General features: G+C 32.5%; 4 long non-coding RNA genes across 4 annotated transcripts; all 4 read left to right on the top strand.

The window, feature by feature from the left end:
* The first annotated feature begins 3,210 nt into the window (after window positions 1-3,210).
* Window positions 3,211-7,169, top strand: LOC143248780 (uncharacterized). The gene is made up of 2 exons (XR_013027171.1): window positions 3,211-3,248; window positions 5,466-7,169. It is a non-coding gene; the product is annotated as an uncharacterized LOC143248780 (long non-coding RNA).
* A 12,643-nt stretch (window positions 7,170-19,812) lies between these two features.
* LOC143248764 (uncharacterized) lies at window positions 19,813-25,892 on the top strand. Its single transcript, XR_013027168.1, has 5 exons — window positions 19,813-20,158; window positions 20,688-20,746; window positions 22,814-22,918; window positions 25,194-25,261; window positions 25,729-25,892. It is a non-coding gene; the product is annotated as an uncharacterized LOC143248764 (long non-coding RNA).
* Window positions 25,893-33,771: 7,879 nt separating this feature from the next.
* On the top strand, window positions 33,772-38,333 carry LOC143248284 (uncharacterized). The gene is made up of 5 exons (XR_013026870.1): window positions 33,772-34,294; window positions 34,750-34,808; window positions 35,914-36,018; window positions 37,624-37,691; window positions 38,160-38,333. It is a non-coding gene; the product is annotated as an uncharacterized LOC143248284 (long non-coding RNA).
* A 14,364-nt stretch (window positions 38,334-52,697) lies between these two features.
* On the top strand, window positions 52,698-65,689 carry LOC143248763 (uncharacterized). Its single transcript, XR_013027167.1, has 5 exons — window positions 52,698-52,867; window positions 53,323-53,381; window positions 54,448-54,552; window positions 64,947-65,014; window positions 65,482-65,689. It is a non-coding gene; the product is annotated as an uncharacterized LOC143248763 (long non-coding RNA).
* The last annotated feature ends 6,400 nt before the right edge of the window (window positions 65,690-72,089 follow it).

Here is a 72,089-nt window from a genome sequence, read left to right as displayed (position 1 = left end):
CTTGCTATGGACAAAGGAACAAAGAACTTATAGGTAAGATTCTTACAATAATTTTTTTTTTTTTTAAATGGCTACATCTTTTACTTCCGTTGAGTTTTGATCAGAAATTATCAGTAATTAGAAAGCAAAAACTATTTACTCTGAAATATAAAACTCTTAAGGAAGGTTCTGTAGTTACATAAATATACAAACTGTTTTGTTTCAACAGAATACTTTTTTGTGTCCTTACAAAGGTAACTATAATTAACTTTATCATATAGGATATTCTGCTTAAACTTCGTGATTGTTTATTTAAAACTTCTTTGCTATATGCTATCTTTGGCTAAGTGTAATAATTTGGAATATTGTATAAAGAAACAAGTTGCTATTTTCTATATTATATCCTGGTTGATGAGAAAAGAACTGGAAAGGGTTTTGATTTTTATCAATCTTATGAAAAATAACCTTTATTTTATTTTTAACATTTTAACAATGCAATCAACTAGTGTCCAATAAAACAACAAGAAAAAAGACCAATTAACTCAAAATATCACAATATCTTTTTTGGGAAATATGCTATCGAGATTTGGTTCAGAAACTTCAAATAGTGGCTCTGCCCATGATGTTGGAACATCAAATGAAACCATTGCTGCTGTGCTTGCAACACTCAATGAAGTAATTGTTAAAACAGTGATTTTGCTCGGTCACTGTTGGAAGCAGGAGGGTGGAGAGATTAACTTACATAGCAAAACAACGAGGGAAATTTTCCCTCGGGTAGTCAAGTTTACTGCTCAAGTGCGTGTATGCATTTCTTGTTAAAATAATAGTTCTGCTCTAATATACTACTAAAATATGTTCTGTTGTGTTTTTTTATTTAATTTGTGATTACACTGTCTTAAAATCAATCTGATTGGTGTTCAGAATTTTAATTTTTCCTGATTTTGATTTTGTGAGAAAAGAAAACCACCTTAACACACTTTTTTATAGTAAGGGCAAACAGTAATCTTCAAAGTTATAAATTCCATCCATAGTTGAATCTTTAATGATGCACTATTAACAGTATAAAATATTCTGAATAAACGTTTTTTGAGTTGTTTTTCTCTAAAAGTTAGAATGTGTAATATTTTGTGTACATATTTTTTTGTCTGAGATTTTCATTAGCTATAAAATAATTTTACAAGTAATCCATTTTCCACTCCACTTTCAATTTGTAATTTATTCCAATACCCTTTTATGTATGTAAAACAACTTTTTCATTTTACAAATTGAATTTTCTGTTGTTGACATTTTTATTTATCAAATTTAAATTATACTAATGTTTTTTCCTATCTGCTATTAATCTATCAGAATTAGTGTCACTTTTTATACTTATGTGATCTTATGATGATTAATTTGATTATATTTTTTAGTTGCTTTACAACATGTGGCAACATCAAGAGCTCGAGAAGTGTACAGAAGATCAGGTTGGAAAGAAACTCATTTTATTACACGCACTATGGTTGCTCGTAGTTCTGCCTCTCCTACTGGAAGTGTTAATAGCACTTGTCGACCAATTAGCACACAAGGTGGAACCAAATATGAAGATAGGACACTTCCACGTGGAGGACAAGGTAAACAAGAAATGTTTGGTTTTATAGTGCATTTGGATGTACTGCAAAAGCGTAAAGGGTTGTTATATTAAAGAAAGTCACTTCATTTTTTTTGTTGGATATTGTAAAATATACAACCATTAGTTTAAAATAGTGTAAAACAATAAACAATTATGTATATAATATTTTAGGCTTAATGGTTAGGGCATCTTACTTATCTACTGATTATAGGATCGAAATCCATTACTCAGTATGCCCTCTTTTCAGTTGTAAGGACATTATGATGTGATAGTCAATACCTCTATTTGCTGGTAAAACGTAACCTAATAAGTGGTGGTGAATGGTATTGACTGACTGTTCTTACCATCACTTTCAAATTGAGAACAGTTAGTGGCAACTTAGTGCAGAGAGCCCTCTAGTAGCTTTGCATGAAATTCTACAAACAATAATACTTTAACTAAGGACTGGAGTGTTGAAACCACTTATCTATAAGTTATTAATAGATCAATGGTTAGAACAAATAACTGAGCACAAACTTTGTTGACAAGAGCTGCTATGAAATAGAAGAAAGTTTCAATCGTAATCATACTTTTTAACTATAACTTTGATTTAATATGAAACATTTAAGTATCAAATTTATACAATAACCTTCCATTATGTGTTTCTGTTTATTTTTTATCTAATTTATCAGCATCATACATATTAGAATTGAAATTTGGATGTGCTCTGAGCTCATGCATTAAATGTTAAAATAATTTAAATATTTATTTTTTACAAAAAAAATACTTTTATTGTGAGTATCAGGTGCAAGATTGAAATGTATATATATTATTTTTTATTTTCTACAATTTATAGTTAAAAATAATTACTACAGTAAAACTGGAATTAGCCAAATCATTATATTGGTATAAAGACATATTTTGCATTTAGAATCTATTGGTAATGAGCAGTAATTAAATAAAGTAAGATTTTTAAGAATTCAAATTATGAAATTAGAAGACAGAATTCTTCAGGAACAGATGTTAGTGCTTTGATATTATAGGTTATTAACAATGACTTTGAAAGATTTTCATTAAATTGTTAATTTTTGGTTAATATGAAACTCTGTTTTATTGGTAACTAAGACTGAAGAAAGAAAATCCATGTTCTTTGTGAGGTTTTTCTTTTATTGACCTAAATTTGTGTAATTTTATGCAGTAGAGTTAAAGCATAATGTAAAATTTGTTTTTTATCTTTTTCAGTGGGTGTGTACAATCAGGTGAGTAAAATGTTTGTACCTTGTTACAAAATTATATTATAACCTATTTACACTGTCAGAATCTTTATTAATTACTGTTCACTCATTTTATTAATGTTAGTAAAAAGCATCCTTATCAGCTGACTATTTAAACTAATGCCAGCTAAAAATGAAAATTTTCTGGTGCCATATAATTTACAAATCATGGGTAAAATAAGAAACTATGCTAAAGTGGAACCATCAGTTAAAGTTAATGAGCATGTATGTATGTAGTTTAGTGTAAAATATTAAAGTTAAACTTGTTTGTGTTGTGCTTGAATTTTGTGTGTGTACTTTTGTGTGTTTTATTTAGGCGAAGAATATCCAATGAATGACCTAGCCCATCCTGTCGACTTCCACCATCGGCCCCTGTTGGAGGAGTGCCTATTTATCCACCTGCTCCAGTGAGTTCCTGACTCATTCATATGTACATGTTTACTAAACTGCTTGAAGTCTCTTACTCTTACACATTGAGATGCTATAACCTTAAATAGATTATTTTCATTGTTTAAACTGTATAATTAAAGGTGTGTGTGTGTGTGTGTGTGTGGAATAAACCAAGTGTATGGTGAAACCTCAGTTATCAGCTAACCAGTCTAGGCTTACTTCACTTGCAGTAAAATTGTAAATGATAAAGATGATTAAGGATATTATAACTGTAGTTACTAAGATATTCACTAAACTAAGTACATCTGCTTTAAAATTATCAAGCAGTTTTGTAGTATTTTAGATATGCCTAGAGGTGCAGTAATTCTCAGTATATCATAAATGTAAATTATAAAAATTGTTGTCTAATTAGGACCATATTTTAATTTAAAGAAAATAATAGGATACAAAATGACCTAACCATTAGAGAAAATGTAAATAAGTAATTAAAAGGAATCTCATATCAATGTCTGTTTAGTTTTGTAAAATATTAAACTAGATTTATACTGATAATAAAAGCAACGAGATTTCAAGTGTTTCCTCTCTTAATCTATCATTATTATGCCTTTCTCACCTCACTCTTAACTTAGTACTATGCACTGTTCTCATATCTAACATATTTTTTGTCTTAGCCTCCACCTCATGGCTTCTAGTCTTGCTCCCAAGTCACTTTTAAAATACTCATTTTGGTGGGTGGTTTTCCTCTTCATGTTTTGTCTGTTTGTTGCATGACTTGTAATAACAAATAACTATCAATAGGAAAGGGTTACCCCAGCCTGTAATAGTTTCTCAAGAATTCATTAGCAGTACACCAGTCTCAATTATTTACTTGTCTTGTGATTTATTTCATTACTTCATTTCTAGTTTATATTATTTTTGAGAGGTCAAACATATGTTTTTGTTCCCATAATTTTAAGGATCATCTTTAAACATTTTTGAACTGTATTTCTTTTTAAATATTATGGTTGTCAGTTCTAATTTCTCCAAAACATTTATTAATAGCATATTTTCTATAAATTAAATAGTGAGCAAGAAAGTGGCTTTATTATTTAATAAAAAATATATATATGTATATTGTAGAAAAAATATTCATAACTTGTACAGGTGTTTTAATATATAAAAAATAATATATTAAATCATTCAGTAAAACAACTAAAAACTGTAGTTTTTAGATTAACAGTAAGTAAATATTGGTGATAAATATTAAGCCTAATAATTCTACTTCTATGCCAGCTTTTAGCATTTAATACTGTAACTGAAGAAGTAATGCTAACAGAGGTATTTTTAATGCTACAATACTCTTTTCTCTCTCTCTCTATCTACACTAAATTTATTTTAAATTATGGAGTTTCCAGCTAAATCTACATAAATCTATGTTAAAGGAATAATGTATTGAAAATGTTAATGGAATCCATTTACCAAACAACAATTAGATTAAGAATTTTCTCAATATAGAATTTGTCAAATAAATAGGTCTAACTCGCTCAAAATTCTTGACAACATTGTTATATTAGAATCAGTATAGGATAAATTAGGCCTGCTAATAAATGTTAACATACTTTTTGTTTTAGCATGCAGATGTGACAAAATCAAATTAGTTTTGTGACAAGAAACATTCAGTTTTGTTTTATTTTTTATATATACATATAGATTTGTATAAAAATAAATTAAGAAATTGGCTTAGTTTGAACTCAGAGTTATTATTTGAAAAACAGTCCTTAATATTTGATCATGTTTTGGTAAGTGTACATTATAATTATTGATATTCATGATATGTTTCTAAGATACACCTGAATGGAAACTTCTTTGTCTCATACAGTTTTTACACACATCCTACAACTTTTTTAATTATTTCACTTTGGAAGATATAAGAAAAAATGTTTATTTAAATTGTAGTGGCTTGTTCATCTGTAAATAAATCAGCATTAGTGAATGTTGTGTTCTTAAGTCAGTGTTTAGCAAATGAACCTGTAAAATGTTGGTTGCAACTAATGTGATTATTGAAACAAAAACAAACGTCTTCCTAAGAGAGTGCTGTGGTAATCTCTGTGACTGAGTTTTAAACTAATATTGAATTTTGTTTGTACTATTTGAATTTAATTAAAAGAGAAAGAAAAAAAAATTGATGATGTTTCACTTTTACCATTTGAAATATATTCTGAAAAATTTCATTTTCTACAATGTTTCAAACTTAGATGAGATCCCCTGTAGAGCCACTTTATGCCCAAGTTAATCGTGACAAGAAGAAGAACCGCCATCCTGACTCGTCTTCCCAGTCCATGTTACTTGACCACCAGGGGGCGCCAGCAGGAGACTCCTGGGTGTGACCATATGATTGTCAGTTTGATAACTGGTGTTATGTGGACTTCCTTTAATTTTTCTAAACTGTGGCAGCTACTCTAAATGTCATCTCTTCTTCCTAATGGGCCATTGCATAATTCTTCAGGGTATGTGGAGGTTAAACTGTTGGAGCTCTAATGCCCTGAATTGAAAATGAGAGAGAGAGAGAGAGAGAGAGAGAAAAAAGTATTTTTTGTTTTTGTTTTAATGTCAATAAGATGTGAAGAATACAGATTCACACAGCTTAATGTGTTTTTAATGTAGATATTAATTGCATCAGTTTCAGAAATTGACATATAATTTTGATTCTTGGAAAATATTAGCCAGATATAGTTTTTTTAAATTCTTATTTTTAGAAACTGTGACATTTAATTTTCTTTTAAAAAATAACATTGCTTACAAAAGTTAAAAAATATAGAAAAGGCCCAGTAGCAGTTTAAAGAATGACAAGGTTAAACAGGTTAATTTATGGAATTTGGGATCTTTTACCATGAGAGTAGCTTGAAAAGTACACCAGTAGCTAAAGACTCGATGACAATGATGTTTTAATTAAATTCTTACTTAACCTGCAGCTATTTGGTTTTTGAACCAGAGGTGTTTGTTTCTATTAGGCTTTTACCAAAGATGTAGCCCCTCAAGGTTGAACACTGTATGATGTGGTCCATCAGTATGTTTTTGTTTTTTTTTAAACCTGTGACGTAAAATAGCTTTTAAGAATTTGTCAACATATTGGTTAGAGGATGTTTTATAGCTTTAAAAGGTCTTTGTCACTGCATCATGTATTCCACTTGAGTTTAATTCTTAAGCCTAATGTACACTTGCAGACTAATGAGGGGAGAGAAGGGGGCTAATCTTGGGCAAATTGCTCAAGCCCTGTTTCTCTTTGTGTAGATCTTGTGTTTATTTTTTATCATCCAGTATGAGCCTTCACAAATTTATGAATTTCTTAATACAAGCATGCTATAAACTTTTAATATTTCATTTTGGAAAAGTATCTCAGATGATAAGTTTTGTCTGGGTAGCTTTGGAGTGTGCTTCTAGAAATGTTTGAGCCTAGTCATACAGCAAATAAAAACTAATTTAAACTGCTGTAAGATCAAATTGGAAATTGTTTGTAACAACACAATGCTACTGGTATTTTATGTCCATACGTTTTATGTGTGTTCAAACAGATTAATCGAAACCTTGTAAAGCATGTGAAAATGTAAGTTTTTTCATAATCATTTCAATTTATATTTTGGTAATTATATTAGATTGTTTTAAAGTCAAACATGCCAACACAATGGCCTAAACATCACCTTTTAGTTTTATTTTTAAGAGAAGTTTGTTAATATTTATAATTCATTACACATTCCAACATTTTTTTTGTAATGCATATTTTTTAAAACTCGTAATGGAAAATAGGATCTTTTGGAATAAGAATTGATGGGTAAAACATTTAACTTTTCTTGGCTAATTTGAGTCCTTTGTGAACTGTACTCAATTACTAATTCACAGGTGAGGTTTCCTATTCTCAGATTAGAATACTGATAGAAACATTAAAAAAAACCAAAACAAAATAAGATGAGGCTTACTGGTTAATTTGAGCTGTTTATGCAACAGATAATTTAAACTTGTGTACCCAAAGATTCAGGTGTAGTAAAATGAATTAAAGGTGTTTTGTTACTTCCATAAAAGTGTTTGGAAAGTTAAAACTACTGTATTGTACCAAGAAAAGTAATTTTTGAAAGTGATGACTAACCGACCTAAAACATTTGTCTGAATGAATAGAGTAAACAAAAAGTTAAGAAGGAGAGATGAGGAAACAAAGTATTGTATATTTGGAGTGTCTGTTTAGAAAAAAATAATATTTTACAGTGCTGTTACTTTTCACATTGGATGTATTGTTATTGGTTTTTGTGTAACTTTTTGTATTCACCATCACATATAAATGGCAGATTTTAGTGTATAATGTACCAATAAAAAATCCTTACTCAAAGCTTGTTGAGGATTCTAAAAGAAACACACAAACTGAGAACAAGTAGAAATATACACAACTTTAATTTCTCTGTTTAAGTAATAAAGTAAATGTGACGACCAGCTCAATTTTCATTCAATCTGTTTAACAGATATTAATGTTTGAAAACATACATTGTCAATAATTATATACAACACAAAGTACAAGTATCAGACCGCAGTGGCTCGAGTCTCTTCCCAGATGTTTTGAATATAGAAAGGTATTCCCATATGAAATCCCGGAACAGCTGTTTAATTAAGGTTGCTAGTTCATGGTAATTCGACAAAGGAATACGCTTGTAAAGGTTTCAGTATCAAGCAACACAGACCTAATTTTCTAACTTTAAAACAAAAACGACAGATAAACCAGAACAAACCAAATTCATCTAAATAAAATATTTCGGTGAGAGCGACATTAATGTTATTCAGCTAGAAAAGTATAGTACATGCTTCTCTTGGTGCGATACCTGACACAAACATAAACTATGCATTCAAATCTGACATGTACACAAGCAATTCAGTTTTGAAACCTCATGAAGTAAGGACCGAAAGAAGCCTTTAGGTTAAAGTATTTTACTAAAACTTTCAAAGCAGTATGCCTGTAATAGTTCTTGATACTAACTAGTGCAATGGTCATACCAAATTATTTATTGTAATTTACTGGAATAGACGCGTCTACTCATGAAAGCCTCTGTTTGTTTACATGAAAAATTCAAGTTACGTACCTCTTTGCCAGATTGAAAAGTATTAATTAAACATACTTTTGTTTCACCAGACACCCTTCTCTTAACACGAATGTGTAGTAAGTGTAATTATGAAGGAAGAAAACTTATCTTAGGGCAATTAAAAAAAGAAAATGTTTAGCGTCAAAAGTTTTGGAAAATAAAGGAAACGTCATCTTTTAACTAGTTTTCACCCCTTTTTTCATGATTGTTGCTCGTTTTCAAAGGGTTTCATTTTTCATCGAAACGATACAGAATTTATGACAAAGTAAATCAACTATGTTCATCTCTCCTTTTTCTTTTCTTTCTTTCTTTCCTTGTATAATAATCAAAAAAAGAGATTGTGGTGGGAGGATACAAAAAAGAAAGTGGACGGGTCACTTTTTTTTAATCTGACCGTACATAAAATTACTATATCATCACTCAATTATCTTTACGTACTGGGAGAGCTTATGAGGTTTATTTAAGCAACCTAAATATAAAGAGTATTTTCGAAATATAAATTTACGAGTGTGCATCATACGGTATTGTATCTCGTAACAGGTTTTGCATATAGCTGATTCCAAAGAGTTTCCCTTGGGTACGTTCCTGGCACCGAATTTTTATGCAGATAAAATCGTGTAAAAATGAATAATCTTGGTCTTATGCTTCCACTTTAATACGGAATATACACACCCACGCATGTCTCGGGGGAGGGGTTAGGTCAAGAAATCGACTCCTATCTCATTTCATGGAAGCATATGAGAGGTATGAGACAATCGGTTCAAACATTCGTAAATTATTAACGGACACTGACAGACTTATAGGTTTCCAACAAACTCGCCAGTACGCAAGTAGTGCTGCTGTCGTTTGAGCTAATGAGGGGTGGCGGCAAAGTTGGTCCCTAATTTCCATAAAATTCACGAACTGTCGATGATGTAGCATTTTTCTGTGCTCGTGCATCAATTGTAATAACTACGTAAAAGCAAGGAGAAGGTGTAGGGTAGCAAAAAAAAAAAAAAAAAGGCATATAGAAACTTCAATTTTGTATGGTGGTAATATCTAAACCATACGTTTATATTTCTCAAAAACAGATTAAGACGTGAGTGTGATCACTGTAAGGAGAACTGAGTTACGTTGTGTTGTATTTCATTACATCTACCAATTTACTTTTGTTTGACATCCACGTGAAAGTAGGCGTAACGTAAGAAGAAAGTGTTCTATACAATACCATCTGTATAAAGTTCTGTTGTTTAGAAAATTAAGCTATAATCTGAGATTATGTTCAGCGAGATAACCATTAGACGTTTTGAATTCCATATATACACACACGGTTAGCTAATTAATCTGACGCTGTTGTTACCTCTAACAAACGTGACCACTTGCTTCAGAACTTTGAACTTAACGCCATCTTCTCATGCTATAAAGATAAATGGTGGCATGGAATAAAGTGTAACGAAAATGGAGTAAAAAATGTAACTGGTCAAATATTCATTCGCATGATTCCACACAGCGTAGGCACATTTAAGAACTTACCTTTTTTTGTAATGTTTTGCTTCCTGTGAATTAGCGTTTTTGATAAATGCGTTCTGTACATTTCAGGCTTGGAGTACAGCTTCCATGTTGGTTCCACACTTTTAAAACTAAAGTATTGGACTTGACGCTAAGAGTTTTGAAGAATTCAATTTGTTGCTATCGTGTTTCCGCTTTGCTATACACTGTTGTTAAGTGTCTCTAAAGACACAGGAAATCTTGGCCGCTTCCTGTACATATACAGACCACGTAAACTATGAACTTGTCGTTTTAGAATGCAGTCTGTTTGTTCAATCAGTTGTAGAAAACGTCAAGCTTCATAAACCAGAATTTGTCAGAATTATTCGCACATGGTAGGTAGGGGCTCGCGAAAATTCATTCAATTATGAACTTCCCCTTCTTGCTCGATATGATTTCTTTTCAGTTGCATTTTGTTCTCGTGAGCTCTCCTTCCCGCGTTAAAACATGTGACGAGCAAGCAGTGTACAACAATACCAAGACAAAGCAGCGACATAATGGTGCTGTCGGTTGATTATACGTGAATTAGTTCAATGCAGATATATATCATGATCGTTTCTGTATGGATTCACTTTGCTGTTGATGGCCGATGAAGATGGTTATTCACTCGTGTAATGTTTTCACTGTGCACAGTTGTCACGTGTTGCGTGGTTTTGTTTACTATATGTACCGTGTTTACTCGCTTATAAGACGGGGATTTTTCCTCGAGATTTCGGGCTCAAATTGGGAGGGCCGTCTTATAGGCGAGGTCTACAGACATAGAAAATAAATTTAGTTCACTCAGTTTATCAGATCGTTCCTCAAATGCGGAATTTCGAATTCCATTGACGGCAGTGAGGATGATGAACTTTGTGAGTTTATCGGCGGCAGAGATGACGTAGAGCAGGAGGAGAACACGGAGGAATGTGACCTCTACGATGATGGATTGTCCGAGGAGCAGTTTTATGAACTGTTTGGAGATAGCGACAACGAAGGCTTTTTTGAATTTCATAACTTGCATACTGATTTGCTGTGTTCTATTAAAGTGCAGTTTACGTAAACTCTTTTAATACTTTGAAGAAATGTGGTTTAAAAGTTAGCATAAACGTACTTTGATACTGAAATATGTTGTGATAAGTTTTGTGCGTTAGATTGTTCTTTGTTATGTGTTTTAAATATGAATATTTATCATACAGTAAATAAAATAGTTGATGAAATTCCATTAAACGCTTGAACACCGAGTTTGGATTTATTCATTTATTTTCACTTGTCTATCTCTTCTATTTTTCTCCTTCTAATCTGAAATCGAAATATCGTATACGAAACCCAAAATTAGGTTTCTATTAATTTCCATTTTTTTCACTTTTCTCTCGTTACCTGCTTTCCTTCCTTCGTCTTATAAACGAGTCTAAACAGAATATCGACAATCTCTCAGGTGAAGTTGGGACCCGTCTTATAAGCGAATCGTCTTATAAACGAATAAAAATACACATTGTATGCATTGTTCTGTGTAATCTAGGAAATACGTGTACAAACAGCAGAAATAAATGTGAGTAATAAACACCATTGTCGTTTAATGTCACTAATGACACACGTGAAAATATGTACTAGATGTTTAAAGATGATTGAAATTCCTGTTAAAAGTTCAGATGTGAATTTAGTCTGTACAGAACGTATATGGTATTTTGAAAGTTCACGAGGAAAAATTTTAACCAATTGCATCGTCCTCATCCACGTGCTTTGTACGTAGTAGCAGACGTATCCATGCCATGTTTGGTGAGAGGTTTATGAAACCGTCAAATCATTTATAATATTATTTTATTGATTTTAAAGAGAGGGCTGCAAGTGGTTTATATGCAGAAACTTGCCTTAATTATTTAGATAATATTATTTTTTATTTTAATTTTTTATTATGTGAGAGTAATGTGTAAATGTGACGTAAACATTTCATTTAATATAAGTGGTTCTATCTTGAAAGTATGTATGGACTAGGTGTCTAAAAGTAATTACTCAAATGAGTGATGAGATTTGCAAATGAAATTATATTGTAGAATTAATGTTTTCAGTTATGAATGTGACAAGTGTTTCTGTCTCACTAGTAATGATTCAAATACATAACCTTTATGTATATCGCAAGTAATTGGAGAAAATTGGATAAATATTATTATTAGCCCTAGTTTTCACCTACCGATTGACCACGATTTAACGATAACTGTAGCTATGTAGTTTATGCAGCTTAAAATAAAATAACTTCTTGACTCATACTCAATGATTCCTACTTCATTAAACAATTTTAACAGGTTAAAATGTAAAAGTTCAGAAATTGGAAGATAAATATCTGTTAAATTATGGTAGGATTATTTATTGTGATCACAGAGTAAAATAATTTTGGCGTGAAAACGAAGTAAATCTCAAATATAACGAGTTTAAAATTAATTTATATTTTTCGTAAGACAGTATATCAGGCCTATTATATATTTTAATACATATAATATTGTTAATGCACCCGTTTTACGATTTTCAAGAATTAGAAGAGTATCTACATAAACATAATACTACTGCCTGTTTGATGTCCAAGCAGCCCCTAGGCCCGATATGGCCAGGTGATTAAGGCACTCGACTCGTAATCCGAGGGTCGTGGGTTCGAATCCCCGGTATGGATTCCTGTACGTGGTGAGGGACCTCAGGAGAAGGTTCTGTTCTTTCAGTTTACTTCCTCTGGGATTTAAACATTCACCCACGTGTTTTCTGTGTGTGGTGACTCGTGAAGGGAGGAGAGAGGATCCTGGTGGTTGAGGGTCCAACCTAACATACCACTTTGGCCTTGAATTCCTGTAGACGGGTGGCCCCTCGGCTGGTCTACTTGGGCCAGGGTCAACCCAAGTACTAATGTTGGATGTTCTCAACAAGTGTTGTGGACATTGTATCTGATGCTAGTGTGGGTATAGAGCTCACGAAACCCTGGCGTTGCTGCAATTCTTGTTTGGCATTGTAATGCATACCCTCGTAGGGCTCCATGGTGGATGGGGGTCAGTGGGCACCGATATATTCCTTTTTTATTATGATCCTCCAAATGAAAACTTAAAATAGGGAAAAACAGTCCATAGGTAAACAACCACGTCTTGGAGATTCTGAGCAACAATCTTCAACACTTATAACACCTGTTGTGCGTCATTTTCTTATACTACATCCTCTTTCATACAAACCTTTGAGATAGATGTCTCCCTTTTTCATTAGGAAGGGACTAGAGGGACATGCTGGCTCTCCAAAGTCAGTAACGAAGCTTTGCTCTGGTGACATATTGGTGGAAACATCCACATCTCAACACAGTGAACTCCTCTTGCATTCAAAGGCGATTAGGGATATGTACCTATTGAGGTTACACCTAATGCTACTTTGAATTCATCACGAGGAGTTATTGTTGAAGGGATTTGTAAAACATCCCCGAGTCAGAGATTCTCGCTGGTTTCTCCACCCAAGGAGTTTCTGTAGTGAGGCATATCTCCACTAAAGATGGAATTATGATGCTGACCAGTGTCCTCATTCTGGCATTTTATCACTACGTTCACCTTCCACCATCAAGACAGGTTATCTTAATTGCAAGATACTGCTCCAAACTCTCTCGGATGTTTCCAATGTCAGTGGTCTAGTTATTTGAAGAATATCTTGTCGTGGTTCCTTGATGTGTGCTCGTTGCAGTGGCAAGGACCACGATGCCTATGAGTGTGAAACAGATCCTCATTGCATCAATTGCAATGACTCTCACCTGTCATAATTTCGTTCTTATTTACCCTGAGGCTCGAAAGTTGCTGCCCACCACTTTATTTCGGGTGTATTCTACTGATCTTCATTCCACTACTACAGTGGGAGTGCAGATAGATCTCTCTGTCCCTCCAAAAGAATGGTTCTCAAACCAAATGAAAAGTCTTTTGACCTCCATGGTTAAAAATGTTGATGAATCAAATTCAACACCCATTTCTGTCCCTAACATACATTCCAGCAAATCCCAAGATTCACTTCATTTGGTTCTAGGTACGGGCATTTCCTTGGGTACATCTTCTCTCACCCCAAGATGCAAAACAATCATTCGTTTACGTCTTCAGTCGCTAGAATCCTCCAGGACAATAGATCTCCCCTTGAATAAAGATAGTAAAGAAAAAAAGACATGGTCTTAAATAGAAGGGTTCTCAATCCAGTTTCCTACATAAATAAAAATGACCACCTGGATACAATGGAACTGTCGAGGTTTACGTACTAATCTGGATGACATCAAAACATTGATTTCTTTCTGCAATCCTGTATGTCTTTCCTTACAGTCACCTTTTGGCAGTTTTCTTTGTACAGAAGTGGCAGGTTGTGTGATGGATGAGTGCATGGAGGCGAAGCACTATTGGTTGACCAGCATGTGCCCACCCTGTCGTTGCCACTCGACACACCCTTGGAGGCCATAGCCATCTGTGCTTCTTTGGGTCATACCATCACTGTTTGTTCTCTCTCTACCTGTCACTTGGAGAAACGTATGATCAATCAGACCTTGATGCTCTCAGTGAACAGTAGCTGTCTCCCTTTTTAATCCCGGGGACTTTAATGGAGATCATTTCCTCTGGGAAAGTGCTGATATTGATGGGAGAGGTCGCTCTGTAGAGCTTATGCTCTCTGATTACAACCTTTCTCTTTTTAATAGCGGTTCTTCTACTTATTTACACGCATCTAGTCAGTTCTTTACTGCTTCAGATCTTTCAATTTGCTCCCCTTCTATATTCTCTCACCTTTCCTTGGATGGTTAACAATAATCCACGAGGCCGTGGTTGAAGCCACCCGACCCGCGTAGCCCGGTGGAATCTGGATCAAGGAAACTGGCCCTCTTTCACTGCTCTCGCAGAACTTGATCCTGCCATTGTCTGTAAGCCATCAGTAGACGACTGTGAGGCATTAATAACTGACTGTATTATACAGGCAGCTGCTCAATGTACTCCTAAAACCTCAACACGTTTTCCACGATATCCTGGGATGCTTTTCATAGGTATTCCACACTCTCACACTGCATCACTTTCCAGCAGGTCCATGCGGTGGGTAAGGCGTCAAAGCCGGAAGGAATGTTGGATTAAGTTTACAACCAGCATATCTTCTACCATCAGTTCCAAAGTCATATGGGTCAAGATTCGAAAGGTCAGTGGGCAATATAATTTTGTTCCCCTCTTGATCCTGCTCTCTGATGGCCAGCAAATAGCTGATACCCAGAGCATCACCGATACCCTAGGTATCCTTTTGCCGGTATCTAGCACTTCTGCTTCTTCCTCCACCTTCTTAGCCATCAAGACTCAGGCAGAGCCATCACCTCTGTCCTATCGAGCTGATTGTCTCTATGACTATAATAGTCCCTTTACACTGGTGTAACTCAAACTGGCTCTTCATCAATCTGGCAGTACATAATTCAGACCTGATGATGTTTACTATGAAATGCTGTGCCATCTATCTTTTGCTATTCTTCTGGTTGGTTTTAACTGGATCTGGTAGGAGAATGTTTTTCCTGATGCCTGGCACGAGGCTATTGTCCTACCTTTCTCTAAGCCTGGGAAGGATCCTAAGGTTCTTTCAAACCACTGTCCAGTTGCTTTGACGAGCTGTCTCTGTAAGATCTTAGAGATGATGGTTAATGCTCGTCATGTTTGGTTCCTAGAATCAAACAACCTCCTCTCGCTCACCCAGTGTGAGTTCCAACGACAGTGATTCTCCATGGACAACTTGATTTGATTTCAAACATCAATCAGAGAAGCCTTTTTGAAATGACAACATCTTGTATGAATATTCTTTGACATTGAGAAGACTTATGATACAACATGGAGGTTTGGCATTTTGCGAGTCAGTCGTCAAACAAGAGGTATATTGAGTGGCAGCTACAGACTGCTTTTAATCGTTTATTGAGGTGGACCACAGCAAACGGCTTTAACTTCTGTCTCTAAAACCGTTTGCATGCTGTTTTGCCATCAGTGGTGTATTCACCCTGATCTTGGACTCTGTATGGGTGAAGTTGTGCTGCCTGTGGTCCCTGAGACAAAGTACTTGGGGCTAATCTTTGACCATAAGCTCACGTTTATACCACACATCAAGCAGTGGGTAAAATGTACAAGAGCACTGAACATCCTCTGTGCCATTTCTTTCACCACTTGGGAAACAGATCGATGTTCTATGCTACATATATATTGTGTTATTATTCGATTGATCATCATCAAGGACTTTGGTTCTGCACTGGGGCTTTTGCACTTCCCAGTTCACTGCTTATACATAGAGTCTCATGAACCTCCTTTGCAACTTTCTTTATTATGTGCTTTGAAACGTCATTCCTTACTAAAGCATCCCACCTGGGGATGTGTTTTCCTTCCTTGGTGGACCATACTTTTCCTGAACAGATGATCTGCCATTGCTCCTTTTGGCCTTCGCATCCAGGTGCAATTGGATGAATTGGGTCTGTCTTTGGATAACATTGCAAAATCCACTGGTCAGCCCATCCAACCATGGCTTATTACAGCCCCTTTCTTTAAGTCATCTGAAAGGCAGATACTCCCGATTGTAAGTACCGTCTTTTATTTACTGAACAACTTTCGAGCAATCATTCCATTCCAATTTATACAGATGGTTCGAAATCAGATGACTTTGTGGGCTCTGCCATGGTTTGTTGTAGTTCAACGGTTTTGCAGCTTCTGTGTTCACTGCTTGATTGTATGCCATTTCTCTTGCCCTGAATTATATAAATGCTAAGCAATACTCAAATTGCACTATTTATACCAATTCGATTAGTTTTCTACTGGCCCTGGAATCGCTTCCATTAGTTCACACCCTATTCTCGCCAATATTCAAAACCAGCTCGCTCATTTCTCTTGATCATCTACTTCTACCCAGTTTTTCTGGGTACTGGACGACGTTGGTATTCGCGGGAAAGAGCTCACCGACACCCCAGCTAAATCTATCTGTTCTGGAACTATCACCACTGTGCCTGTTCCATACATAGATTATGGTCCTGTAATCAAGGCTTGGCTCTGTGCCAGTTGACAGTCGACTTGGGTGAGCAACGTGAAAACAAGCTTTTCCAAATAAAGCTCTATATTGGACTTTGGCTGTCTTGCTACCGTAAGGATCGGAAGAGGAAGTTGTTTTAACTAGACTACACATTGGTCACAGTTTTTTAACTCGTCGTTTTCTTTTATCTGGAAGTGGTGCATCAGTGTGTAGTCTGTGTAACACTCAGGTCACACACAATAAGCCACATTTTACTGTCTTGCTGTCGTTATGACACTCAATGACGGCGCCATTTTAAACAAGTTCTTTCCCAAGGTTTGTCCGTGACGTGAGACAGTGTTATTGGTGATGGTGACACTGTTCACCTTGGAAATGTTTTTTTAATTTTTGAAAGCCATTAATCTTTTTAATGCTATTTAATTTTTTAGTTTATGCATTAAACCTTTTTAATGTGATTCCCTTTTAAGAATCAAAGAATATCTAGTTCTATTTGAAATAAGAAAATGGCCGTAACGTCAAATAACTCGGAACAAGGACTAGAAAGCCCAACTTCAGGTGACTAACACTGCTGTTTGAGCTACCCGTTAGTCATCCTGGTGAAGATGATAATTACAATTATGCTACAGAAAGTCCTGTACAACTTATAGTACTGTAGTTTTTCTTACCGTTATGTACTAGATGTAAAATTGGTTTTAATGCTATTTATATTTTTTAAAACTTTGTTTTACCTTAATTTAATTTTATAAGTTTTACTAGTTTTAATCTAATTTTAATTTTTTACCGGATGTTTGGCACAGAAAACCAAGTTGTTTTTTGCCATAAAACACAAACCAACCAACCAACAAATCCCCGTCACACCAAACATGCTCGCCCTATCAGCCGTGGGGGCGTTATAATGTGACGGTCAATCTTACTATTCGTTGGTAAAAGAGTAAACCAATAGTTGGCGGTGGGTGGTGGTGACTAACTGCCTTCCGTCTAGTCTTACACTGCTAAACTAGGAACGGTTTGGATAGCCCTCTTGTAGTTTTGCGCGAAATTCAAACCAAACCAAGTAGCCCCAGTGACACAGCTATAAACCGGGTTTCGATACCCGTGGTGGGCAGAACACAAATAGCCCATTATTTCCAAGTAAATACTTCAGGGTGTCGAAGGACTTCACCATAATTTGTGTGGAAGCTCATTAGGTCCATACGGATGTAAAAACAAATTTTTAGTTTTGCATTTTGAACTTTTCTGGTTTTCTTACCATTACTTCGTCCCTTTTCGATAGATCTTTACTAAATTTGGTGTGAAAGTTTACTGGATCCGTGCAGGATAATACATGAAATTATACAATTTTATACAATTGCATGTAAGGGGAGCTTTTCATGTTCTAAGATGATATTTCACTAATCGCCAATTTGCATAACTTCCCGATACTTGGACGAGTATTCCAGCGATGTAATAATAGTATTTCTATCACACTGTGTTCATCACATCCGTTCCCAAGTACGCGATTCTCTGAAATCATGGCTCTTTAGGCCGTTAGGAATATAATGAACTTCATAGCAGTCGAAACACTATTTGTATATTCCATTTGTTACCGCGAAGCTGGCCAAGCATGATCGTAATTATACTCGTTACAATAAATTATGTTAGGACTATTATGTAAGCGAGCAGATCAGGCCTGCTATTTGGGTTTAGGTGTTAAGTCAAGTACTACAATATAATTTTGTTTTCTAGAAAATTACAAACCAAAATTATCTGAACTTCTTTTGATGAAACATGTAAAAATGACGTCATAAAATGGTCAACATTGTTTTTTGTGTTTTGTATTTAGTTTTAATGGTAAGTGTTTATCAAATAATACTTAAATACCGCAACCACCCAACTAAATACACTATGGTTGTATGATAGAGGTATCTATGGGCTATCTGTGGATGGCGGAGTTATATATGAGACTTCAAAGGTATTAAATTATTAAAATGTTTAATTTGACTTCGGTTGTTAAGTAAGAAACTTAACTGTGTGTGAAATGAGAGATTTATTTTTTGAAATTTCTCAAATGATAACAAGACAAGCGTGACCTTTCTTTCATATAAGGCTTAAAATTATCTATTTAATTTATACCAAGGCCAGATAGAATTCTAGTTTGACTTCTGTAACAATAAATTAGCTTCTTAACCCCTAATAAAGCTAAATTAAGTTGTAAAACTAATAAACTTAATTCATGTATCTAAAGCTGAAAAGTATGCAAACGTTATGGATTTTCTTATAATTAGTTTAAATGTCAACTTTATCAAAACTAACATTAATGCTCTTCGGTTTTTATGTTGAGTTCAAATAACAGAAGTTCGGTTCATCTGAAATGTAATTACTCATTAATGTTCGTAACGTTATTTTTATCTTGAAGGGACGCATAAATTATTGATAAACTGAGTTGAAATGAATCACTGAAACCATCGTTGAATCGAAAAGTCACACGGACCTTGGCATGTAGTACAATTATAAACTGATCTATAAACTTAAGTAGTGTTATCTTAAGCAGCTCACATTATTAGTAATGCTATTATGCAGTGAAATTATAAGGGAAAGTAAGGTATTCTTTGTACTTAAAATGCATGAACCTTATTTATAAGCTTTCTATGTGTTGTTGTCGAATTAAGCACAAAGCTACTTAATGGGCTATCTGTGCTCTGCCCACCACGGGTATCGAAACCCGGTTTTAGCGTTGTAAGTCCACAGACATAACGCTGAGCCACTGGGGGGCATTCTGTATGTGAAGAACGTCTTTGGAAATAACAAAAGTTCACTCCATTAAAGTCTGGACATTTTATTAATACAAGACACCGTTAAGACGACTGTAAACTCTATATAAGGATACACTGGATTGTTTTCTGCAAAACATACGGAGCTCTACATGCAAATAACATAAACCTGAACAAACAGTGAAGCGATAAACAAAAGGCTGTGGTGATTCATCAGTTATGCTGTTTGAAGACAACGTTCCATCAGAAACACTAGAATAAAGAGTTCCTTGGTACTAGATCAACATGCTAAGGAAACTTCTTACTGTAATGTACGAGTCAAAATCTTTTTTCTTTTCCTTCTATTGTTAAGATTTGTATAAAAACGCAACAATTTCACCAAAATATTATCATCCGTCTGACTCAGAACATCAGCTGACAGTTTGAACACTGTAGACTTGTTCTTCTAAAACCATCAGAAATGAAGAGTCTCGCGGTATTGCTTCTGGTTACTGTTTTATTGCGGTCGCTTGGGGCAAAGGAAAGGACATGGAAAATTACACAAGTTAATGTGCAGTAAGTGACTTTTATAATATAATTCATGTAACAGGTTATAGGATATTATAGAATAATATCATTCACACTAGTTCTGGCTAGTTTCACGAACTTCCTTGATATAACGTAATAATGAATAAAGATGAAAGGTCAATGTAAGTGTTTGTATTTTATCGTATTTATATTTACAATAAGTAACACGTTAATTGCATGTTGTTGGTTGCAAAGCCACACAATGGATTATTGGTTCTGGGTCCTCAGCGGAAATTTAGGCCAGAATATGTTATACGCTTACAAAAGAGTGACTGGTGAATAGGAATAGTAACCACAAGAAAATTTAATCACCCATGATTTTTTTTGAGGGAATGAGGGTAGAGTTGAGGAGTGGTTTTGCTTGGGCCACGAAAGGAACGAATATATTCATTTGGAAATTTTTTATTTGTTGCAATTTTCGATGATTTTTTTTCTCTTTTCAAATAGCCTATAACAGAAAGAAAGAATTAATAACAGAGCTTTAGCATGTTTGTTCATTAACTTTTAATTATTACAGGCGATAATATAGAAGACAATAAAGAAGCAATGGCCATTATTGAAAGTTTCCCACAGGAGGTAAGTACTGTCGATAATAGTTATTTAAATGTGAACTAATGAGGATCATTAAATAACAATATTTTATTATTTGTGTTCACGATTATCATTATTATTATAGAAAATTATTTATATGGTTGTTTTTATTTGAATATTTCATGGCATGTTCTGAACAACTCGGTCTAGGAAGTTGTATATTCGTTTGTTCACTCATACAAATGACATGTTCTGCACAGAATTACCTGAGTAGACAAGTAAGAAACTTATTACAGACAGGCATAGCTGTTCCTAACTTTAAAGTGGGATCAGCAGATAATTAACCAGTCACTAAAATCCTGTACGTTGGTTAATTTTAACTGAATAACAGGATTTACTGTCACGTTTAAAAATTACCCACAGATGGAGGTGAGAAGGTTATTTAGTAGTACCGCGTCTCGAACTCCAAATTCTAGGGTTCCCAATTCCAAAAAATTAACCACTGGGCCACATTCTAGTATAAACATACATCCATAAGAATAGCATGTTTCAATAAATTTGTTTCTAAGCGTAGAGCTACACGGTTGGTTGACTGTGGTGTGCTTGCCACGAGTATCTAAACCCAGTTTTAGAGCCATCGTAGTTACTGCTGAATCACTAGAAAATTATGTCTATTTGTACTACACAAGGGACATCTTTACTGCGCCTATTACGGTATCTAAACTTAGTTTGGTTATAAACCTTTAACCTTTCTCTTCAACTTCTAGGGGCTTTGTATTAGTGAGCTATATTAACGTTCCATCGCAGAGCAGTAGCAGATCTCTTATATCTCTGTATACTAAATAACTTAAAAATTGAGGGCTATCTGCCTAACCGTTCCCAGTTTGCTGGTTATTGATTAGAGTGAAGGTAGCTAGTAAACATCAAACACCCACAACTCTCGAGCCACTTTTTTACCAAGGAAAAGTAGGATTGATCGCAATTTATAATGCCCCCAGAGTTGAAAGAACGAGCATGCTCACTTAAACTCACAACCAACAGCACATGGCCAGTCGAGTACCCTAACCATCATGCCATGACAGACCATTTTCTTCAGTCAAATAATGCATTAATATAAATAAAACAACTAAACATTAGTGCCATGGTTTGATTTTACAAATGCGTTAGATTTTACGTCCAAACATTGAGCCGAAATACAATGAACAATATGCCACACCTTGTAATAAAATAATTGGACTCAACTCTTACAATTGTATCAGAAAAAATCATTTTGTTTGTTACGATACATTATTGAAGTACTACTTTTATTGTAAAATAGTCTAGTAAACCATAATAACACGATGTTCCAAATTCTTCAGTGTCAACATTTGAACTAAATTCTTGAATTATATTAGAAATTCACTCCTTCTTTTTTACTTGCTTTCATATAGGTCTTTCAATAATCAGTGTTTTTGAAATTAACTATGGAGTTACTGTCGAAGTAGTAATTTACTACTTTGGCCCGGCATGGCCAGGTAGGTAAGGCACTTGACTCGTAATCTGAGGGTCAGGGGTTCGAATCCCCGTAACACCAAATATGCTCGCCCTTTCAGCCGTAGGGGCGTTATTATTGTACGGTCAATCCCACTATTCGTTGGTAAAAGAGTAGTCCAAGAGTTGGCGGTGGGCGGTGATCACTAGCTGCCTTCCCTCTAGTCTTACACTCTAAATTATTGACAGCTAGCGCAGATAACCCTCGTGTAGCTTTGCGCGAAATTCAAAAAACAAACAAACAATTTAATATTTTTGCTTTTGTTTGAAGTTAAACACAAAGCTACAAAATTGACTATTCTCGTATTGTAAGTCCGCAGATACACCGATTTGCCACTGGGAGACAAGTTATCTTGTCAAGTTAAGATAAAAACTTCCTGGTATTAATAAATCACACTGCTAGTGAAATATTTAAAAACGTAATAACGTTGTTTGAGCAGACAGCAACAACCTGAATCAGATGTGAATTCAGTTACTTTAATCACTTGTGGTGGGTAGTAATAAATTATGTTTCAAGTGGAAATCTATAAAACGTAAATAATCCATTGTTTCTTTACCATCACGATACTTCTCGTCTTTCAGAAAAAAGATGCCTTTGAACAGTGCATAAACGAAAATAATCCAGACTCTCTGAGCGGCGAGGAGATCAGGCAGAAGATGTGTGACGACACAGAATTTGCAGAAACGGTAAGCTGTTTATAAACCAACCAATTCCTCCGAATTAGAGACGCTTTATGAAGATACCAGTCTACTGCCACACTTCAGAAACAATTCATCGACTGAACATTGTCATTGTGACATATGTTCGTGCAATAATCTAAGATTGTGTTACATTTTGAAATATTTAGTAGTATTGTCAGGATGAACTTTGTACTTCAAAAACAGTTACCATGAATAGGAACTAAAATGGCGCTGTGTATTACGTACTACATATATTAGAAATAGGTACTAGTTATAGTAACATGTGTATGTAGGTTAAATACACCGTCTCTACGCTACATAGTTCACCCCACAGTCTTTCTCTGTTACCATCTTTTATTTAAATCTGAAGATGTTTGTATATGTGTGCATGGCCAGGTGGTTAAGGCTCTAGACTCCTAGTTTCAGGGTTCAAATGCTAATCACACCAAACATGCCCGTCCTTTCAGATGTGGAGACGTTATAATTATAGGTCAATCCCACTATGCGTTAATGAGAGAATAACACAAGAGTTGCAGGAAGTGGTGATGACGACTAGCTGCCTTCCCTCTAGTGCTGCATCGTTAAGTTACGGACGGCTACCCCTCGTAAAGCTTTGCGGGAAATTCAGAACTCACAAACAAACTTTACTAGTGCCACCTTTGATGCCTTTAATTATTAAATAAATAACATTTTATTTACTTAGTTATTAGAATTCTCTTTTTTGTCTTTAGTAACGTGTGTCTAAAAAGAATGAATGGTTGTGTTTACAGTATCGTATTTACAACATCTATTCATTATTCAGATCATTGTTATCGAAGATAGTTCTATATAAATTGTTTATTTTCTTTCACTGTCATATTTATAATCTTTCCGCTGTTCCTTCAAAGACACTAATGTTGTACTTCATAATTAATTACATGCCACTTGTTATATCAACCTGAATTTGTTTTAGACAATATTATATAATTTTAATTGTAAGAAGTTTAAAGTTAACTAAAATTCGGTTGAAATATTTTCAAATTAATATTCAAAATTTAAGATGTTTTATATTAATAATAAACATATTGATTTTATTACATACCTATATCTCAAATAAATTACTTAATATACCACTTTTCAAGACTGAAACAGGTTATACACTGTGTCCTACATATGCGTCAATAGCAATGAAAGAGTTAATGTGGACAGTTAATTTGAACTCCAACATGGTTGTGGGATTGGGATGGATTTGGTTTTATTATCTAACTTCTCTATATTTATGTCTTCATTAATTCTATAAAGCTTCTCTGATGACAACAGTAAAAATGTAATTATTTTTACCTAAAATAAAAAAGTTAAATGCGTTGTTACATAATTTCGTTTCTTTTAATAAGAAATTCCTATAAGTAAAATATTATTTTATTTATTTCTTCCTTTTTCATCATATGTTTTTTCTATATAAAAACTGTATGTATGTAATTAATTATAGTCTAACTATTACATCACATCAATATGTTAGTTCCTGTTCACAAACTTTACTTTAAATGCTCATTTCATATGCACGATCCTTGGAAGAGATTTTTACGGTCTGCACTTTATCCATGTAAATTATAAACATAATTCTGATATTCTATAAACCTTTTTATCAGTAAAAAGTAAAATAAAGGAGCAGACTAGTTAAATTCATTGTGTTTATATATGTTACCGTGGTGGTAACATATTTATTGGAACATATTCATACTTTGTGAATGTTATAAACATTGTTATAACTTTCCTAACTTTTGAAGTCTGTATTATTAATTATTATATTTTCACACTAAGTTTCTTCGAGTTTAAGATCAAAGCTACATGATGAACTGTCTTCGCTATGCAAATTACGGGTATCGTACCCTAATTTGTGACGATGTAAGTATATAAGGTCACCTTTCAGTCATAGTGGGAGTAACTGACCTCAGACACAGCGACACTAATATTGTTTATCTATATAAAGTTACAGATGTTTTCGTTCTCAATCTTTAGAACACTTAAATATTATGATAGATTTTATGTTAAGCTACAATATAAAATATTTCCTGATGAGCAGACTAAGAACAACATTGTTACTGAATGTTACATTATATACAATATGTTATTAAATATCTTTGAGTTTTTACTATTATCAAAATATAAATTCCAAATAATTCTATAAGATTAAAATAGAAACAATTTTTTATTGTAACACCTTCCTAATAGACTGATTTACGATAAAATCTGTTTACTTGGCTTTCATAATATATATATATAATTTTCTTTTTACTTGTAGATTAAAAAGTGCGCGATGGGCAAGATGGGAAGAAACTGACGGATTTGTAGAAAACCTACATTTATCTAGTAAGTGTTAGACATGTCTTGGAAGATAATATGACATGTTTTATTTAATATAAGTTTATAATGTAAAGTCTATTCACTTTAATCTATTGGAGCAACTTTCTATTGTTTTCTTAATATTGTATTTAACAATGTTTGAATAACTCAAATTCAAATTATATTTTCTAAGAAATATGATCTAGAAGTTTCTCTACTTTTACCAACGTCTAATAGAATTGTTTTGTAGCTCTAATTGTAAATTTGGTTGTAATAATTCCATAGATTTTCCAAACTTCTTACAATATATTACAGTAACTCAAGAACTGGTTACTCCGACAACAAGTAGGAGATGAATTCGTTTAATTAAAGTATGAATCTCCAAATGTTAGAAGATTTTAATATTCATACCATTAATACTGAATTATTTACAGAATGTTTATGTAACACTATTAATGCTGCAGTAGATTTAAAAACAAACTTTTTTATTTCAGAAATGACTTAACATCTAATGAGGAAGTCTTCACTTGATTTACAAAAATCTGACTATACAGTTGTTCTGTCTTTATTCTTCTGCATGTTATTATTAATAGTTTAATTGTTTCTAGTGTGCTGGTCTTCATTCAATTTGTTTTTATCTTTCAGTGAAATAAATTCATGGATAAAATGATTGTTATAAATTGTGTTTAATAAACATTTTGTTTGAAATGACGAATGAAGAGAAAAATTAAAACCAGGAAAAACTAATACAAATAAATTTCGATTAATTAATCCATAAATCATACAATAAAATTAATATTTATTAATCTAATTGTGGCGAAGAACGTCTTTGCTGTAACTTAGAACTTTAGCGTCACTCAGTTTGTAATAAAACAGTTAAAATTAATCTTTATCGTTTCAAAACAAAATAAAATTATAACTGCAGTAAAACGTTCAAGTAAACTATTAAATAAAACTAAAAGAATGAATTTTCTAAAACCAGTTAAAATTTTCACTTATTATTGAAAAAGCAAAGAAATGAAATGTTTTATTTCTCATATTTTCTCTTTCTCTAAGTTTTTTGAGGATATGTGGATGGCACAGAAAATACACAAAAAGAGTTTGGTAAAATTTTCCCTAATTATTAAAGATAGAAAGAAAAGAAATGTCTTATTTCATGTATTTTTCATTTTCTAGCTTTTGAGAATATGCTGTTAGGCACTGTCTCTCTGTTTAATATTTTTAATGTTAGATTAGACCACACTACAGACTTTAACCTATATATATAAACACACCACAATAATCTGTGTCTGACCGTTTTTCTATTGCATAAGTACTTCCAGATCTCTGAGACAATCTCAAACAAACCAATATTTTGGCATTTTCATTGGGGATTCACAACCCTATCCATTTGTTTATTACTATTATTGAATAATTATTATTTTAAACGTCAACTACTTTCGGATATAGCGCCACCTTCTTACAAAAAACTTAAAAACATCTATTAAATTTTCTATAACACAACATACATTCTGTGCAACACAAACAGTGTGCCACCATTCTCCAAAGAGGATTACAATGACAATACAATGGCCGCCACTTTTGTAATAATGCACAGATGCACATGAAGTTTCTACTACAACAGCCATCATGACACTGACATGACTGACACTTCCAACTTTACCTTGCAGCGTCATCACATGATTATTAACTTACTGATTAACTAGTACAAGGTGGAAGGACATCAAAAGGTCGGTGTTAAAAGTGGGTAACAGAAAGCACCACTACCACCAGTAGTTTTGTCTCTGTCTCTTAGTGGAAAATCGTCCTAACTTTCACACATTGTGTGGCATGTTTTAAATTTATACAAATTGACTGATTATAGGTCAAACAAACTTTTCGATGAGGTAATAAAGGATACTATAATAATTCTTTATAAACAAGTTCCATGAAACATAGGCTTTTCACTGTAAACTCCACATTGAAAAAGGCTTCTGTAAACATCTCGGACAGTGAGATAAGTATTACAAGAGCATACAATGTCTCTCACACATTGGGCATCGTTCAACCAATTTATCACTAGAAAATTATTGCACTATTTTGATATTAGTGCAAAGATAAAGCTGCAGTTCTTATCCCTTTTAGCCTCGGAAAATACGGATTTTTTTCCCCTCAGAACGCGGTCCCAGTTGTGATGAATTATAGCCATTCTCTGAAATTTTTTATGTACATAGCAATAAATACTAACAAAATCATTCAACGTATCGTTCAGATGATGTTTATATTACAATTGTTTCGTAAAGTCAGTACCGAAGATCGTTAAATCCCATGCAAGTCTTCTTGTGGTTTGATGAAATTATGTTCCTGGCAGCATACTCTCAATTGTTTCAGGAACACCCAAACAGATTGGTATCTCGATACCTAACAACTTCAATGAACAACGTAGAAGGTATTAATATGCAAGAATAGTTGATTTCTGAAGATCTTGACATATAAAAAGCCGAAACTTCATCAAAAGAGAAGAGAATATCTGATACACTTGAGGCTCTAACCGAGTATGTTGACAATTTTACTTTGTAAAATACCTTTCTTTAGCGTTGTTCTGTTACGTACGAGTAGTTTCAGAAAGAGTGCAGCACTATACACTTAATCAAATATTTCCCGTTCTGGTCACTTCAATGTCAACATGGTTTCATTGAATGCCGTGACAATCACCACATTCCCTCCTAAGATAGAGACATTAACATTCATTTTGTGTGCTGTGTATATCACACTGAAATCATGTAAATATTTACATTAGAAATGTGCTCTCGACTGCCAGGTTTATATATTTAACCAATAATTATATGCAGTAACTCACTTGGTAAAATGGAGAAGTTTAGAAAATTTTCCTCCTCTTGTGATACACTTTGGTGAATTTCATACCCAGTCACCTTTTACTGGAAGCATTGAAGACATCTGAGGTGACGCCATATTGTAAAGTTTCTGAACCCGATAACATATCTATCAGGCTGGTATCACTTTATAATATCTCTTGTTAACCTATAATCAGGGTTTGCTGAATCAAAGGCTCCTTTGTCACAAAGCCTTTCAAGAGCTATTTGAATTAAGTATGATACAATATTAGTTGATACATTGACATAACTTACTTAATCATTTGAGTACTTAGTTGTTACTTTTATGTATGAATGTGTGGTATTTATTTATGTTTAATACATTCTTAACATACAACAATTACTGTCGTCCTAAAGTGTATTTACATGAAAATTCGATTTGAGACTTTTAAATATAATAAATTAATTCTCTTTTTAATACATTAAGCTATTAACAAGGAGGCATTCCAGGTTTGTAATAATACTATTTCAACCACACTATGTTCGTCACATTCATTGCTCAGGACGCGATTGTCTGAAATCATGGATTTTTAGGCTGGGTTACAATAATCTTCATAGCAGTCGAAACACTATTTATGTAACCCATTTGTTACCGCGAAGCAGGTCAAGCATGATCATAATTATACTTGTTACAATGAATTACGTTAGGGCTATTGTATAAGCGAGCAGATTAGGCCTGCTCTTTAGGTTTAGTTCTTAGGTCAAGTACGACAATATAATTTTGCGGTCTGAAAAATTACAAACTAAAATTGTCTGAAATTCCTTTGATGTATCATGTTGAAATGACGTCATAAAACGGCCGACATTGCCTGTTTGTTTGTTTTTGTATTTAGTTTTGATAGTAAGTGTTTATAAAATCATATCTAAATTTACTCCCCAAAACTAAATACACTATGGTAGTATGATAGAGGTACCATTGAACACTTAGAATTATGTGTTCGGCCTAATTCGTATATAATCTTATGACTATCGTGAAATCATAAACTCTGTGAACTATAAAGAAAGTCTGTTAAAGTTAGGTTTCAGCAATTAACAGATGCTGATTTGGAAATAGATTAACCTCATTCTTTATTTAAAAATACGATTGCTTGAAAAAGGACACTTTTCAAAATTGCATCTATAACTGCTTAAAATAACCAATTTTTTTAAGTGTATAGCTGAATTAAATTTTCTTTTTTCATCTAGTGTGTATATATATTGTCCAAAAAACTCCATTTCAATACATTTGTTAAACTATATTGTATTTGTATTCGCAAAATTACGCAAATATACACACTTTAATTATCTTACTGCTGTTCAGACCACCAGAAGCATTTTGTGCAATTTCTTCATAGTTTTTTGAATATCCACATTGTTCATCACCTTCCCAGCAGCACTCCTTCAAACAGGAGGGTCCATATTGATAGCAAAGGCAATTCTCTTTGATCGAGCATTTAGTGACACCAATGTAACCACAGTAGAAGTTCAGCATCTTGTTTAAAGCTTTTGGTTCATCAAAAGAGACAGGAACCGTGATTTAATCCATAATGTCGAAGTGGTCTGGAAACTTGTGATTTCTCGAGATCAACTAATGTCAACGTCTTTGCTTCCATGATCTATGTTTAACGTGCTGTACAAATGAGGCTGTACAACTTTATTATAGGTACAGTCTGCGTTGCAGACGAACATGGAGCTCGATGAGAGATGATTTTTTTTCCTCTAAATGTGAGTGCTTGAAGACAAATTTTGTGCAAGGTATTGTCTGTATTAGCTGCAGCACTGTCTCCTTGCCAATATAGGATGAAATCTTAACCAATGAGAGAATGAACTACTGGCAATACAATATAAACTTTTGTTGGTCTGATAGTCTGTGCAATGTCACAATGTGATGAAAACGATTCATTCGATGCATATCAAGGGTCTATTAATCCTACCACATGTGGAATACAGTGTGCTAACAGAACCACAATCTATGTGTCTGATGACTTTACAGTTAGCTGAGGAGTTGCATTCTTGGTTAGGTTTAATGGATTTAATATTTGTAAGATTAATTTAAATCATACTTCAAACTTGTATATATATTATATATAAACCATCTGGATATTTAAAATTTTCACTCCCAGAAACCTACACACTACCGTTGCTTGACATCTCAGGTATATTGGTATGTTTGAAAATGCTCAGAAAATTTTCTATAAAGCAATTCAAGGTTTGGAAATTCAATCAATTTCTGAACAGTGGCACAAAGACTATATAACAAAAATACCTTAACAAGAGAGAAATTTAAGTTATTGAAGACTGTACAAAAGTGAGAAAAACTTGAAATAATTATTATCAGAACTTTAGGTTTATTAAAACTGGAGCCTTTAAGAATATTCACACTGAGCCATAACCACGAATTTGATGACGTGCATTTTAGGGTTTCAACGCTATTATATTATTAAATTTCGTAATTGAAGCGTCATCAAAATATATATCAATACTTACGTCTGATAAATAGACATCTGAAACCCAATCTATCATTCAATTCGCCACTTTCACTGAAGTGTAACCCTAACACCAGACTGCACCAGACTCGAGAAAAGAAAATGTAGTTGTAATCTGAAGTAAAACTTCTTTCTTGTGTTAATATTCTCCAAAACAGTTTCAGAAACATCATGTTGTGATATTTTTCTTCGAATATTTTCCCTCAACAACTTCAGTAAGAGAAAAACTATTTATGTTACAATCTATTTTACCTTATGATTTCATAAGAATCTAAAACACGAAATATCCTTACAGCACACGTTATACGTAATCGTATATGTATTTATGCTGTCTTTAGGAAATCTTCCTTGTTCTGTTACTAAACTCGAAATTTTCAAATATATGACCATTTTTTATCTTTTGGACTTCGTATCTTAGACACGTTCTGAGTTAGATTGGCATTTAGTGACCCCGTTATAGTAATTTTAATATCATAATCAACGTACCAATTGAATAAATTACAACCATAAATATGTTTCTCAACTTTAATGGACCGCAACTTCCTGTTGAATGAGAAACCGTTTCGTTTTCTGTACTGAGGTCTTCTTCATGAGTACTACGCACCTTTCAAAACTTATACGTGTACAAGGACATCGATGAAATGTCATATTCAATACAAACTGTACATTGCTTTAAATATTTAGATTGTCATAACACGCACTCGTAAAAAACAAACAAACAAACAAAAATATGCAGTTCTTAATTGTTTGTGCACAGCTTTCGTTAAATTAACGAACTCGAGCGAGACTCACGCATATTTGTGAAAGTACCAGTCCACAGATCAAAGTATACACAGCCACATGGCCGTAATATTACAAACAACATTGTATTTTATCTATAAAATCTGATACGGAAAACTTGAATGGATGCAGTTTCCAATTTGTAACAGACTTTTTAAAAGTTTTTTTAAAGCCTCTACAAGGCACAGCTAATTTGAACGTCCACTTTCAGGTTCTTGTTTCCTTTGTTATAAAGCAGATAATTACACTATGGGTCAATGTTGTTCTCCTCACCGCAGTAGCCGAAACCAGATATCTTTTAGTGTAAGAAGCTACCACCCAACTACAGAAGTAGACACCACATTATATCTGCTGTTCTTTTAAGGTTTTGATTAATATGAAACTGGTAGAACGAGACCGTGCTTTAAAAAACAGTGCACCAATATTGAAATGGTATTTCTAGACCGCACCCTGAAAGTTAATACACCAGTTGTAACTGTTTAGAGTATCCCGAAAGCTAAAAATTAATCTGTCCTAAAGAATAGTGCTCCAACTGAAAACCGTGTTTTAAAGATTAATGTATTTTACAATATATAAAATTTATTTTAATAACTGATATAAACACATTCCGTATCGAAGTAGATATTATGATTTAAAGACATGTATAGAAACCTTTCTCAAATTCACCATATGACACAAAACAGACGTAATAGAGTCCTGAATTAAGTCATCGTAATTAAAACAAACGATTCTTTACTGAGTTTTAAGGCTGTCATACAATAAGCAACAAAGAGAACAATTTCTCTAACGGGTTCTTCACAAACGAAACAACGATTTATTTGATTTGAAATATCTACTCAGCTTCGTGAAACAAATTTTTATTGTGGGTCAAATGGAAGATTTTTTGTTTGAAAATCCTCTAATAAAGACAATCGAGACAAACAAGACATTTTCTTAACATAATTCTAAAAATGATCTATTTCTATTATAGTAAGACCAGGTAGAACTCTCTTTTGATTTCTGTACCAGTGAATTGGCGTTTCAATCCCAAAAATGCTGAATCAAGTTGTAAAACTAATAATCTCAATTAGTGTATTCAAAGTTGAAAATTGTGTGAACTTTATGGATTTCTTTATAAGTATTTTAATGGCAACTTGTTCTGTTGATTTATCTGTGACTAGTTACAGACATACATGATGACAGTAAGTCATTGTAGGAAATTATTTATCAGGAAAACTCATTAATGCATAGAAAATATATATATAAATCAAATTCATCATTTTTCTCATCACTTATTCTTTTACACATCGAGGCCTTTTAAATCTGGGAGAATAAGGTTCTATATTTAACTCTTCTTACAATTCATCACTGGTCACTTTATACTGTTTTTTTTTTCTTTTAATTTCTCGAAAACTTAATTAAAAATACCAAGTTAGTAGTTGCGAAATTTGTAGTGATTGCCTAGACATAAGGCAGCTTGTTAACACTACCAACAGTTTCTAATTATGATGTGTTAGAATAAAGGCAAAATAACTACTTAGCTCCACCTATCATCCACTAACGGAATACTCTTTACCAACCAAAAATGGAATTGACTATCACATAACAACGCCCTCGTTGCTGAAAGGACGAGCATATCCCAGTAGGATATTGAATACCGCGACCCTTAGATTGCGAGTGGAGTGTTATCAACGCCATGTTTGTCAAGCTTACTGAAAACTGGTTTCTGAAAACTTCCCGCACCATTATCCCTGAACAAAGGCTACTCGAGAGAACAAACCTTAGCTTCATAACTCGAAATACCATAGAAACAATTCATATTGCACTACCATACGAAACCTACCTATGTTATTATTTGAGTTTTCTCAGAGTTACTGGTGAGGGATGGAATTTCTCGAAACCAGTATAAATCAATGACAGCTTGTGGTTTATTTGAAATTCTCGATGTTTGGTTCAGATATTTTCAGAATTTTGTCTTCTCATTCATTCAAGATGCCTTTTACAATGACTTTTTTATTTTCAAGAGAAGTGTATTCAAATACACCTATTTTAGATTGTTTTCTGTACAGCCAAACGGAGCACTACATGTTAACATTCTCTAATTCCAGTTACTAGTAAACAATATTCATCACAAACTTTTGACTGATGGAACAATGAGACTTCACCTTTCTTGGAAAGAGCTACAAACAATGAATGTTTCGATTACTACTAACCAACGTTTCGGTCCTTAACAAAATAGAAGAATAAAAAATTAACATTTTCTTAACGAATAGTTCTTTACAGCTATTCAGTTAACCGTGTGTATTCGTCTTATTGTGACTTTGTGTGACTAACCGAGTATGTAACAACAACACACCGAATTCCAGAAGCTTAGGGTGCATGCGTTAAAATCACGTGACAGTTTTGTGAGTATAAATACAAAACAAACAAATATTCTTCTGTAAACATCAGTTTGGTATAAAAAATGATCTAGCAGCTTAACATAGTTTGGTTTGTTCAAACACGCAATGTTTTACTTCATAATTTTAAAAACAGCGTTTCTTAACAGTGAGTAGCATATGAGTGATTTTGTGCATAAACCTGAACAAACAAAGAAGCGATAACACAAAAGGCAAGAATGATTCGACAAATATATTGTTTAAAGGCAATGTTTCATCAGAGATACTAGAATAAATAGTTTTCTAACAGTAGATCAACATGGACATTTCTTACTGTAATGTACGAGTTAAATCCTTTTTTTTTCCCCTCTATTGTTAAGATTTGTATAAAAACGCAATAATTTCACCAAAATATTATCATCTGTCTGACTCAGAACATCAGCTGACAGTTTGGACACTGTAGACTTGTTCTTCTAAAACCATCAGAAATGAAGAGTCTAGCGGTATTTCTTCTGGTCACTATTTTCGTTGCGGTTGCTTTGGGCAAAGGAAAAGGACATGGAAAATTACACAAGTTAATGTGCAGTAAGTGACTTTTATGAAATAGTTCGTGTAGTAGCTTATTCTATAACATCATTGAAACCGGTTCTGGCTAGTTTCACGTGCTTCAATGATATAACGCAATAATAACTAAAGATGAAAGGTCAGTGTAAATGTTTGTATATTCACAAATTTATATTTACAATAAGTAAAATGTTATTTGTGTGTAGTTGAGAGTAAAGCCAACACAATGGGTCATTACTTCAATGTTTTCAGTGTTGAGCTAGAATATGTTACAAACTTACAGCTAAGATAGTGGAGAACATGAATTGTTTATGTTTCTCTTGTTAAAAACTTGCTTTCCAAGTAGTTGTTAGGGGATTTAACGGTTTTCCTCTCTTCTCTGTTTATAACCTATAATATTATATATTAACAAAGATAAACAAATAATAACAGAGCTGCAGAACGTTTCTTCTTTCATAAACTTTTCATTGTTACAGGCGATAATGAAGAAGACGTAAAAAAAGCAATGGCTATTGTTGAAAGTTTCCCACAGGAGGTAAGTACTGTTGATAATAGTTCTTTAAACATGAACTATTGAAAAACATTAATAACAAGATTTTCTTATTGGTGTTCATGATTATCGTTATTATTACAGAAAATTATTTATATGGTTATTTTTATTTGAATATTTCATGGCATGTTCTGAACAACTCGGTCGTTACTCTCAGAGTTCGTTTGCTCACTCATACAAATGACATGTTCTGCATAGAATTACCTGAGTAGACAAGTAAGAAACTTAGTATAGACAGGCAAAGCCGTACCTAACTTTAAACTGGGATCAGCAGATAATTAACCAGTCACTAAAAGCCTGTTAGTTGGTTAATTTTAAATGAATAACAGGATTTATAAATTACCCACATCCGGAGATAAGAAGATTGTTTAGTGGTACCATATCAAGATTTCCAAATTCTTGGGTTCCAGATTCGATGCACTAACCATTAGGTCACAATCTAATACAAATACACATCCATATGAAGAGTATGTTTCAGGAAATTTGTTGCTAAACATAAAATTACACAATGAGCTAACTGTGCTGTGCTTGCCACGAGTATCGAAACCCAATTTTTGGTGTTATAGACAATAGTACTTACTGTTGAATTACTGGAAGGTTATGTATATTTTTGCTGTGTAACTGGATATATTTACTCTGCTCATTACGGGTATTCAAACCTAGTTTGGATATAAACCTTCAACCTTATCGCTTAGCGTCTATGGGACTTGATATTATTAGATTATGTTAACGTTTCACCACATAGAAGAAGAGATCTCTCTAATCTATTCATACGTTTATATCAAAATAACTTAAAAACTGAGTTCTATTGCACTAACCGTTCCCTGATTAGTGGTGATAAGTGACATGAAAGGCAGCTAGTAAACATCAAACACCATCAACACTTGAGCCCTCTTTTACCAACTACATTATTATGACCAACATTTGAAAGTGCAAGAGTGTCCAATTCAGGGATTACAGGATTCAAACTCGCACCCAGCCAGATGGCCAGTCGAGTACCCTAACCATCATGCTATGCCAGACCATTATTTTCACTAAATAATATATTAATATAAATAAATCGCATAAACATTTTTGCTATGTCTTTCAGAAAAAAGATGCATTTGAACAGTGCAAAAACGAAAACAATCCAGACTCTCTGAGTGACGATGAATTCAGGCAGAAGATGTGTGACGACAAAGAATTTGCAAAAACAGTAAGTTACTATTAACCAGTTATTAGAATTCTGTGTTTAAGCCTTTAGTAACGTCTGCTTAAATTGACTAAATGGTTATGTTCACAGTAAAGTATTTACAACATCTATTCATTATTCAGATCATTGTTATCGAATATAGTTCTATATAAATTGTTTTATTTTATTTTACTATCATACTAATATATAATCCTTCCGTTGTTCCTTGAAAGACACTCATGTTGTACTTTATAATTAATTACATGCCACTTTTAATATCAACCTGAAGTGGTTTTAGACAATAGTATATAATTTAAATTGTAAGAAGTTTTAAGTTAACTAAAATTCCGTTCAAATATTTTCAGATTAATACTGAAAATTTAAGATGTTTTATATTAATAATAAACATATTGATTTTATTACATACATATATCTCAGATAAATTACTTAATATACCACTTTTCAAGACTGAAACAGGTCCTGTGTCCTACATATGCGTCAATAGCAATGAAAGAGTCAATGTGGATGGTTAATTTGAACTCCAACATGGTTGTGGGATTGGGATGGATTTGGTTTTATATTCTAACTTCTCTATATTTATGTCTTCATTAATTCTATAAAGCTTCTCTGATGACAACAGTAAAAATATAGTTGTGTTTGCCTAGAAAAAAAAAGTTAAATGCGTTGTTACATGATTTCGTTTCTTTTAATAAGAAATTTCTGTAAGTAAAATATTATTTTATTTATTTCTTCCTTTCTCGTCATATGTTTTTTTCTATATAAACACTGTATGTATATAATTAATTATAGTCTAACTATTACATCACATCAATATGTCAGTTCCTGTTCACAAACTTTACTTTAAATGCTCATTTCATATGCACGATCCTTGGAACAGATTTTTACGGTCTGCACTTTATCCGTGTAATTTATAAACATAATTCTGATATTCAAGAAACCTTTTTTCAGTAAAAAGTAAAATAAAGGAGCAGACTAGTTAAATTCATTGTGTTTATATATGTTACCGTGGTGGTAAAATATTTATTGGAAATTATTCATACTTTGTGAATGTTATAAACATTGTTATAACTTTCCTAACTTTTGAAGTCTGTATTATTAATTATTATATTTTCACACTAAGTTTCTTCGAGTTTAAGATCAAAGCTACATGATGAACTGTCTTCGCTATGCAAAATACGGGTATCGTACCCTAATTTGTGACGATGTAAGTATATAAGGTCACCTTTCAGTCATAGCGGGAGTAACTGACCTCAGACACAGCGACACTAATGTTGTTTATCTATATAAAGTTACAGATGTTTTCGTTCTCAATCTTTAGAACACTTAAATATTATGATAGATTTTATGTTAAGCTACAATATAAAATATTTCCTGATGAGCAGACTAAGAACAACATTGTTACTGAATGTTACATTATATACAATATGTTATTAAATATCTTTGAGTTTTTACTATTATCAAAATATAAATTCCAAAGTAATTCTATACGATTAAAATAGAAACAATTTTTTATTGTAACACCATCCTAACAGACTGATTTACAATAAAATCAATAGTTTTGTTTACTTGGCTTTCATAATATATATATAATTTTTTTTTTACTTCTAGATTAAAAAGTGCGCGATGGGCAAGATGGGAAGAAACTGACGGATTTGTAGAAAACCTACATTTATCTAGTAAGTGTTAGACATGTCTTGGAAGATAATATGACATGTTTTACTTAATATAAGTTTATAATGTAAAGTCTATTCACTTTAATCTATTGTAGCAACTTTCTTTTGTTTTCTTAATATTGTATTTAACTAATGTTTGAATAACTCAAATTCAAATTATATTTTCTAAGAAATATGATCTAGAAGTTTCTCTACTTTTACCAACATCTAATAGAATTGTTTTGTAGCTCTAATTGTAAATTTGGTTGTAATCATTCCATAGATTTTTCAAACTTCTTACAATATATTATAGTAACTAAAGAACTGGTTACTCCGACGACAAGTAGGAGTTGAATTCGTTTAATTAAAGTATGAATCTCCAAATGTTAGAAGTTTTTAACATTCATACCATTAATACTGAATTATTTATGGAATGTTTATGTAACACTATTAATGCTGCAGTAGCTTTAAAAACAAACTTTTTTATTTCAGAAATGACTTAACATCCAATGAGGAAGTCTTTACTTGATTTACGAAAATCTGACTAAACAGTTGTTCTGTCTTTATTCTTCTGCGTGTTATTATAAATAGTTTAATTGTTTCTAGTGTACTGGTCTTCATTCAATTTGTTTTTATCTTTCAGTGAAATAAATTCATGGATAAAAATGATTGTTATAAATTGTGTTTAATAAACATTTTGTTTGAAATGACGAATGAAGAGAAAAATTAAAACCAGGAAAAACTAATACAAATAAATTTCGATTAATTAATCCATAAATCATACAATAAAATTAATATTTATTAATCTAATTGTGGCCAAGAACGTCTTTGCTGTAACTTAGAACTTTAGCGTCACTCAGTTTGTAATAAAACAGTTAAAATTAATCTATATCGTTTCAAAACAAGTTAAGATTGTAACTGCAGTAAAACGTTCAAGTAAAATATTAAATAAAACTAAAAGAATGAATTTTCTAAAACCAATTAAAATTTTCACTTATTATTGAAGAAGCAAAGAGATGAAATGTTTTATTTCTCATATTTCTCTTTCTCTAAGTTTTTGAGATATGTGGATGGCACAAAAATACACAAAAAAAGTTTGGTAAAATTTTCCCTAATTATTAAAGATGGAAAGAAAAGAAATGTCTTATTTCATGTATTTTTCATTTTCTAGCTTTTGAGAATATGCTGTTAGGCACTGTCTCTCTCTTTAATATTTTTAATGTTAGATTAGACCACACTACAGACTTGAACCTATATATATAAGCACACCACAATAATCTGTGTGTCCGTTTTTCTATTGCATAAGTACTTCCAGATCTCTGAGACAATCTCAAACAAATCAATATTTTGGCATTTTCACTGGGGGTTCACAACCCTATCCATTTGTTTATTACTATTATTGAATAATTATTATCTTAAACGTCAAATACTTTCGGATATAGCGCCATCTTCTTACAAAAAAACTTAAAAACATCCAACACAGGCTTTTCACTGTAAACTCTACATTGAAAAAGGCTTCTGTAAACATTTCGGACAGTGAGATAAGTATTACAAGAGCATACAATGTCTCTCACACATTGGGCATCGTTCAACCAATTTATCACTAGAAAATTATTGCACTATTTTGACATTAGTGCAAAGATAAAGCTGCAGTTCTTATCCCTTTAGCCTTGGAAAATACGGATTTTTTTTCCCTTCAGAACGCGGTCCCAGTTGTGATGAATGATAGCCATTCTCTGAAATTTTTTTAGGTACATCGGAATAAATACTAACAAAATCATTCAACGTATCGTTCAGATGATGTTTATATTACAACTGTTTCGTAAAGTCAGTACCGAAGATCGTTAAATCCCATGCAAGTTTTCTTGTGGTTTGATGAAATTATGTTCCTGGCAGCATACTCTCAATTGTTTCAGGAACACCCAAACAGATTGGTATCTCGATACCTAACAACTTCAATGAACAACGTAGAAGGTATTAATATGCAAGAATAGTTGATTTCTGAAGATCTTGACATATAAAAAGCCGAAACTTCATCAAAAGAGAAGAGAATATCTGATACACTTGAGGCTCTAATTGAGTATGTTGACAATTTTACTTTGTAAAATACCTTTCTTTAACGTTGTTCTGTTACGTACGAGTAGTTTCAGAAAGAGTGCAGCACTATACACTTAATCAAATATTTCCCGTTCTGGTCACTTCAATGTCAACATGGTTTCATGGAATGCCGTGACAATCACCACATTCCCTCCTAAGATAGAGACATTAACATTTATTTTGTGTGCTGTGTATATCACACTGAAATCATGTAAATATTTACATTAGAAATGTGCTTTCGACTGCCAGGTTTATATATTTAACCAATAATTATATGCAGTAACTCACTTGGTAAAATGTAGAAGTGTAGAAAATTTTCCTTCTCTTGTGATTCACTTTGATGAATTTCATACCCAGTCACCTTACACTGGAAGCATTGAAGACATCTGAAGTGACGCCATATTGAAAGGTTTCTAAACCTGATAGCATATCTATCAGGCTGTATCACTTTCTAATATCTCTTGTTCACCTATAATCAGGGTTTGCTGAATCAAAGGATCCTTTGTCACAAAGCCTTTCAAGAGCTATTTGAATTAAGTATGATACAATATTAGTTGATACATTGACATAACTTAATCATTTGAGTACTTAGTTGTTACTTTTATGTATGAATGTGTGGTATTTATTTATGTTTAATACATTCTTAACATACAACAGTTGCTGTCGTCCTAAAGTGTATTCACATGAAAATTCGATTTGAGACTTTTAAATATAATAAATTAATTCTCTTTTTAATACATTAAGCTATTAACAAGGAGGCATTCCAGGTTTGTAATAATACTATTTCAACCACACTATGTTCGTCACATTCATTGCTCAGGACGCGATTGTCTGAAACCATGGATTTTAGGCTGGGTTACAATAATCTTCGTAGCAGTCGAAACACTATTTATGTAACCCATTTGTTACCGCGAAGCAGGTCAAGCATGATCATAATTATACTTGTTACAATGAATTACGTTAGGAGCTATTGTATAAGCGAGCAGATTAGGCCTGCTCTTTAGGTTTAGTTCTTAGGTCAAGTACGACAATATAATTTTGCGGTCTGAAAAATTACAAACTAAAATTGTCTGAAATTCCTTTCATGTATCATGTTGAAATGACGTCATAAAACGGCCGACATTGCCTGTTTGTTTGTTTTTTTGTATTTAGTTTTGATGGTAAGTGTTTATAAAATCATATCTAAATTTACTCCCCAAAAACTAAACACACTATGGTAGTATGATAGAGGTACCATTGAACACTTAGAATTATGTGTTCGGCCTAATTCGTATATAATCTTATGACTATCGTGAAATCATAAACTCTGTGAACTATAAAGAAAGTCTGTTAAAGTTAGGTTTCAGCAATTAACAGATGCTGATTTGGAAATAGATTAACCTCATTCTTTATTTAAAAATACGGTTGCTTGATAGAGGACACTTTTCAAAATTGCATCCATGATGGCTTAAAATAACCAATTTTTTAAGTGTATAGCTGAATTAAATTTTCTTTTTTCATCTAGTGTGTATATATATTGTCCAAAAACTCCATTTCAATACATTTGTTAAACTATATTGTATTTGTATTCGCAAAATTACGCAAATATACACACTTTAATTATCTTGCTGCTGTTCAGACTACCAGAAGCATTTTGTGCAATTTCTTCTTAGTTTTGTGGATATCCACATTGTTCATCACCTTCCCAGCAGCACTCCTTCAAACAGAATAGTCCATTTTGACAGCAAAGGCAATTCTCTTTGATCGAGCATTTAGTGATACAAATGTAACCACAGTAGAAGTTCAGCATCTTGTTTAAAGCTTTTGGTTCATCAAAAGAGACAGGAACCGTGATGTTAATCCTTAATGTCGAACTGGTCTGGAAACTTGTGATTTCTCGAGATCAACTAATGTCAACGTCTTTGCTTCCATGATCTATGTTTAACGTGCTGTACAAATGAGGCTGTACAACTTTATTATAGGTACAGTCTGCGTTGCAGGCGAACATGGAACTCGTTGAGAGATGATTTTTTTTTCCTCTAAATGTGAGTGCTTGAAGACAAAGTTTGTGCCAGGTATTGTCTGTATTAGCTGCAGCACTGTCTCCTTGCCAATATAGGATGAAATCTTAACCAATGAGAGCATGAACTACTGGCAATACAATATATACTTTTGTTGGTCTGATAGTCTGTGCAATGTCACAATGTGATGAAAACGATTCATTCGACGCATATCAAGGGTCTATTAATCCTACCACATGTGGAATACAGTGTGCTAACAGAACCACAATCTATGTGTCTGATGACTTTACAGTTAGCTGAAGAGTTGCATTCTTGGTTAGGTTTAATGGATTTAATATTTGTAAGATTAATTTTAGTCATACTTCAAACTTGTATATATATTATATATAAACCATCTGGATATTTAAAATTTTCACTCCCAGAAACCTACACACTACCGTTGCTTGACATCTCAGATATATTGGTATGTTTGAAAATGCTCAGAAAATTTTCTATAAAGCAATTCAAGGTTTGGAAATTCAATCAATTTCTGAACAGTGGCACAAAGACTATATAACAAAAATACCTTAACAAGAGAGAATTTTAGTTATTGAAGGCGGTACAAAAGTGAGAAAAACTTGAAATAATTATTATCAGTATTTTAGGTTTATTAAAACTGGAGCCTTTAAGAATGTTCACACTGAGCCATAACCATGAATTTGATGACGTGCATTTTAGGGTTTCAACGCTATTATATTATTAAATTTCGTAATTGAAGCGTCATCAAAATATATATTAATACTTACGTCTGATAAATAGACATCTCAAACCCAATCTATCATTCAATTCGCCACTTTTACTGAAGTGTAACCCTAACACCAGACTGCACCAGACTCGAGAAAAGAAAATGTAGTTGTAATCTGAAGGAAAACTTCTTTCTTGTGTTAATATTCTCCAAAACAGTTTCAGAAACATCATGTTGTGATATTTTTCTTCGAATATTTTCCCTCAACAACTTCAGTAAGAGAAAACTATTTATGTTACAATCTATTTTACCTTATGATTTCATAAGAATCTAAAACACGAAATATCCTTACAGCACACGTTATACGTAATCATATATGTATTTATGCTGCCTTTAGGAAATCTTCCTTGTTCTGTTACTAAACTCGAAATTTCTCAAATATATGACTATTTTTTATCTTTTGGACTTCGTATCTTAGACACTCCCTGAGTTAGATTGGCATTTAGTGACCCCGTTATAGTAATTTTAATATCATAATCAGCGTTTTTAACATTCATACCATTAATACTGAATTATTTATGGAATGTTTATGTAACACTATTAATGCTGCAATAGCTTTAAAACAAACTTTTTATTTCAGAAATGACTTAACATCCAATGAGGAAGTCTTCACTTGATTTACGAAAATCTGACTATACAGTTGTTCTGTCTTTATTCTTCTGCGTGTTATTATAAATAGTTTAATTGTTTCTAGTGTACTGGTCTTCATTCAACATGTTTTTATCTTTCAGAGAAATAAATTCATGGATAAAAATGATTGTTATAAATTGTGTTTAATAAACATTTTGTTTGAAATGACGAATGAAGAGAAAAATTAAAACCAGGAAAAACTAATACAAATAAATTTCAATTAATTAATCCATAAATCATACAGTAAAATTAATATTTATTAATCTAATTGTGGCCAAGAACGTCTTTGCTGTAACTTAGAACTTTAGCGTCACTCAGTTTGTAATAAAACAGTTAAAATTAATCTATATCGTTTCAAAACAAGTTAAAATTATAACTGCAGTAAAACGTTCAAGTAAACTACTAAATAAAACCAAAAGAATGAATTTTCTAAAACCAGTTAAAATTTTCACTTATTATTGAAGAAGCAAAGAAATGAAATGTTTTATTTCTCATATTTTCTCTTTCTCTAAGTTTTTGAAGATATGTGGATGGCACAAAAAATACACAAAAAAAGTTTGGTAAAATTTTCCCTAATTATTAAAGATGGATTAATTATTAATTATTATTTCATGTATTTTTCATTTTCTAGCTTTTGAGAATATGCTGTTAGTCACTGTCTCTCTCTTTAATATCTTTAATGTTAGATTAGACCACACTACAGACTTGAACCTATATATATAAGCCCACCACAATAATCTGTGTGTCCGTTTTTCTATTGCATAAGTACTTCCAGATCTCTGAGACAATCTCAAACAAACCAATATTTTGGCATTTTCATTGGGGTTCACATCCCTATCCATTTGTTTATTACTATTATTGAATAATTATTATCTTAAACGTCAAATACTTTCGGATATAGCGCCACCTTCTTACAAAAAACTTAAAAACATCCAACACAGGCTTTTTACTGTAAACTCCACATTGAAAAAGACTTGTGTAAACATCTCGGACAGTGAGATAAGTATTACAAGAGCATACAATGTCTCTCACACATTGGGCATCGTTCAACCAATTTATCACGAGAAAATTATTGCACTATTTTGACATTAGTGCACAGATAAAGCTGCAGTTCTTATCCCCTTTAGCCTTGGAAAATACGGATTTTTTTGCCTTCAGAACGCTGTCCCAGATGTGATGAATGATAGCCATTCTCTGAAATTTTTTATTTACATAGCAATAAATACTAACAATATCATTCAACCTATCGTTCAGATGATGTTTATGTTACAACTGTTTCGAAATGTCACTACCGAAGATTGTTAAATACCATGCAAGTCTTCTTGTGGTTTGATGAAATTATGTTCCTGGCAGCATACTTTCAATTGTTTAAGGAACACCCAAACAGATTGGTATCTCGATACCTAACAACTTCAATGAACAACGTAGAAGGTCTTCATAGGCAAGAATAGTTGATTTCTGAAGACCTTACATATATAAAGCCGGAACTTCATCATAAGAGAAGAGAATATCTGATACACTTGAGGCTCTAATCGAGTATGTTGACAAAGTTCACATTGTAAAATACCTTTCTTTAGCGTTGTTCTGTTACATACGAGTAGTTTCAGAAAGAGTGCAGCTATACACTTAATCAAATAGTTCCCTTTTTGGTCACTTCAATGTCAACATGGCTTCATGGAATGCCGTGACAATCACCACATTCCCTCCTAAGATAGAGACATTAACATTTATTTTGTGTGCTGTGTATATTACACTGAAATCATGTAAATATTTACATTAGAAATGTGCTCTCGACTGCCATGTTTATATATTTAACCAATAATTATATGCAGTAACTCACTTGGTAAAATGGAGAAGTTTAGAAAATTTTCCTCCTCTTGTGATAAACTTTGGTGAATTTCATACCCAGTCACCTTTCACTGGAAGCATTGAAGACATCTGAGGTGACGCCATATTGAAAAGAGTCTGAACCTGATAGCATATCTATCAGGCTGGTATCACTTTCTAATATCCCTTGTTGACCTAGAATTACGGTTTGCTGAATCAATGGTTTCTTTGTCAAAAAGCCTTTCAAGGGCTATTTGAAATGAGTCTGAGACAATGTTAGTTGATACATTGACATAACTTACTTAATCATTTGGGTACTCAGTTGTTACTTTTATCTGCTGTACATTTCTCTTGAATATGTTGACAACTTTATGAAGTAATTGTTTCTCATTCTGAAGTATATGTGGGTCAATATCGGATACTAATAATTCCGTATTTTTTTAGCAAATGCCTCGCTGAAATTGTGTTTCAATAGACTATATCTGCCATTTCTTCCTGAACGTAAAACGATAACCCTGTCAAATGAACAAGTTCTAAGTAATCTATCATTGAACATGATACTGGAGGTGCTTGAGAAAGTATGATGTAGTATGATATCAACGGTGCGATACAAGAAAGTCAGTAGTTACTGCTTTTAGATTTTTTTCTGATTGTATTAAATCTATGTCATAATATTATTCTAATACTGGGTAATCACTGAAATAATTCCTCAAGCATATAACTATACACCAAAATGTTTTCGTAAAAATTCATCACAACCAGAAACAGTGCAACGTAATTTGTTTACACGTACAACTATAATTCACGTTGTCGAATCCGAAATGTATCAATGTGTGGTATTTATTTATGTTTAATACATTCTTAACATACAACAGTTGCTGTCGTCCTAAAGTTATTTATATGAAAATTCGATTTGAGGCTTTTAAATATAATAAATTAATTCTCTTTTAATACATTAAGCTATTAACAAAGGTTTGAAACACACAAGTATGACTGTTTTAAACTAATTATTCATTTATAATCTCATAATGCCCTGAAAATAGGGATTTAAAAAAGATTATCCAGACTAGTTCAGATAGTTACGGTACTCAAGTCGTTATCTGCGAGTCTCTGGTTTGAATCTCCCTCCTACCAAACACGCTCAATAATTCAGCCATGGTGTATTATAATATGACGATTAATCCCATATTCGTTGATTGAAGATAGATTGATCGATTGAGGAGTGAAGATTCTACAAAATTAGGAAAGAACACAAACTAATTATAAATTTAAAAACATGTCAAAATTAAATTTATTATTTTATTTCTATTGCTTTAGTTTCAAGACTTTAAAACTATTAAAATTAAAACCTTTGACATTGTTTATACTAAGTACAACAACGAATTTGATAATTTGCCTTTTAAGGTTTGGACTTCATCCACAAATTTCGAAGTGAAAGTGTCGTGAAAGCATAAATAAATTCTTACTTCTGTAAGAAGGTATTCCAGGTTTGTAATAACACTATTTCAACCACACTATGTTCGTCACCTCCTTTGCTCAAGCCGCGATTGTCTGAAACCATGGATCTTTAGGCTAGGACACAATGATCTTCATAGCAATCGAAACACTATTTATATAACCCACTTTTTGTTTGTTGTTTTTTGGAATTTCGCACAAAGTTACTCGAGGGCTATCTGTGCTAGCCGTCCCTAATTTAGCAGTGTAAGACTAGAGGGAAGGCAGCTAGTTATCACCACCCACCGCCAACTCTTGGGCTACTCTTTTTGCCAACGAATAGTGGGATTGACCGTCACATTATAACGCCCCCACGGCTGGGAGGGCGAGCATGATTTGACGCGACGCGGGCGCGAACCCGCGACCCTCGGATTACGAGTCGCACGCCTCACGCGCTTGGCTATGCCGGGCCCTAACTCATTTGTTACCGAGAAGCTGGTCAAGCATGATCATAATTATTCTTGTTACGATGAATTACGTTAGGGCTATTGTATAAGCAAGCAGATTAGGCCTGCTCTTTAGGTTTAGTTGTTAGGTCAAGTACGACAATATAATTTTGTGGTCTGAAAAATTACAAACCAAAATTGTCTGAAATTCCTTTGATGGATCATGTTGAAATGACGTCATAAAATGGCCGACATTGTCTGTTTGTTGGTTTTTGTACTTAGTTTTGATAGTAAGTGTTTATAAAATCATATATAAATACAGCCCTCTTCCTCAAACTAAATACACTATGGTAGTATGATAGAGGTACCATTGAACACTTAGAATTAAGTGTTCGGCCTAATTTGTATATAATCTTGTGACTATCGTAATATCTTAAATTCTGTGAACTATAAAGATAGTCTGTGAAAGTTAGGTTTCAGAAAATAACAGATGCTGATTTGGAAATAGATTAACCTCATTCTTTATTTAAAAACAAGACTGCTTGATAGAAAGCACTTTTCAAAATTGCATCCATAATGGCTTAAAATAACAAATTTGTAAAGTGTTAGCTGAATTAAATTTTCTTTTTCATCTGGTGTGTATATATATTGTCCAAAAACTCCATTTCAATACATTTGTTAAACTATATTGTATTTGTTTTCGCAAAATTACGAAAATATACACACTTTAATTATCTTGCTGCAGTTCAGACTACCAGTAGCATTTTGTGCAATTTCTTCATAGTTTTTGAATATCCACATTGTCCATCACCTTCCCAGCAGCACTCCTTCAAACAGAATAGTCCATTTTCACAGCAAAGGCAATTCTCTTTGATCGAGCATTTAGTGATACCAATGTAACCACAGTAGAAGTTCAGCATCTTGTTTAAAGCTTTTGGTTCATCAAAAGAGACAGGAACCGTGATGTTAATCCTTAATGTCGAACTGGTCTGGAAACTTGTGATTTCTCGAGATCAACTAATGTCAACGTCTTTGCTTCCATGATCTATGTTTAACGTGCTGTACAAATGAGGCTGTACAACTTTGTTATAGGTACAGTCTGCGTTGCAGCCAGGCGAACATGGAGGTCGTTAAGAGATGATTTTTTTCTTCTAAATGTGAGTGCTTGAAGACAAATTTTGTGCCAGGTATTGTCTGTATTAGCTGCAGCACTGTCTCCTTGCCAGCATAGAATGAAATCTTAACCAATGAGAGCATGAACTACTGGCAATAACATATATACTTTTGTTGGTCTGATAGTCTTTGCAACGTCACAATGTGATGAAAACGATTCATTCGACGCAGATCAAGGGTCTATTAATCCTACCACATGTGGAATATAGTGTGCTAAGAGAACCACAATCTATGTGTCTGATGACTTTAAAGTAAGCTGAGGTGTTGCATTCTTGGTCAGGTTTAATGGATTTAATATTTGTAAGATTAATTTAAGTCATACTTCAAACTTGTAGATATATTATATATAAACCACAAAAATCTGGTCTTTGAACAGTATTAATAAACACCGCCATCTGGATATTTAAATTTTTCACTCCCAGAAACCTACACACTACCGTTGTTTAACATCTCAGATATATTGTTATGTTTAAGAATGCTCAGAAAGTTTCCTAAACAGCAGTTCAAGGTTTGGAAATTCAATCAATTTCTGAACAGTGGCACAAGGATTATATAATAAAAATACCTTAACAAGAGAGAATTTGTAGTTATTGAAGACTGTACAAAAGTGAGAAAAACTTGAAATAATTATTATCAGTACTTTAGGTTTATTAAAATTGGAGTCTTTAAGAATGTTCACACTGAGCCATAACCACGAATTTGATGACGTGCATTTTAGGGTTTGAACGCTATTATGTTATTAAATTTCGTAATTGAAGTGTCATCAAAATATATATCAATTCTTACGTCTGATAAAAAGACATCTGAAACCCAATCTATCATTCAATTCGCCACTTTCACTGAAGTGTAACCCTAACACCAGACTGCACCAGACTCGAGAAAAGAAAATGTAGTTGTAATCTGAAGTAAAACTTCTTTCTTGTGTTAATATTCTCCAAAACAGTTTCAGAAACATCATTTTGTGATATTTTTCTTCGAATATTTTCCCTCAACAGTAAGAGAAAAACTATTTAAGTTGCAATCTATTTTACCTTACGATTTCATAAGCATCTTATGATTAATTTGACAGAGTACTACAGTTTCTATATTGAAGATATTAAAAATACGAATCATATGGTGATTATTTCATGTTCTTATGGGTGAAGAAGTTATAGATGGGACTTCGAAGGTATTCTTAATTATTACAAATGTGTTGATTTGACATCGGTTATTAAGCAAAAAGCAACACAACGAGTGACTTGCGCAAAGCAACTCGAGGGCTATCTGTGCTTTGCCCACTAGGGGTATCATAACCCGGTTTCTAGCGGTGTGAGTCCGTAGACATACCAGAGTGGGGTCACATGTGAGTGGGTAACTGAGTAAGTAATTTTATTTCTGATAAAACACGAAATATCCTTACAACACACGTTATACGTAATCGTATATGTATTTATGTTGTTTTAGGAAATATTCCTTGTTCTGTTATTAAATTCGAATTTTTCAAACATATGACTATTTTTTATCTTTTGGACTTCGTATCTCAGACACGTTCTGGGTTAGATTGGCATTTAATGACCCCGTTATAGAAATTTTAATATCATAATCAGCGTACCAATTGAATAAATTACAACCACAAATATGTTTCTCAACTTTAATGGACCGCAACTTCCTGTTGAATGAGAAACCGTTTCGTTTTCTGTACTGAGGTCTTCATGAGTACTACGCATATTTCAAAACCTATACGTGTACAAGGACATCGATGAAATGTCATATTCAATACAAACTGTACATTGCTTTAAATATTTAGATTGTCATAACACGCACTCGTAAAAAACAAAACATGCAGTTCTTAATTGTTTGTGCACACCTTTCATTAAACTAACGAACTCGAGCGAGACTCACGCATATTTGTGAAAGTACCAGTCCACAGAACAAAGTAAACACATCTACATGGCCGTATTATTATTAGGGACATTGATTTTATCTGTAAAATCTGATACGGAAAACTTGAATGGATGCAGTTTTCAATTTGTAACAGACTTTTAAAAGTTTTATAAAGCCTCTACAAGGCTCAGCTAATTTGAACGTCCACTTTCAGGTTCTTGTTTCCTTTGTTATAAAGCAGATAATTACACTATGGGTCAATGTTGTTCTCCTCACCGCAGTAGCCGAAACCAGATATCTTTTAGTGTAAGAAGCTACCACCCAGCTACAGAAGTAGACACCACATTATATCTGCTGTTCTTTTGAGGTTTTGATTAATATGAAACTGGTAGAACGAGACCGTGCTTTAAAAGACAGTGCACCAATGTTGAAATGGTATTTCTAGACAGCACCCTGAAAGTTAATACACCAGTTGTAACTGTTTAGAGTATCCCGAAATCTAAAAATTAATGTGTCCTAATGAATAGTGCTCCAACTGAAAACCGTGTCCTAAAGATTAATGTATTTTACAGTATATAAAATTTATTTTAATAACTGATATAAACACATTCCGTTTCGAAATAGATATTATGATTTAAAGACATGTATAGAAACCTTTCTCAAATTTTACCATATGAAACTAAACAGACGTAATAGAGTCCTGAGTTAAGTCATCGTAATTAAAACAAACGATTCTTTACTGAGTATTAAGGCTGTCATACAATAAGCAACAAAGAGAACAATTCTCTAACGGGTTCTTCGCAAACGAGACAACGATTTAATTGATTTGAAAAATATACTCAGCTTCGTGAAACAAATTTTATTGTGGGTCAAATGGAAGATTTTTTGTTTGAAGATCCTCTAATAAAGACAATCGAGACAAACATGACATTTTCTTAACATAAGGCTTAAAATGATCTATTTCTATTATAGTAAGACCAGGTAGAACTCTTTTTGATTTCTGTACCAGTGAATTGGCGTTTCAATCCCAAAATGCTGAATCAAGTTGTAAAACTAATAATCTCAATTAGTGTATTCAAAGTTGAAAATTGTGTGAACTTTATGGATTTTTTTATAAGTTGTTTTCATGGCAACTTCTTTTGTTGATTTATCTGTGACGAGATATAGACATACATGATGCCAGTAAGTCATTGTAGGAAATTATTTAGCAGGATAACTCATTAATCCATAGAAAATATATATATAAATCAAATTCATCATTTTTTTCATCACTTATTCTTTTACACATCAAGGCCTTTTAAATCTGGGAGAATAAGGTTCTATATTGAACTCTTCTTACAATTCATCACTGGTCTCTTTATACTGTTTTTTTTCTTTTAATCTCTCGAAAACTTAATTAAAAATACCAAGTTAGTAGTTGCGAAATTTGTAGTGATTGACTAGACATAAAGCAGCTTGTTAACACTACCAACCGTTTCTAATTATGATGTGTTAGAATAAAGACAAAATAGCTACTTAGCTCCACCTATCACCAACTATCGAAATACTCTTTACCAACCAATAATGGAATTGAACATCACTTAACAACGCCCTCGTGAATGAAAGGACGAGCATATACCACGAAGATATTCAATACCGCGACCCTTAGATTGCGAGTGGAATGTTATCAACGCCATGTTTGTCAAGCTTACTGAAAACTGGTTTCTGAAAACTTCCCGCACCATTATCCCTGAACAAAGGCTACTCGAGAGAACAAACCTTAGCTTCATAACTCGAAATACCATAGAAACAATTCTTATTGCACAACCATACGAAACCTACCTATGTTATTATTTGAGTTTTCTCAGAGTTACTGGTGAGGGATGGAATTTCTCGAAACCAGTATAAATCAATGACAGCTTGAGGTTTATTTGAAATTCCCGATGTTTGGTTCAGAAAGTTCCAGAATTTTGTCTTCTCATTCACTTAAGACGCCTTTTTACAATGATTTTTTTTTGTTTTGAAGAGAAGTGTATTCAAATACACCTATTTTAGATTGTTTTCTGTACAGCCAAACGGAGCATTACATGTTAACATTCTCTAATTCCAGTTACTAGTAAACAATATTCATCACAAACTCTTGACTGAAGGAACAATGAGATTTCACCATTCTTGGAAAGAGCTACAAACAATGAATGTTTCGATTACTACTAACCCACGTTCCGGTCCTGAACCAAATAGAAGGATAAAAAATTAACATTTTCTTAACGAACAGTTCTTTACAGCTATTCAGTTGACCGTGCGTATTCGTCTTATTGTGATTTTGTGTGACTAACCGAGTATGTAACAACAACAAACCGAATTCCAGAAGTTTAGGGTGCATGCGTTAAAAATCACGTGACAGTTTTTGTGAGTATAAATACAGAAAAAACAAACAAATATTCTTCTGTAAACATCAGTTTGGTATAAAAGAATGATCTAGCAGCTTAACATAGTTTGGTTTGTTCAAACACGCAATGTTTTACTTCATAATTTTAAAAAACAGCGTTTCTTAACAGTGAGTAGCATATGAGTGATTCTGTGCATAAACCTGAACAAACAAAGAAACGATAACACAAAAGACAAAAATGATTCGACAAATATATTGTTTAAAGGCAATGTTTCATCAGAGATACTAGAATAAATAGTTTTCTTACAGTAGATCAACATGGACATTTCTTACTGTAATGTACGAGTTAAATCCTTTTTTTTTCCCTCTATTGTTAAGATTTGTATAAAAACACAAATAATTTCCCCAAAATATTATCATCCGTCTGACTCAGAACATCAGCTGATAGTTTGGACACTGTAGACTTCTAAAACCATCGGAAATGAAGAGTCTGGCGGTATTGCTTCTGGTGACTGTTTTTCTTGCGGTCGCTTGGGGCAAAGGAAAAGGACATGGAAAATTACACAAGTTAATGTGCAGTAAGTGACTTTTATGAAATAGTTCATGTAGGAGATTATTCTATATCATCATTGACACCGGTTGTGGCTAGTTTCACGTGCTTCAATGATATAACGTAATAATAACTAAAGATGTAAGATCAGTGTAAATGTTTGTATATTCACAAATTTATATTTACAATAAGTAAAATGTTATTTGTGTGTAGTTGAGAGTAAAGCCAACACAATGGGTCATTACTTCAATGTTTTCAGTATTGAGCCAGAATATGTTATAAACTTACAGCTAAGATAGTGGAGAACGGGAATTGTTTATGTTTTTCTTGTTAAAAACTTGCTTTCGAAGTAGTTGTTAGGGTATTTAAAGGTTTTCCTCTCTTCTCTTTTTATAACGTATAATATTATATATTAACAAAGATAAACAAATAATAACAGAGCTTTAGAACGTTTCTTCTTTCATAAACTTTTCATTGTTACAGGCGATAATGAAGAAGACGTAAAAAAAGCAATGGCTATTGTTGAAAGTTTCCCACAGGAGGTAAGTACTGTTGATAATAGTTCTTTAAATGTGAACTACTGAAAAACATTAAATAACAATAGTTTATTATTTGTGTTCATGATTATCGTTATTATTATAGAAAATTATTTATATGGTTATTTTTATTTGAATATTTCATGGCATGTTCTGAACAACTCGGTCGTTACTCTCAGAGTTCGTTTGTTCACTCATACAAATGACATGTTCTGCATAGAATTACCTGAGTAGACAAGTAAGAAACTTATTATAGACAGGCATAGCTGTTCCTAACATTAAAGTGGGATCAGCAGATAATTAACCAGTCACTAAAAGCCTGTTAGTTGGTTAATTTTAAATGAATAACAGGATTTATAAATTACCCACATCTGGAGATAAGAAGATTGTTTAGTGGTACCATATCAATAACTCCAAATCCTTGGGTTCCAGATTCGATGCACTAACCATTAGGTCACAATCTAATACAAATACACATCCATATGAAGAGTATGTTTCAGGAAATTTGTTGCTAAACATAAAATTACACAATGGGCTAACTGGGCTGTGCTTGCCACGAGTATCGAAACCCAATTTTTGGTGTTATAGACAATAGTACTTACTGCTGAATTACTGGAAGGTTATGTATATCTTTGCCATGTAACTGGATATATTTACTCTGCTCATTACGGGTATTCAAACCTAGTTTGGATATAAACCTTCAACCTTGTCGCTTAGCGTCTGTGGAACTTGATATTATTAGATTATGTTAACGTTTCACCACATAGAAGAAGAGATCTCTCTAATCTATTCATACGTTTATACCAAAATAATTTAACAACTGAGTTCTATTGCACTAACCGTTCCCTGATTAGTGGTGATAAGTTACATGAAAGGCAGCTAGTAAACATCAAACACCATCAACACTTGAGCTCCTCTTTTACCAACTACATTATTATGACCCTCTCAAACTCGCACCCAGCGAGATGGGCAGTCGAGTACCCTAACCATCATGCTATGCCAGACCATTATTTTCACTAAATAATATATTAATATAAATAAATCGCATAAACATTTTTGCTATGTCTTTCAGAAAAAAGATGCATTTGAACAGTGCAAAAACGAAAACAATCCAGACTCTCTGAGTGACGATGAATTCAGGCAGAAGATGTGTGACGACAAAGAATTTGCAAAAACAGTAAGTTACTATTAACCAGTTATTAGAATTCTATTTTTAAGCCTTTAGTAACGTCTGCTTAAAGTAAATAAATAGTTATGTTCACAGTATCGTATTTACAACATCTATTCATTATTCAGATGATTGTTATCGAAGATAGTTTTATATAAATTGTGTTATTTTCTTTTACTGTCACATTTATATATAATCCTTCCGTTGTTCCTTCAAAGATACTCATGTTTTACTTTATAATTAATTACATGCCACTTGTTATATCAACCTGAAGTGGTTTTAGATAATATTATATAATTTAAATTGTAAGAAGTTTTAAGCTAACTAAAATTCCGTTTAAATATTTTCAGATTAATACTGAAAATTTAAGATGTTTTATATTAATAATAAAACTATTGATTTTATTACATACCTATATCTCAGATAAATTACTTAATATACCACTTTTCAAGATTGAAACAGGTTATACACTGTGTCCTACATATGCGTCAATAGCAATGAAAGAGTTAATGTGGAGGGTTAATTTGAACTCCAACATGGTTGTGGGATTGGGATGGATTTGGTTTTATATTCTAACTTCTCTATATTTATGTCTTCATTAATTCTATAAAGCTTCTCTGATGACAACAGTAAAAATATAGTTGTGTTTGCCTAGAATAAAAAGTTAAATGCGCTGTTACATATATTCGTTTCTTTTAATAAGAAATTCCTATGAGTAAAATATTATTTTATTTATTTCTTCCTTTCTCGTCATATGTTTTTCTATATAAAACTGTATGTATGTAATTAATTATAGTCTAACTATTACATCACATCAATATGTTAGTTCCTGTTCACAAACTTTACTTTAAATGCTCATTTCATATGCACGAACAGATTTTTACGGTCTGCACTTTATCCATGTAAATTATAAACATAATTCTGATATTCTATAAACCTTTTTATCAGTAAAAAGTAAAATAAAGGAGCAGACTAGTTAAATTCATTGTGTTTATATATTTTACCGTGTGGTAACATATTTATTGGAACATATTCATACTTTGTGAATGTTATAAACATTGTTATAACTTTCCTAACTTTTGAAGTCTGTATTATTAATTATCATATTTTCATACTGAGTTTCTTCGAGTTTAAGATCAAAGCTACGTGATGAACTGTCTTCGCCATGCAAATTACGGGTATCGTACCCTAATTTGTAACGATGTAAGTATATAAGGTCACCTTTCAGTCATAACGGGAGTAACTGACCTTAGACACAGCGACACTAATGTTGTTTATCTATATAAAGTTACAGATGTTTTCGTTCTCAATCTTTAGAACACTTAAATATTATGATAGATTTTATGTTAAGCTACAATATAAAATATTTCTGATGAGCAGACTAAGAACAACATTGTTACTGAATATTACATTATATACAATATGTTATTAACTATCTTTGAATTTTACTATTGTCAAAATATAAATTCCAAAGTAATTCTATAAGATTAAAATAGAAACAATTTTTTATTGTAACACCTTCCTAATAGACTGATTTACGATAAAATCAATAGTTCTGTTTACTTGGCTTTCATAATATATATATATAATTTTCTTTTTACTTGTAGATTAAAAAAGTGCGCGATGGGCAAGATGGGAAGAAACTGACGGATTTGTAGAAAACCTACATTTATCTAGTAAGTGTTAGACATGTCTTGGAAGATAATATGACATGTTTTATTTAATATCAGTTTATAATGTAAAGTCTATTCACTTAAATCTATTGGAGCAACTTTCTTTTGTTTTCTTAATATTGTATTTAACCAATGTTTGAATAACTCAAATTCAAATTATATTTTCTAATAAATATGATCTAAAAGTTTCTCTACTTTTACCAACGTCTAATAGAATTTTTTTGTAGCTCTAATTGTAAATTTGGTTGTAATAATTCCATAGATTTTCCAAACTTCTTACAATATATTATAGTAACTCAAGAACTGGTTACTCCGACGACAAGTAGGAGTTGAATTCGTTTAATTAAAGTATGAATCTCCAAATGTTAGAAGTTTTTAACATTCATACCATTAATACTGAATTATTTATGGAATGTTTATGTAACACTATTAATGCTGCAGTAGATTTAAAACAAACTTTTTTATTTCAGAAATGACTTAACATCCAATGAGGAAGTCTTCACTTGATTTACGAAAATCTGACTATACAGTTGTTCTGTCTTTATTCTTCTGCGTATTATTATAAATAGTTTACTTGTTTCTAGTGTACTGGTCTTCATTCAATTTGTTTTTATCTTTCAGTGAAATAAATTCATGGATAAAATGATTGTTATAAATTGTGTTTTATAAACAGTTTGTTTGAAATGACGAATGAAGAGAAAAATTAAAACCAGGAAAAACTAATAGAGATAAATTTCGATTAATTAATCCATAAATCATACAATAAAATTAATATTTATTAATCTAATTGTGGCCAAGAACGTCTTTGCTGTAACTTAGAACTTTAGCGTCACTCAGTTTGTAATAAAACAGTTAAAATTAATATATATCGTTTCAAAACAAGTTAAAATTATAACTGCAGTAAAATGTTCAAGTAAACTATTAAATAAAACTAAGAATGAATTTTCTAAAACCAGTTAAAATTTTCCCTAATTATTAAAGATGGAAAGAAAAGAAATGTCTTATTTCATGTATTTTTCATTTTCTAGCTTTTGAGAATATGCTGTTTGGCACTGTCTCTCTCTTTAATATTTTTAATGTTAGATTAGACCACACTACAGACTTGAACCTATATATATAAGCACGCCACAATAATCTGTGTGTCCGTTTTTCTATTGCATAAGTACTTCCAGATCTCTGAGACAATTTCAAACAAACCAATATTTTGGCATTTTCATTGGGGGTTCACAACCCTATCCATTTGTTTACTACTATTATTGAATAATTATTATCTTAAACGTCAAATACTTTCGGATATAGCGCCACCTTCTTAAAAAAAACTTAAAAAACATCCAACACAGGCTTTTCACTGTAAATTCCACATTGAAAAAGGCTTCTGTAAACATCTCGGACAGTGAGATAAGTATTACAAGAACATACAATGTCTCTCACACATTGGGCATCGTTCAACCAATTTATCACGACAAAATTATTGCACTATTTTGACATTAGTGCAAAGATAAAGCTGCAGTTCTTATCCCTTTTAGCCTTGGAAAATACGGATTTTTTGCCTTCAGAACGCTGTCCCAGATGTGATGAATGATAGCCATTCTCTGAAATTTTTTAGGTACATAGCAATAAATACTAACAAAATCATTCAACGTATCGTTCAGATGATGTTTATATTACAACTGTTTCGTAAAGTCAGTACCGAAGATCGTTAAATCCCATGCAAGTCTTCTTGTGGTTTGATGAAATTATGTTCCTGGCAGCATACTCTCAATTGTTTCAGGAACACCCAAATAGATTGGTATCTCGATACCTAACAACTTTAATGAACAACGTAGAAGGTATTTATATGCAAGAATAGTTGATTTTTGAAGATCTTGACATATAAAAAGCCGAAACTTCATCAAAAGAGAAGAGAATATCTGATACAGTTGAGGCTCTAATCGAGTATGTTGACAATTTTACTTTGTAAAATACCTTTCTTTAGTGTTGTTCTGTTACGTACGAGTAGTTTCAGAAAGAGTGCAGCACCATACACGTAATCAAATAGTTCCCGTTCTGGTCACTTCAATGTCAACATGGCTTCATGGAATGCCTTGACAATCACCACATTCCCTCATAAGATAGAGACATTAACATTTATTTTGAGTGCTGTGTATATCACACTGAAATTATGTAAATATTTACATTAGAAATGTGCTCTCGACTGCCATGTTTATATATTTAACAAAATTATATACACTAACTCACTTGGTAAAATGTAGAAGTTTAGAAAATTTTCCTCCTCTTGTGATACACTTTGGTGAATTTCATACCCAGTCACCTTTCACTGGAAGCATTGAAGACATCTGAGGTGACGCCATATTGAAAAGTTCCTGAACCTGATAACATATCTATCAGGCTGGTATCACTTTATAATATCTCTTGTTCACCTATAATCAGGGTTTGCTGAATCAAAGGCTCCTTTGTCAAAAAGCCTTTCAAGGGCTATTTGAATTGAGTATGATACAATATTAGTTGATACATTGACATAACTTGCTTAATCATTTGAGTAATTAGTTGTTACTTTTATCTGCTGTACATTTCTCTTGAATATGTTGACAACTTTATGAAGTAATTGTTTCTCATTCTGAAGTATATGTGGGTCAATATCGGATACTAATAATTCCCTATTTTTTTAGCAAATGCCTCGCTGAAATTGTGTTTCAATAGACTATATCTGCCATTTCTTCCTGAACGTAAAACGATAACCCTGTCAAATGAACAAGTTCTAAGTAATCTATCATTTAACATGATACTGGAGGTGCTTGAGAAAGTATGATGTAGTATGGTATCAACGGCGCGATACAAGAAAGTCAGTAGTTACTGCTTTTAGATTTTTTTCCGATTGAATTAAATCAATGTGAATGTATTATTGTAATACTGGGTAATCACTGAAATAATTCCTCAAGCATATAACTATACACCAAAATGTTTGGGTAAAAATTCATCACAACCAGAAACAGTGCAACGTAATTTGTTTACACCTACAACTATAATTAACGTTGTCGAATCCGAAATGTATGAATGTGTGGTATTTATTTATGTTTAATACATTCTTAACATCCAACAGTTGCTGTCGTCCTAAAGTGTATTCACATGAAAATTCGATTTGAGACTTTTAAATATAATAAATTAATTCTCTTTTTAATACATTAAGCTATTAACAAGAAGACATTCCAGGTTTGTAATAATACTATTTCAACCACACTATGTTCATCACATTCATTGCTCAGGACGCGATTGTCTGAAACCATGGATTTTTAGGCTGGGATACAATAATCTTCATAGCAGTCGAAACACTATTTATATAACCCATTTGTTACCGCGAAGCTGGTCAAGCATGATCATAATTATACTTGGTACAATAAATTACGTTAGGGCTATCATATAAGCGAGCAGATTAGGCCTGCTCTGTAGGTTTAGTTCTTAGGTCAAGTACGACAATATATTTTTGCGGTCTGAAAAATTACAAACTAAAATTGTCTGAAATTCCTTTGATGGACCATGTTGAAATGACGTCATAAAACGGCCGACTTTGCCTGTTTGTTTGTTTTTGTATTTAGTTTTGATAGTAAGTGTTTATAAAATAATATCTAAATTTACTCCCCAAAAACTAAATACACTATGGTAGTATTATAGAGGTACCATTGAACACTTAGAATTATGTGTTCGGGCTAATTCGTATATAATCTTATGACTATCGTGAAATCATAAACTCTGTGAACTATAAAGAAAGTCTGTTAAAGTTAGGTTTCAGCAATTAACAGATGCTGATTTGGAAATAGATTAACCTCATTCTTTATTTAAAAATACGATTGCTTGATAGAAGACACTTTTCAAAATTGCATCTATAATAGCTTAAAATAACCAATTTTTTAAGTGTATAGCTGAATTAAATTTTCTTTTTTAATCTAGTGTGTATATATATTGTCCAAAAAACTCCATTTCAATACATTTGTTAAACTATATTGTATTTGTATTCGCAAAATTACGCAAATATACACACTTTAATTATCTTACTGCTGTTCAGACCACCAGAAGCATTTTGTGCAATTTCTTCATAGTTTTTTGAATATCCACATTGTTCATCACTTTCCCAGCAGCACTCCTTCAAACAGAAGGGTCCATATTGATAGCAAAGGCAATTCACTTTGGTCGAGCACATAGTGATACCAATGTAACCACAGTAGAAGTTCAGCATCTTGTTTAAAGCTTTTGGTTCATCAAAAGAGACAGGAACAGTGATGTAAATCTTTAATATCGAACTGGTCTGGAAACTTGTGATTTCTCGAGATGAACTTATGTCAACGTCTTTGCTTACCATGATCTATGTTTAACGTGCTTTACAAATAAGGCTGTACAGCTTTGTTATAGGTACAGTCTGCGTTGCAGCCAGGCGAATAGGGAGCTCGTTAGAGATGATTTTTTTTTCCTCTAAATGTGAGTGCCTGAAGACAAATTTTGTGCCAGGTATTGTCTGTATTAGCTGCAGCACTTTCTCCTTGCCAACATAGGATGAAATCTTAACCAATGAGAGCATGAACTACTGGCAATACAATATATAGTTTTGTTAGTCTGATAGTCTGTGCAACGTCACAATGTGATGAAAACGATTCATTCGACGCACATCAAGGGTCTATTAATAGTACCATATGTGGAATACAGTGTGCTAAGAGAACCACAATCTATGTGTCTGATGACTTTACAGTTAGCTGAGGTGTTGCATTCTTGGTCAGGTTTAATGGATTTAATATTTGTAAGATTAATTTAAGTCATACTTCAAACTTGTATATATATTATATATAAACCATCTGGATATTTAAAATTTTCACTCCCAGAAACCTACACACTACCGTTGCTTGACATCTCAGATATATTGGTATGTTTAAAAATGCTCAGAACATTTTCTATAAAGCAATTCAAGGTTTGGAAATTCAATCAATTTCTGAACAGTGGCACAAAGACTATATAACAAAAATACCTTAACAAGAGAGAAATTTAAGTTACTGAAGACTGTACAAAAGTGAGAAAAACTTGAAATAATTATTATCAGATCTTTAGGTTTATTAAAACTGGAGCCTTTAAGAATGTTCACACTGAGCCATAACAGCGAATTTGATGACGTGCATTTTAGGGTTTGAACGCTATTATATTATTAAATTTCGTAATTGAAGTGTCATCAAAATATATATCAATTCTTACGTCTGATAAAAGACATCTGAAACCCAATCTATCATTCAATTCGCCACTTTCACTGAAGTGTAACCCTAACAGCAGACTGCTCCAGAGTCGAGAAAAGAAAATGTAGTTGTAATCTGAAGTAAAACTTCTTTCTTGTGTTAATATTCTCCAAAACAGTTTCAGAAACATCATATTGTAATATTTTTCTTTTAATATTTTCCCTCAACAACTTCAGTAAGAGAAAAACTATTCATGTTGCAATCTATTTTACCTTACGATTAATAATAACTAAAGATGAAAGGTCAGTGTAAATGTTTGTATATTCACAAATTTATATTTACAATAAGTAAAATGTTATTTGTGTGTAGTTGAGAGTAAAGCCAACACAATGGGTCATTACTTCAATGTTTTCAGTGTTGAGCCAGAATATGTTATAAACTTACAGCTAAGATAGTGGAGAACGGGAATTGTTTATGTTTTTCTTGTTAAAAACTTGCTTTCGAAGTAGTTGTTAGGGTATTTAAAGGTTTTCCTCTCTTCTCTTTTTATAACGTATAATATTATATATTAACAAAGATAAACAAATAATAACAGAGCTTTAAAACGTTTCTTCTTTCATAAACTTTTCATTGTTACAGGCGATAATGAAGAAGACGTAAAAAAAGCAATGGCTATTGTTGAAAGTTTCCCACAGGAGGTAAGTACTGTTGATAATAGTTCTTTAACTGTGAACTACTGAAAAACATTAAATAACAATAGTTTATTATTTGTGTTCATGATTATCGTTTTTATTATAGAAAATTATTTATATGGTTATTTTTATTTGAATATTTCATGGCATGTTCTGAACAACTCGGTCGTTACTCTCAGAGTTCGTTTGTTCACTCATACAAATGACATGTTCTGCATAGAATTACCTGAGTAGACAAGTAAGAAACTTATTGTGGACAGGCATAGTCGTTCCTAACTTTAAACTGGGATCAGCAGATAATTAACCAGTCACTAAAAGCCTGTCAGTTGGTTAATTTTAAATGAATAACAGGATTTATAAATTATCCACATCCGGAGATAAGAAGATTGTTTAGTGGTACCATATCAAGAACTCAAAATCCTTGAGTTCCAGCTTCGATGCACTAACCATTAGGTCACAATCTAGTACAAATACACATCCATATGAAGAGTATGTTTCAGGAAATTTGTTGCTAAACATAAAATTACACAATGGGCTAACTGTGCTGTGCTTGCCACGAGTATCGAAACCCAATTTTTGGCGTTATAGACAATAGTACTTACTGCTGAATTACTGGAAGGTTATGTATATTTTGCCATGTAACTGGATATATTTACTCTGCTCATTACGGGTATTCAAACCTAGTTTGGATATAAACCTTCAACCTTGTCGTTTAGCGTCTATGGGACTTGATATTATTAGATTATGTTAACGTTTCACCACATAAAAGAAGAGATCTCTCTAATCTATTCATACGATTATATCAAAATAACTTAAAAACGGAGTTCTATTGCACTAACCGTTCCCAGTTTAGTGGTGATAAGTTACATGAAAGGCAGCCAGTAAACATCAAACACCATCAACACTTGAGCACCTCTTTTACCAACTACATTATTATGACCAACATTTAAAAGTGCAAGAGTGTCCAATTCAGGGATTACAGGATTCAAACTCGCACCCAGCCAGAGGGCCAGTCGAGTACCCTAACCATCATGCTATCCGAAACCATTATTTTCACTAAATAACATATTAATATAAATAAATCGCATAAACATTTTTGCTATGTCTTTTAGAAAAAAGATGCATTTGAACAGTGCAAAAACGAAAACAATCCAGACTCTCTGAGTGACGATGCATTCAGGCAGAAGATGTGTGACGACAAAGAATTTGCAAAAACAGTAAGTTACTATTAACCAGTTATTAGAATTCTGTTTTTAAGCCTTTAGTAACGTCTGCTTAAAGTAAATAAATAGTTATGTTCACAGTATCGTATTTACAACATCTATTCATTAATCAGATCATTGTTATCGAATATAGTTCTATATAAATTGTTTTATTTTATTTTAATATCATATTTATACATAATCCTTCCGTTTTACCTTCAAAGACACTCATGTTGTACTTTATAATTAATTACATGCAACTTTTAATATTAACCTGAAGTGGTTTTAGACAATAGTATATAATTTAAATTGTAAGTTTTAAGTTAACTAAAATTCCGTTCAAATATTTTCAGATTAATACTGAAAATTTAAGATGTTTCATATTAATAATAAACATATTGATTTTATTACCTACATATATCTCAGATAAATTACTTAATATACCACTTTTCAAAACTGAAACAGGTTATACACTGTGTCCTACATATGCGTCAATAGCAATGAAAGAGTTAATGTGGATGGTTAATTGGAACTCCAACATGGTTGTGGGATGGACTTGATTTTATATTCTAACTTCTCTATATTTATGTCTTCATTAATTCTACAAAGCTTCTTTGATGACAACAGTAAAATATAGTTGTGTTTGCCTAGAATAAAAAGTTAAATGCGTTGTTACATAATTTCGTTTCTTTTAATAAGAAATTCCTATAAGTAAAATATTAATATATTTATTTCTTCCTTTCTCCCAATATGTTTTTTCTATATAAAAACTGTATGTATGTAATTAATTATAGTCTAACTATTACATCACATGAATATGTTAGTTCCTGTTCACAAACTTTATTTTGAATTTTGAATGTTCATTTTATATGTACGATCCTTGGAACAGATTTTTACGGTCTGCACTTTATCCATGTAATTTATAAACATAATTCTTATATTCAAGAAACCTTTTTATCAGTAAAAAAGTAAAATAAAGGAGCAGACTAGTTAAATTCATTGTGTTTATATATTTTACCGTGGTGGTAACATATTTATTGGAACATATTCATACTTTGTGAATGTTATAAACATTGTTATAACTTTCCTAACTTTTGAAGTCTGTATTATTAATTATTATATTTTCACACTGAGTTTCTTCGAGTTTAAGATCAAAGTTACTTGATGAACTGTCTTCGCCATGCAAATTACGGGTATCGTACCCTAATTTGTAACAATGTAAGTATATAAGGTCATCTTTCAGTCATAGCGGGAGTAACTGACCTCAGACACAGCGACATTAATATTGTTTATCTATATAAAGTTACAGATGTTTTCGTTCTCAATCTTTAGAACACTTAAATATTATGATAGATTTTATGTTAAGCTACAATATAAAATATTTCCTGATGAGCAGACTAAGAACAACATTGTTACTGAATATTACATTATATACAATATGTTATTAACTATCTTTGAATTTTTTACTATTGTCAAAATATAAATTCCAAAGTAATTCTATACGATTAAAATAGAAACAATTTTTTATTGTAACACCTTCCTAATAGACTGATTTACAATAAAATCAATAGTTTTGTTTACTTGGCTTTCATAATATATATATATAATTTTCTTTTTTACTTGTAGATTAAAAAGTGCGCGATGGGGAAGATGGGAAGAAACTGACGGATTTGTAGGAAACTTACATTTATCTAGTAAGTGTTAGACATGTCTTGGAAGATAATATGACAAGTTTGATTTAATATAAGTTTATAATGTAAAGTCTATTCACTTTAATCTATTGGAGCAACTTTCTTTTGTTTTCTTAATATTGTATTTAACAATGTTTGAATAACTCAAATTCAAATTATATTTTCTAAGAAATATGATCTAGAAGTTTTTCTACTTTTACCAACGTCTAATAGAATTGTTTTGTAGCACTAATTGTAAATTTGGTTGTAATAATTCCATAGATTTTCCAAACTTCTTACAATATATTATAGTAACTCAAGAACTGGTTACTCCGACGACAAGTAGGAGTTGAATTCGTTTAATTAAAGTATGAATCTCCAAATGTTAGAAGTTTTTAACATTCATACCATTAATACTGAATTATTTATGGAATGTTTATGTAACACTATTAATGCTGCAGTAGATTTAAAAACAAACTTTTTTATTTCAGAAATGACTTAACATCCAATGAGGAAGTCTTCACTTGATTTACGAAAATCTGACTATACAGTTGTTCTGTCTTTATTCTTCTGCGTGTTATTATAAATAGTTTAATTGTTTCTAGTGTACTGGTCGTCATTCAATTTGTTTTTATCTTTCAGTGAAATAAATTCATGGATAAAAATGATTGTTATAAATAGTGTTTAATAAACATTTTGTTTGAAATGACGAATGAAGAGAAAAATTAAAACCAGGAAAAACTAATACAAATAAATTTCGATTAATTAATCCATAAATCATACAATAAAATTAATATTTATTAATCTAATTGTGGCCAAGAACGTCTTTGCTGTAACTTAGAACTTTAGCGTCACTCAGTTTGTAATAAAACAGTTAAAATTAATCTATATCGTTTCAAAACAAGTTAAAATTATAACCGTAGTAAAACGTTCAAGTAAACTATTAAATAAAACCAAAAGAATGAATTTTCTAAAACCAGTTAAAATTTTCACTTATTATTGAAGAAGCAAAGAAATTAAATATTATATTTCTCATATTTTCTCTTTCTCTAAGTTTTTGAAGATATGTGGATGGCACAAAAAATACACAAAAAAAGTTTGGTAAAATTTTCCCTAATTATTAAAGATGGATTAATTATTAATTATTATTTCATGTATTTTTCATTTTCTAGCTTTTGAGAATATGCTGTTAGGCACTGTCTCTCTCTTTAATATTTTTAATGTTAGATTAGACCACACTACAGACTTGAACCTATATATATAAGCACACCACAATAATCTGTGTGTCCGTTTTTCTATTGCATAACTACTTCCAGATCTCTGAGACAATCTCAAACAAACCAATATTTTGGCATTTCATTGGGGGGTTCACAACCCTATCCATTTGTCTATTACTATTATTGAATAATTATTATCTTAAACGTCAAATACTTTCGGATATAGCGCCACCTTCTTACAAAAAACTTAAAAACATCCAACACAGGCTTTTCACTGTAAACTCCACATTGAAAAAGGCTTCTGTAAACATCTCGGACAGTGAGATAAGTATTACAAGAGCATACAATGTCTCTCACACATTGGGCATCATTCAACCAATTTATCACGAGAAAATTATTGCACTATTTTGACATTAGTGCAAAGATAAAGCTGCAGTTCTTATCCCTTTTAGCCTTGGAAAATACGGATTTTTTTCCCTTCAAAACGCTGTCCCAGTTGTGATGAATGATAGCCATTCTCTGAAATTTTTTATGTACATCGCAATAAATACTAACAAAATCATTCAACGTATCGTTCAGATGATGTTTATATTACAACTGTTTCGAAAAGTCAGTACCGAAGATCGTTAAATCCCATGCAAGTCTTCTTGTGGTTTGATGAAATTGTGTTCCTGGCAGCATACTCTCAATTGTTTCAGGAACACCCAAACAGATTGGTATCTCGATACCTAACAACTTCAATGAACAGCGTAGAAGGTCTTCATATGCATGAATAGTTGATTTCTGAAGATCTTACCATATAAAAAAAGCCGAAACTTCATCAAAAGAGAAGAGAATATCTGATACACTTGAGGCTCTAATCGAGTATGTTGACAAATTTCACATTGTAAAATACCTTTCTTAAGCGTTGTTCTGTTACGTACGAGTAGTTTCAGACTGAGTGCAGCACTATACACTTAATCAAATAGTTCCCGTTCTGGTCACTTCAATGTCAACATGGCTTCATGGAATGCGTTGACAATCACCACATTCCCTCCTAAGATAGAGACATTAACATTTATTTTGTGTGCTGTGTATATCACACTGAAATCATGTAAATATTTACATTAGAAATGTGCTCTCGACTGCCATGTTTATATATTTAACCAATAATTATATGCAGTAACTCACTTGGTAAAATGTAGAAGTGTAGAAAATTTTCCTTCTCTTGTGATTCACTTTGGTGAATTTCATACCCAGTCACCTTACATTGGAAGCATTGAAGGCATCTGAAGTGACGCCATATTGAAAGGTTTCTGAACCTGATAGCATATCTATCAGGCTGGTATCACTTTCTAATATCTCTTGTTCACCTATAATCAGGGTTTGCCGAATCAGTGGTTTTTTTGTCAAAAAAGCCTTTCAAGGGCTGTTTGAAATGAGTATGATACAATATTAGTTGATACATTGACATAACTTACTTAATCATTTGGGTACTTAGTTGTTACTTTTATCTGCTCTACATTTCTCTTGAATATGTTGACAACTTTATGAAGTAATTGTTTCTCATTCTGAAGTAATTGTGGGTCAATATCGGACACTAATAATTCCCTATTTTCTTAGCAAATGCCTCGCTGAAATTGTGTTTGAACAAACTATATCTGCCATTTCTTCCTCAACGTAAAACGATAACCCTGTCAAATGAACAAGTTCTAAGTAATCTATCATTTAACATGATACCCGAGGTGCTTGAGAAAGTATGATGTAGTATGGTATCAACGGTGCGATACAAGAAAGTCACTAGTTACTGCTTTTTTTTCCGATTGAATTAAATCAATGTCAATGTATTATTGTAATACTGGGTAATCACTGAAATAATTCCTCAAGCATATAACTATACACCAAAATGTTTGGATAAAAATTCATCACAACCAGAAACAGTGCAACGTAATTTCTTTACACCTACAACTATAATTCACGTTGGCGATTCCGAAATGTATGAATGTGTGGTATTTATTTATGTTTAATACATTCTTAACATACAACAGTTGCTGTTGTCCTAAAGTGTATTCACATGAAAATTCGATTTGAGACTTTTAAATATAATAAATTAATTCTCTTTTTAATACATTAAGCTATTAAAAAGAAGGCATTCCAGATTTGTAATAATACTATTTCAACCACACTATGTTCGTCACATTCATTGCTCAGGACGCGATTGTCTGAAACCATGGATTTTTAGACTGGGATACAATAATCTTCATAGCAGTCGAAACACTATTTATGTAACCCATTTGTTACCGCGAAGCTGGTCAAGCATGATCATAATTATACTTGTTACAATGAATTGCGTCAGGGCTATTGTATAAGCGAGCAGATCAGGCCTGCTCTTTAGGTTTAGTTCTTAGGTCAAGTACGACAATATATTTTTGCGGTCTGAAAAATTACAAACTAAAATTGTTTGAAATTCCTTTAATGGATCATGTTGAAATGACGTCATAAAATGGCCGACATTGCCTGTTTGTTTGTTTTTTGTATTTAGTTTTGATAGTAAGTGTTTATAAAATCATATCTAAATTTACTCCGCAAAAACTAAATACACTATAGTAGTATGATAGAGGTACCATTGAACACTTAGAATTAAGTGTTCGGCCTAATTTGTATATAATCTTATGACTATCGTGAAATCATAAACTCTGTGAACTATAAAGAAAGTCTGTTAAAGTTGGGTTTCAGCAATTAACAGATGCTGATTTGGAAATAGATTAACCTCATTCTTTATTTAAAAATACGATTGCTTGATAGAGGACACTTTTCAAAATTGCATCTATAATAGCTTAAAATAACCAATTTTTAAAGTGTATAGCTGAAATAAATTTTTTTTTCTTCATCTGGTGTGTATATATATTGTCCAAAAACTCCATTTCAATACATTTGTTAAACTATATTGTATTTGTGTTCGCAAAATTATGCAACTATACACACTTTAATTATCTTACTGCTGTTCAGACTACAAGAAGCATTTTGTGCAATTTCTTCATAGCCTTTTTGAATATCCACATTGTTCATCACCTTCCCAGCAGCACTCCTTCAAACAGGAGGGTCCATTTTGATAGCAAAGGCAATTCTCTTTGATCGAGCATTTAGTGATACCAATGTAACCACAGTAGAAGTTCAGCATCTTGTTTAAAGCTTTTGGTTCATCAAAAGAGACAGGAACAGTGATGTTAATCTTTAATGTCGAACTGGTCTGGAAACTTGTGATTTCTCGAGATCAACTAATGTCAACGTCTTTGCTTCCATGATCTATGTTTAACGTGCTGTACAAATGAGGCTGTACAACTTTGTTATAGGTACAGTCTGCGTTGCAGCCAGGCGAACATGGAGCTCGTTAGAGATGATTTTTTTTCCCTCTAAATGTCAGTGCTTGAAGACAAATTTTGTGCCAGGTATTGTCTGTATTAGCTGCAGCACTGTCTCCTTGCCAACATAGGATAGAATCTTAACCAATGAGAGCATGAACTACTGGCAATACAATGTGTACATTTAGTGGCCTGATAGTCTTTGCAACGTCACAATGTGATGAAAACGATTCATTCGACGCATATCAAGGGTCTATTAATCCTACTACATGTGGAATACAGTGTGCTAAGAGAACCACAATCTATGTGTCTGATGACTTTGCAGTTAGCTGAGGTGTTGCATTCTTGGTCAGGTTTAATGGATTTAATATTTATAAGATTAATTTAAGTCATACTTCAAACTTGTATATATATTATATATAAACCATCTGGATATTTAAAATTTTCACTCCCAGAAACCTACACACTACCGTTGCTTGACATCTCAGATATATTGGTATGTTTAAAAATGCTCAGAAAAGTTTCTATAAAGCAATTCAAGGTTTGGAAATTCAGTCAATTTCTGAACAGTGGCACAAAGACTATATAACAAAAATACCTTAGCAAGAGAGAAATTTAAGTTATTGAAGACTGTACAAAAGTGAGAAAAACTTGAAATAATTATTATCAGAACTTTAGGTTTATTAAAACTGGAGCCTTTAAGAATGTTCACACTGAGCCATAACCACGAATTTGATGACGTGCATTTTAGGGTTTCAACGCTATTATATTATTAAATTTCGTAATTGAAGTGTCATCAACATATATATCAATTCTTACGTCTGATAAAAAGACATCTGAAACCCAATCTATCATTCAATTCGCCACTTTCACTGAAGTATAACCCTAACACCAGACTGCACCAGACTCGAGAAAAGAAAATGTAGTTGTAATCTGAAGTAAAATTTTTTTCTTGTGTTAATATTCTCCAAAACAGTTTCAGAAACATCATGTTGTGATATTTTTATTCGAATATTTTCCCTCGACAACTTCGGTAAGAGAAAAACTATTTATGTTGCAATCTATTTTACCTTAGGATTTCATAAGAATCTAAATCACGAAATATCCTTACAGCACACGTTATGTGTAATCGTATATGTATTTATGCTGTCTTTAGGAAATCTTCCTTGTTCTGTTACTAAACTCGAAATTTCTCAAATATATGGCTATTTTTTATCTTTTGGACTTCGTATCTTAGACACGTTCTGAGTTAGATTGGCATTTAATGACCCCGTTATAGTAATTTTAATATCATAATCAACGTACCAATTGAATAAATTACAACCATAAATATGTTTCTCAACTTTAATGGACCGCAACTTCCTGTTAAACGAAAAAACCGTTTCGTTGTTTGTACTGAGGTCTTCTTCATGAGTACTACGCACCTTTCAAAACCTATACGTGTACAAGGACATCGATGAAATGTCATATTCAGTACAAACTGTACATTGCCTTAAATATTTAGATTGTCATAACACGCACTCGTAAAAAACAAACAAACAAAATATGCAGTTCTTAATTGTTTGTGCACAGCTTTCGTTAAATTAACGAACTCGAGCGAGACTCACGCATATTTGTGAAAGTACCAGTCCACAGATCAAAGTATACACAGCCACATGGCCGTAATATTACAAGCGACATTGTATTTTATCTATAAAATCTGATACGGAAAACTTGAATGGATGCAGTTTTCAATTTGTAACAGACTTTTAAAGTTTTTATAAAGCCTCTACAAGGCTCAGCTAATTTGAACGTCCACTTTCAGGTTTTTGTTTCCTTTGTTATAAAGCAGATAATTACACTATGGGTTAATGTTGTTCTCCTCACCGCAGCTGCCGAAACCAGATATCTTTTAGTGTAAGAAGCTACCACCCAACTACAGAAGTAGACACCACATTATATCTGCTGTTCTTTTAAGGTTTTGATTAATATGAAACTGGTAGAACAAGACTGTGCACCAATATTGAAATGGTATTTCTAGACCGCACCCTGAAAGTTAATACACCAGTTGTAACTGTTTAGAGTATCCCGAAAGCTAAAAATTAATCTGTCCTAATGAATAGTGCTCCAACTGAAAACCGTGTCCTAAAGATTAATGTATTTTACAATATATAAAATTTATTTTAATAACTGATATAAACACATTCCGTGTCGAAATAGATATTATGATTTAAAGACATGTATAGAAACCTTTCTCAAATTCACCATATGAAACTAAACAGACATAATAGAGTCCTGAATTAAGTCATCGTAATTAAAACAAACGATTCTTTACTGAGTTTTAAGGCTGTCATACAATAAGCAACAAAAGAACAATTTCACTAACGGGTTCTTCACAAACGAAACAACGATGTAATTGATTTGAAAAATATACTCAGCTTCGTGAAACAAATTTTTATTGTTGGTCAAATGGAAGATTTTTTGTTTGAAGATCCTCTAATAAAGACAATCGAGACAAACATGACATTTTCTTAACATAAGGCTTAAAATGATCTATTTCTA

The sequence above is a fragment of the Tachypleus tridentatus genome, chromosome 4 (genome assembly GCF_004210375.1).
Source record: "Tachypleus tridentatus isolate NWPU-2018 chromosome 4, ASM421037v1, whole genome shotgun sequence".
NCBI classification, from domain to species: Eukaryota; Metazoa; Arthropoda; class Merostomata; order Xiphosura; family Limulidae; genus Tachypleus; species Tachypleus tridentatus.
The sequence above is the reverse complement of the archived record's forward strand: the minus strand, read 5'-3'. Positions and strand labels throughout refer to the sequence as shown.